Source organism: Benincasa hispida, chromosome 8 (assembly GCF_027475165.1).
Source record: "Benincasa hispida cultivar pf3 chromosome 8, pf3_genome.v1.1, whole genome shotgun sequence".
NCBI classification, from domain to species: domain Eukaryota; kingdom Viridiplantae; phylum Streptophyta; class Magnoliopsida; order Cucurbitales; family Cucurbitaceae; genus Benincasa; species Benincasa hispida.
Genome location: NC_143485.1, coordinates 57,635,858 through 57,707,946, shown reverse-complemented (window position 1 = coordinate 57,707,946; position 72,089 = coordinate 57,635,858). Strand labels below are relative to the sequence as shown.

General features: G+C 33.3%; 4 protein-coding genes across 6 annotated transcripts; all 4 read left to right on the top strand.

The window, feature by feature from the left end:
* Positions 1-474: 474 nt before the first annotated feature.
* Positions 475-11,789, top strand: LOC120082563 (uncharacterized). Of its 2 annotated transcripts, XM_039037795.2 has the most exons (8): positions 475-776; positions 2,721-3,484; positions 3,652-3,840; positions 9,690-9,798; positions 9,974-10,032; positions 10,121-10,268; positions 10,722-11,012; positions 11,436-11,789. In XM_039037795.2, exons 1-8 carry the CDS (start codon positions 641-643, stop codon positions 11,543-11,545), a joined length of 1,806 nt encoding a protein of 601 aa, XP_038893723.1. In that variant the 5' UTR covers positions 475-640; the 3' UTR covers positions 11,546-11,789. The 2 variants fall into 2 exon arrangements, with proteins under 2 accessions (XP_038893723.1, XP_038893724.1); XM_039037796.2 differs by lacking the exon at positions 9,974-10,032 and having other exon boundaries at positions 10,149-10,268.
* Positions 11,790-21,094: 9,305 nt separating this feature from the next.
* Positions 21,095-27,031, top strand: NDB3 (NAD(P)H dehydrogenase B3). Of its 2 annotated transcripts, none has more exons than XM_039037705.2 (10): positions 21,095-21,694; positions 23,079-23,358; positions 23,660-23,866; positions 24,170-24,420; positions 24,632-24,851; positions 25,003-25,107; positions 25,348-25,620; positions 25,712-25,833; positions 26,325-26,444; positions 26,652-27,031. In XM_039037705.2, exons 1-10 carry the CDS (start codon positions 21,606-21,608, stop codon positions 26,737-26,739), a joined length of 1,755 nt encoding a protein of 584 aa, XP_038893633.2. In that variant the 5' UTR covers positions 21,095-21,605; the 3' UTR covers positions 26,740-27,031. The 2 variants fall into 2 exon arrangements, 1 of the variants encoding a protein (XP_038893633.2); XR_016531621.1 differs by having other exon boundaries at positions 21,270-21,694; positions 26,155-26,444.
* Positions 27,032-47,286: 20,255 nt separating this feature from the next.
* Positions 47,287-49,790, top strand: LOC120083411 (ARM repeat superfamily protein). Its single transcript, XM_039039164.2, has one exon. The coding sequence runs from the start codon at positions 47,524-47,526 to the stop codon at positions 49,264-49,266; it is 1,743 nt and encodes a 580-aa protein (XP_038895092.1). The 5' UTR covers positions 47,287-47,523; the 3' UTR covers positions 49,267-49,790.
* A 16,293-nt stretch (positions 49,791-66,083) lies between these two features.
* Positions 66,084-69,887, top strand: LOC120083779 (sugar carrier protein C). The gene is made up of 4 exons (XM_039039644.2): positions 66,084-66,537; positions 66,621-66,943; positions 68,487-69,116; positions 69,245-69,887. Exons 1-4 carry the CDS (start codon positions 66,405-66,407, stop codon positions 69,716-69,718), a joined length of 1,560 nt encoding a protein of 519 aa, XP_038895572.2. The 5' UTR covers positions 66,084-66,404; the 3' UTR covers positions 69,719-69,887.
* The last annotated feature ends 2,202 nt before the right edge of the window (positions 69,888-72,089 follow it).

The following is a 72,089-nucleotide window of genomic DNA, read 5'->3' as shown; positions in this document are numbered from 1 at the left end:
GGTAAAATTAAGACTTTGACATTTTTGTTAATATCGAATTTTAAACCTTGTTAGTATGGTAAAAAGTTGAGTAATACTTGGGTGCATGTAAGACTATCCATCTTCATGCAATATTTTTATAAAAAAAGAAAAGTTTTTTGCTCAGCAGATCGATATATACTCAAAGTTTTAGGTCAATTTCAACTTTGAGTATCTAAGATTCTGTTCGGTAACAATTTGGTTTTTTTTTTTAATTTTTGAAAATTAAGTCTATATACAATCATTTTACTTTTAACTTTTTTTTTTTTAAAGAAATTCTATCTAACTTTCTTGCTTTGTAATCTATTTTTTTCCTTATATTTTAAAAAATCAAGTCAAAATTAAAAGAAAAAAAGTTTTTGAAAACGTTTTTTTTTAAAAAAATTCGGCTAAGAATGATTAGCAAACGACCCTAAAAAAAATTCATCCTATGAGCGTCGATACTGATGGATTAAAAGGACACATGAATTCTTAAGTCGGTTGGGGGTTTGGGCATGGTTCCAATCAACGGCAGGCATTTCTTATTAAAAATAAGAATAAGTTGAAGCAGCAACAAGCGCGCGGTGATATCTTTCGCGCGGCAACTCTGAGTTCGTTTTGTTTCTCGCTCTGAAGACTTGCAATGGCGTCCATTAAACGCCACCGTCCTCAAGAAGACGAACACGAGGCGAAGAAGCCCAAATTTGGCTGTGTTTCAGATGCTTCTAAGCTGAAGGAGCAGCATCCAGTGGTGCTCAACCCTGCCGACTGCGACTTGGGTATTTCTTCTCTCTCAAAGTTTTCTTTGCATTTTCCATTCTATATTATTTCGCATTGAAATCGTCCTGTTGGATACAAGACCGAATTAAGCTGAGTGTGTTTGTGATCTCTTCATCATCTTTTTCCCTCCCGTTTGCTCGAGTCTCACATGTCGCGGTTAATATGAAGGTCGGTATAAATATGTTCTGGGCACTTGAATACTAATTAGCTTCTATTTCTGGTTTAGGACCTAATCTCAAAATATACGCATGCCCTTTGGGTTTGAGCTCGTAATTAAATTAACATTTGAGATTACAAGTTTTGAAGAATTTCTTGGCACTATTCTCTTATGTGGTTTCGGAACTTCCTTTCCAGTCTCCATTATCTGACCTGGGCGTAGCTTTAGGGAAAATTTTGAAGGGTTAATTTTTCTAGGATAACAAATGTTGTTTTATGTAGAAATCTTGTTCGGTAGAAAAATTTTAACGAACAGTTTTTAGAAAGGGGAAGAAAACAGTAAACGCAAAATAGTATTATGTTTTTCTTGTTCTTATACATGGAGGGCTGTCCTAAACAAAGGTCTTTGATTGAAACTTGAGCGGAGCTAAGAAGAAAAGGGGAAGGGCATCTCCCAAATTTTTAGAATGGAAAGATTATTGGTTTAGAAAGTTCGCAGGTCAAAATTGTCCCTATTTAAGAATTTTTTTGGCTCCACTACTTGGTGGAGATGAAAGTTTTACCGTGCAGGTTCTGGGGTAGTAGAGTTTGACATGCAAATGGTAATTTCTTTATCAAACTGTGATTGGAGTAGTTCTTTCTCCTGTTCTTTTTGCATAGTTTCCCTCGCATGGTACATGATTATGCAATTACTTTACAGAGAGTCTCCTTCGTCTTCCTCGAGGAAATAAGTTTTAGTGGGTCAAAGTGCAAAGATCATGTCCTTCAGGTAGAAAGAAAAATCCAAATAGAAGAATTCTTCTAGTTGCAGTTTCCAATAGATTGATAGCCATGGTTGAAATGCTGACGGTTAGTTTTGGTAGGACAGGAAGAACTGGGTTGGAGAAGCTTCTTGTCTCCTATAAAACCGCCTAGAGAAAAATATTGAAGTTAGGGACACCATGAGAAGAATATTTATCTATTTAAACATTCATTAGCTGGGATTTTCAAGAAGTCTTAAGAATGAAGGTATATATACTTGGAATCATGAAGACTGGTGGTGGTTTTGTGTCTCTAATTCCCATTTGGAGGATCTGGCAATTCTTTAGTCAAATGGAATGTTGGAATACATTTTGAGTGTGTAATTTTAAAAATAAGTCATTTTGGAACAAATTTGAGTGTTTGGCACCACTCATGAAACACAAAGTGTATTTTAAATACTTTTTATCAAAAGTGTTTAGATAAAAATGAGCTTTTTGAAAAACACTTTTTTTGCCTAGTCAATCCAAATGGGCCCTAAGTTTTGGATGTTTGGTTGGTGAAAACTAGAAGATACATCTGCTGAGAGTTCGGAAGAGTGGTGGTGTCCAAAGGAGTCTTTAAAATATGTTATGGAGAGAGACTTTACAGATACTAAGACTTTTAGTCCTGTTATGAAAATCATTGTCTTCCCCCCTTCGGGAGCTAACGGTCTTCTGCTTAGCCTCCACTAGTCATCTTTGGAAGTGTGCTAAGGAGTTTTCTGGATGCTTGCAGAGTGGGATTTGGCGCTCTCTTTTATGTTTAGCTTCTCTTTGGGTTTCTGGCTCTAAAGCTTTTCTTAACTATTCTTTAACTATTGGTTGCCTCCGTTCAGGATGTATAGTGGTTATCTCCTACGGAGTTTTTGTATATTTCCTATTCATCAAGACGTATATTTCTTGACAAAAGAATCAAACAATTGAAGTGACTTCTTAGAATTGGTTTCCGAATTCTTATATTGAAAAATGTCTTTTTATATTGATTTATGTTGCTATTTTTGTCTCCAGATTTTGAGATCAAAAGTGATGGTCTTCGAGGATCAGCTCTTTATGAGAAAGGTTTTGCTTATTGCTGGTCTGGAGCTCGGGCCACTGTGGGAATTACTGGTGGAAAATATTGTTTTGGTTGCAAGATTATCTCTTTACAGCTGGTTGAAATGAATGATACTTCTCCAGATCAGCAGCATCTTTGTCGTCTCGGCATTTCCAGAGGAGACAGCTCAGTGGGAAATCTTGGAGAGACTAAACAAAGTTTTGGATTTGGTGGCTCAGGAAAGTTCTCGAACGCTGGAAAATTTTCTGATTATGGTGAAAAGTTTGGGATTGGTGATACAATTGTTTGTGCAGTAAATCTTGAAAGCAAGCCCCTAGCCTCTATTGGATTTTCCAAAAATGGCAAATGGTTGGGTACTGCGATACAATTTGATGCTGGTCCAAGAGGCCTTGGAGTGGTGGATTCTCCATTGAGAAAGCTTCAATGGGAATCAGCATTTTTTCCTCATGTATTGTTGAAGAATGTTGAGGTCCAGTTGCAATTCAGTATTGAAGAGGGGCTTGTTCCAGAAGAAGGCTTTAAACCATGGGCTTGTGCTTTGGATGATAAAAATGCATTGCTAGGGCCTACTTTTAATAATGTAAGAGATTGTGAAGTCATGATGATGGTGGGTCTACCGGCTTCTGGAAAAAGTACATGGGCTAAGAAATGGGCAGATGATCATCCTGAGAAACGCTATATTTTGCTTGGGACTAATCTAATTCTGGACCAAATGAAGGTATTCTACTGTTAGTTATTTTTTCATGTTGCATTGCCTACTGGCTAGGTATGTGGGGGGTTGCTTCTCGATCTTTATCCCCCGTTGGTTTACCTATAACCTAATACATTTTAGGGATCATTTTTATGTTACATGACAGCCTGACTGGAGTTGAATTTTTCTAATAGTTACCAGGTCTATTGCGAAAACATAATTATGGTGAACGTTTTGATCGTTTGATGGATCAAGCAACTGGGATTTTCAATATACTTCTCTCTAGAGCAGCCACTGTACCTCGGAATTACATAATTGATCAGACAAATGTTTACAAGAATGCTCGTAGACGGAAACTGAAACCATTTGCGTGCTTCCAGAAGGTATGTATTTGAAGTCTGTTGGATTATTCAGGTTTCAGATATCTTTTAAGTATTATCATTATTATTGTTGAAATGGTGTTTTAGCCCTAAAGGGCGTTTTAGTCTTTTTCTCAGTATCTACTGTCTAGGGTTTCTCTCTGTTTGGTTATTTATACCTGTCCTGTATTGAGTACTATGTATCAAAAAAATTAAAAGAATAAAAATTCTCCTATCGTGGTTTTTCTCCCTGATCTAGGGTTTCCACGTAAATCTGTGTGTTTCTTTTCTTCTCTTCTTTTCCAATATGGTATCAGAGCATGGCGACGAAGCCCTGGCCGTCATTGATGAGAACAAACCAGAGACTCCAACAGAAACCTCCATTGGAACAAAGGGATGAACGCTGAAGTTGTTGCAGCCATAAGAGAAGCTGTTGAGCATTATTTTCACGCCGCTATGCCTCAACTCCTAAAATCTATGTCTGATCCAACCTCCAGCCAGACCCGACCTGATCCTCCAATTTATAACCAGTGGACTACCGTTGTAGACCCGACCACCAGAACTCTCAGACCAGATCGGCACACAAATCCGAGCTCATCTGAATTTTCTGCCTTAGATCCGAGTGACCAATCTGGAATTCGACAACCTTATGGATTTTCTGCTTCAAACCCTTCTGCCTCAGACCCGATCCAACCTCCAACAAAACTCCTCAGACCCGATCGGCACCCACCAGATCCTGCCTCAGAACCCCCCGATGCACGGAAACCCTTCACCCTCTGGATATTTTGCTCAGGCCGACACCACCGCCCGTGACTGGCGGTATACAGGCGATCTCCAACCTCCGTTTTCAGGTCAGCAGCCAACCCTAGCGTATGTTCCAGATCGCCCGTGGATGACCCAAGTTACTCAGCCGGTCCAGCCGAACCAACCGGTTCAACCAAACCGGTCCAGCCGAACCAGTATGGTCAGTCAGTTCCCAGCCCTTCTTTTGGTCCGTCCTCAAGCCAAAATGAAGTTACTTTTCCAAGGATTTATGGGCAAAACCAACCTATGGCATATTCTAGTGGAACCGTTGGTTTTGAACAGCAGTTGGCCAACTTACAGCAGTAAATATCGGCCCTTAGATCCACGACAAATCCTACAACTGGTTTTCATCCACATTCAGACTTCTCTTTATGCTCAGAAACATCGGTAAATGCTTACTCTAACTTACCTGTTGCAAATATTATGTCTAGTTCTGTGGGGAACTCTGCAGGAATGTCTATTGGTGAGAAACTTAACGGTGAGAATTACTTTTCTTGGTCCCAGCCGGTAAGAATGGTCCTTGAGAGACGTCACAAGTTTGGGTATCTAATTGGAGAAATACCAAAACCAAACCCCGGTGATCCCCAGGAACGTATATGGAAAGGAGAGGTCTCCTTCGCTCAATTCTGATAAACAGCATGGAACCCCAGATCGCAAAGCCACTTCTGTACTCAGCCTCCGCTCGAGATATTTGGGAAGCTGTCCAGAAGCTCTATACACAGAGGCAAAATGCCTCACGTCTTTATACCTTGAGGAAACATATTCATGAGTGCAAATAAGGGACTCTTGACGTAACGTCTTATTTCAATAGATTGTCCCTGTTATGGCAAGAAATGGACTTGTGCCACGAGGTTGTTTGGAATTGTCCTGTTGACGGAGTTCAGTACTCAAAGATTGAGGAGGCGGACCGGGTGTATGATTTTCTAGCTGGCTTAAACCCTAAATTTGATGGTGTCCGAAGTCGGATTTTGGGACAGAGACCAATACCGTCTCTAATGGAAGTATGCTCAGAGGTCAGATTAGAAGAGGACGGAACTAGAGCTATAAATGGCTCTAGCAACAACCACTTAGATTCTGTTGCGTTTGGAGCCAAATCTTCGGGACCAGAGAGCGACAAACAGAACGGAAAATCCCCACCCATCTGTGAGTACTGTAAGAAACCATGGCACACCAAAGATCAATGCTGGAAGTTACACGGTCGCCCACCAAATGGCAAACGACGGTCTGCGAATGATAAATCAGAAACTGGTTGAGCCCTTGTCAGTGAAACAGGGGATGGTACATCATCAGCCACCAACCAGGTAGAGTATAGCATGGTTGGAACCAGCAATGTTGCTCAATCAGGTACTTCTCAGTCATTAAGCTTCTTGGTCGAAGGGGATGAATCGTGGATCCTTGACTCAGGAGCAACAGACCACCTAACTGGATCATCTGATCAATTCCTCTTGTATTATCCAAGTACGGGAAACGAGTGAATACGAATTGCAGATGGGTCCTTTGCTTCCGTTGCTAGGAAAGGTCACTTATCTCCTATTCAAGGGTTGATTTTACAAAATGTCCTGTATGTACCAAAGATATCTTATAATCTGCTATCTGTCAGTAAAATAACCAGAGACCTGAATTGTAATGTTGTTTTCTCACCGGATAATGTTTTGTTTCAGGACCTGAGCTCGGGGAAGACGATTGGCACTGCCCGGCACAGTAGGGGGCTCTACTTCCTCTCGGAGGATGCTTCATCTTGGAGTTTATCTAGCACTTGTTTACTCTCTTCCCTTACTATTTCTGAAACTGATTTCCTGTTATGGCATTTTCGTCTTGGACATCCGAATTTTCATTATATGAAGTACTTATTTCCCCATTTATTTCGTAATGTTAATATTTCATCTTTATCTTGCGATGTTTGTATTTGTGCAAAACAACCTCGGTTGTCTTTTAGTTTCCAGCCTTATAAACCGTCCCAACCTTTCCACCTGATACATAGTGATGTGTGGGGCCATCAAATATCACAACCGTGTCGGGTAAACGGTGGTTTGTCACGTTCATAGATGATCACACTCGTCTTACATGGGTGTTCCTTCTTACGGATAAATCTGAAGTGACTACAGTCTTTCAGCAATTCTACACCACGGTCGAAACCCAGTTCAATACCAAAATTGCTATCCTTCGGAGTGACAATGGCCGTGAGTTTGTTAATCAGTCCCTCCTTGAGTTTTTAAATTCTAAAGGTATCATCCACCAGAACTCCTATGCCTATACCCCGCAACAAAATGGGGTGGCCGAACGGAAAAACCGTCACCTTATTGAGGTTGCTCGGGCTCTCATGATTCGTGCATCCATACCCTCGTACCTATGGGGCGATGCTGTACTCACTGCAGCCCATCTCATTAATCGAATGCCTTCCCGTGTCCTCAAGTTCCAGACTCCCTTAGCCCATTTCAAAGAATTCTTCTCTTCTACCTGGCTTTTCCCAGATGTTCCTCTTCGGGTGTTTGGATGTACGGTGTTTGTTCATAATCATGGTTCCCACAGTAAATTCGCTCATAGGGCTAAAAAATGTGTCTTTGTTGGGTATTCGCTCCATCAACGGGGCTACAAATGTTATCAGCCATCTTCTCGAAAGTACTTTGTCACCATGGATGCTAACTTTCAAGAAGACAAACCTTTTTTTCCTGTTAGTCCTCTTCAGAGGGAGACTTCGAGTGAAGAGACTAACACGTCATCCACCTATTCCATTCCTGTAGACTTATTTCTTGAACCAATTCCTGACACTAATCCTCCTGGCCCTCCTGACACTAATCCTGGCCCTCCCATTCCAGACAATCCTGTCCTTCCTACAAAACAAGTTCCTTGGATAACTTACTATCGAAAGAATCTACGAAAGGAAATAATTTCCCCTGCTACTCCACCGGAAAGTGTTCAAGAGTCAGAACTAGAGACAACTCAAGGTAACCATATTCTTGATAATAATAACTTTGTTGAAAGTAGTATAGTAAACACTGACGATGCAGCGACTCTTGACAAAATTAGGGAGGATGAGAACAATGAATTTCCTCCAGATGATGTTCAGGAGACTGAAAATGTGCAGTAGATGAATACAGAGGAAAGAGGCAACAAGAACAGTGAAATTGATGCCACCCTAGACTTGCCAATTGCCCTGCAAAAGGGAACAAGGTCCTGCACCAAGTACTCTATGAAAAGCTTTTTATCTTACAGTTGCTTGTCAACAAGATTCAAGGCTTTTACCACTAGCCTGGACACTGTGACTATCCCGGGAAATGTGTACAAGGCTCTGGAAATTCCTGAATGACGAGCTGCAGTCATGGAAGAAATGCGGGCACTCAAAACCAACAAAACATGGGATCTAGTTATTCTTCCTAGAGGTCACAAAACCGTCGGGTGCAAATGGGTGTTCACAGTCAAGTACAAATCTGATGGGACTCTCGACAGATATAAGGCCAGATTAGTCGCGAAAGGGTTCACTCAAACATATGGGGTGGACTACTCAGAAACTTTCTCGCTAGTGGCAAAACTCAACACTATTCGGGTTTTTCTCTCTGTTGCTGTAAACCTAGGCTGGCCTCTATATCAGTTGGATGTAAAGAATGTGTTTCTAAATGGTAAGTTGGAAGAAGAGGTTTATATGACCCTTCCTCTAGGGTTTGAAGCACAGTTTGGGAGTCAGGTGTGCAAGCTAAAGGAGTCTTTGTATGGTCTGAAACAATCCCCTAGAGCCTGGTTCGATAGGTTACCTTTGTCAAAACCCAGGGGTACATTCAAGGTCACTCAGATCACACCCTGTTCACTAAGAAGTCAGCATCAGGAAAAGTAGCAGTGTTAATTGTGTACGTTGAGGATATTATTCTGTCAGGGAATGATTCTGTAGAAATTGACAAGCTGAAACAGAAAATGGCAGAGGAGTTTGAAATTAAAGATCTTGGTTCCTTGAGGTACTTTCTAGGCATGGAGGTAGCAAGGTCAAAGGAAGGGATCTCAGTGTCTCAGAGAAAATATACGTTAGACCTTCTACAAGAGACTGGGATGACTGGATGTAAACCTGCAGATACTCCAGTTGAGGTCAACAAAAGTCTGGTAAATTCAGTAGACGACATTCCAGTGAACAAGGAGAGATATCAACGTCTTGTAGGGAAGCTGATAAATCTCTCGCATACCAGACCTGATATTTCATATGCGGTGAGTTTGGTAAGCCAGTTTATGCAAGCCCCGTATGAGAGACACATGGAAGCTGTTAACCGGATTCTGAGATATCTAAAGTCAACACCTGGGAAGGGCTTGATGTTCAGGAAAAATGATAGAAGATGTATAGAAGCCTACATTGACTCGAACTGGGCCGGTTCTGCTACTGACTGGAAGTCAACCTCGGGGTATTCTACTTTAGTATGGGGAAACCTCGTTACATGGAGGAGTAAGAAATAGGGTGTCGTGGCTAGAAGTAGTGCCGAAGCTGAATACAGAGCTATGTGCTTGGGTATCTATGGGGAAAATTGGTTGAAGAAGGTATTAGTAGATCTTCATCAAGAGAGTCATGACCCGATGAGACTCTACTGTGACAACAAGGCTGCTATTAATATTGCCAATAACCTTGTTCAGCATGATAGAACCAAACATGTTGAGATTGACCGACATTTCATAAAAGAGAAACTTGACAATGGGAGTATTTGTGTTCCCTATGTTCCATCCAGTCAACAGATTGCGGATGTTCTGACTAAGGGCTTACCTAGACAGATGTTTGACACTTGTATTAGGAAGTTGGACCTCATTGATATTTATGCCCCAACTTGAGGGGGAGTGTTGAAATGGTGTTTTAGCCCTAAGGGTGTTTTAGTCTTTTTCTCAGTATCTACTGTCTAGGGTTTCTCTCTGTTTGGTTATTTATACCTGTCCTGTATTGAATACTGTGTATCAGAAAAATTAAAAAAATAAAAATTCTCCTATCATGGTTTTTCTCCCTGATCTAGGGTTTCCACATAAATCTGTGTGTTTCTTTTCTTCTCTTCTTTTCCAATAATAATAATAATAATTATTATTATTATTATTATTCTGGCTTTCAGATTGCTGTTGTGGTATTCCCAAAGCCTGAGGAGTTGGAGCGTCGCTCAGCTGAAAGATTTAGAGAAATGGGGAAAGAAGTACCAGCTGATGCAGTGAATGAAATGTTAGGTCTGTTTACTGTATTATCTAGCTGAATGAAATGTTAGGTCTGTTTACTGTATTATCTTTGCATCCACTGAAGTTTCTCCATATACCTACAACTACAAGAAATATATGTTGTTGAAAATAGTATTATCACTGTAGCTTTTGTTACTTACCATTGGGACCATAATCATCATGACAGCCAATTATATCTTGCCCACTAGCAAGGACATGCCTGGATCGGAAGAATATTTTGATGAGGTAGTTACACCTACGCCCGACGTGGCTATTAAGGGTTTCTGTGTAAGTGTAATGATGTAGATATCATAATATGTCCTCTTTTTGTTAGGTTATATTTGTAGAACTTGATCGTGCAGAGTCTCAAAGATGCTTGGATGGGATGAAACGTGCTCTACCATCTGAATCACGTGACAGCAATACATCATTTTCTAAAGCTAGTACTGCTCCTCTTGTTTTGCCCTCATCTCGAGATCAAGGTGCTTTCCGCTTCTTGTCTGGCCTCTCTGATTGAACAGTGGACGTTTTCTTTTATATATAGTTTTAATAATCATGCATCCATTTGACTTGGTGATTGTTATATCTATAGCATAGCCCTTATTTTTCTCATCTTCCAGCTACCTTTGGACACCATTCATCCAACCAGTTTACATGAAGATTCCTTCTTTTACTTTTGGATGTGTAAAATGAATCTCTCTTTTTTTTTTCAACATGTTTTCAATTCTCAGTAAAGCATACATACACAGTGACGTGATTCTCATGTCATATAAATGAGATAAGATGAGTACAAAATACTGTCAATCTGAAAATCTTTCCATGTTTCACCCATATGCTATATGAATTGAAACACTATATTAAGCTTGCCAGTCACCGTGGCTGCATCTTGACTTTATTTTGACGTCTAGATTCACACTCTTAACATTCTTTTTCAGGTCGACGTGGTATACCAGATGCTGGACGATATGGAAGTCCAAGATTTATTTCTGAAGTACATCAAGAAAATATGATTTCTCCTTTACCAAGATTTGTTCCCCCTCACAGACGATACGAGAATTTGATTAGTGAAACCCGGTACCCTGGTCCAAGTGGCCATCCACTTCACAGTTATCCTGGGAGTGATCCTTACAGCATTGGTGGACGTGGACGCTTCCTAGACGGTCGTCAGATGGGTGAACTGGCCTCAAGGGAATACACTGATGTAGCTTATCCCTTCCCACCCACTGGTTAGTTCTTTAATCAATTGCGCCCTGCTGTTGCATGTGATATTTTTCCAACAAGAAAATCAAAATTCAAAAAGCTTGCCACTTTTCATGTAAGTGGGTATTTACATTAGACAGAGTGTCGGCTGTTTGTTAACTTGGTAGATTCTTCAGATTGCGGATGGTTAATATTAAAAAGTCGATTGTCCTGTCAGACTCGGATACTCTTAGATGATAGAATCCATTTTGTTCTTCAGTCTCTGAATCCTTTTTTATTTCTTGAGGAGGTACGGGGAATGACATTGTTGTATACCGCAATTTTTGTTTCTTAAGTACAGTGTTGTATACCGCAATTTTTTTTGCATGGCAAATTTGATCTTTTTTTCTTTTTTTTCCTCTCTCACAAGGGTGCTTACTGATCATTCCTAATTCTGTGCCTATATTCAGGTCCACCTTATGGAACCCCACCTCCAAGACCTACATATCATTATCAATTTCCTTCCAATATGCCTTATGATGGTAGAGGTTATGCCTACCCACGTCCAAGATACCACTGAGTCACTGACTATTTCACAGGTTCATGGATCGTCTTTCCTATGTATATATAATGTGTTAATCAAAGTCGATTTGGTGAACAACTGTAACGATTTTTGTTCTATGTATGCATGAACAGTAATTACCGTAAATACAATCTCTACAGCTGATGATATGACAGAGGCACCGTTTCTTTGAATACTTTTTGTAGTTTCATTAGACAAATATGGAAATTAGAAAACCATGAAGATTTTTTCTTCTTGATTACTCTGTTTTGACAAACATCTCGAAAGGAGTACCTTCTCTGCTGCCTGCTTTTATAAACGTTGTTGATTGTTATCATTTCATATACGAGTGTTCCACAAATGTTACGATGCTCAACTTTTGTAGGACTGAAGTATTTTGCTTGGCGTAGGTTGTTAGGGATGTATATGCAAAGTTTTATTCACATGAAATGTGGAATTGGTTCAAAAAAAAGGTATTGGTACATGTATCTAGAATTGGTTCAAAATATGGGGATTGTATCATAATGAATGAAGTAATAATACTACGTCATCCGGGGTTGTGAGGGGTTATTATCAATTATTACGACTCCTCTATATTAGTACTTATTTACACAATTCTAAAACACCGTATAAAATACAACCTCACAAATTGTAATAACTTCTCAAGTTGTCAATTCCTTTTATGGGATCGGAGAAGTTGCCAATTTCAGCAAGTAGTTTGAATGGTGGATCCCTTTTCCAGCTCAAACTTTGGCTAACCTACGTGATGGCAATTGACATTCTGCCTTGCATAAGATTGTCCAACTAATTTCCGATTGTATCCATCACAATAAAAGGTTTTCTTCATAAATGTCACTTTGTCATGTGCAAAATACCTTCAAATATGTCTGTAATCTAGACTAATTTATGGTGTATTTAGAATATATTTTCAAGTGTTTAAGTTAAAAAATAAGTCATTTTAGAAGAAATTTGAGTATTTGACAATTATTAAAAATAATTTTTCAGATGTATTTTAATCTGGTTTTATCCGAAGTGTTTAAATAAAAATGAGTTTTTTGAAACACTTTTTAAGTCAATCCAAATGGGCCCTTAGTGTTTAGATTTATACTTTTCAAACATATTTATCATTTCGAAAATTAATTTTGAATGGTGATAATTTGATTATAACAATTATTTTAATAATTTCAAAATTAGCATGAATTTTGAAATCCATTAATTTTGACCTATTTTTCCTCAAGTAAAATGTTCACTTATTTGCCCTGAATTTTCTTGTTTTTTTAGTTTTCTTCCTAGAAACATATTTTGTAACTCAGTAAAGTACTCTGTCATTTTTTCTAGGGATAGTTGCAAATATAGCAATCGGATCCAAAGTCTTAGTAAATATAGTATAATGTAAAAAAATTATAAATATGGAAAATTTTAGATAGTCTATCAGTGATAAGACAATATTGTTGATAGAAGTCTACTAGTGATAGACCATATCGTTGGTAAGACTCCATCACTTACCAATTTTTTCTATTACATATCTACTAATACTTTTGGCTTACTTTTTTTATATTTGCAACTATAGTTACTTAGGGAGCATAAAGATTCATTCAACGGAATAAAATTTCCTTTTTATGGGATGAAAAGCATTCAAGAGACTGGGGACCAAATAAAAAAGTGAATAAAATATATGAGGGAAGAAAAGGATGATTAGGACCTTTTATTTTAATATTGCACTTTGATAAAATTATTAGAAAAATATAGTGGTTTGAAAAATATTTAGAAAAATGTGGTAGTGTGTAGAGATTTTTAAAAGGTCAAGAATTGAAGACTCAATCAATTAAAAAAAAACAAATGAAAATCAACCAGAATAGGTCGAGAGTTGAACACTCGATCAAGTTAGGTCAAGAGTTCAACACTCGACCAACTATGTTGTCGACTACACACTGATCGAAGCCGACTACAAACTAATCGAAGTCGCTGCCACACACCGCCTACGCCACTGCCATCCACAGGCTTGAACTCTCGACCACCTTCCTCAATTATTTCTCTTTCGATTTTCTCTCCTCCGACTGCTAACATCTCCTCCCCACAAGTTTTCTATTCTGACATATTAACCAATTTCTTCCCAAAATTGTTAATACTTTTCTCCTTTATTCCTTACATTCAATCATAATCTCTTTTAGCTGGACTATTCAAGTTGTGAGATTTGTACATTTAATTTTCTCTACTAAATTTCTATTTTCTAAAATAATTATAAATTTTATCCCTATTCTCATATTATTCTATTTCTTTTAATAATTTTTGTTGTTGTTTGGGAAACAAAGAACCAAAAAGAGTTACACTTTCACTCAACTAAATTCCTATTTTTTTAATTAAAAAAAAGTTATAGATCCATATTCTCATATTACTCATTTTTTTTTTTTTTTTTTTTTAGTTTTTGTTGTTGCTTGGATAATAAATAACAAAAAATGAGGGACTATTGTCACTTCCAGGAAAGAAAAAAAAAGGACCGTTGATATATTTGTGAGTAAAATATTTTTTCATATTTATATTATGCTGGGCTATCATTTTAATGTTCTTATTTATTTTTTTTAATAGTCGTTGAATTTAAGAATATTTATATATTGATCTTAGGAGTTTTTTTTTCCCAAGAATTTAATGTTCTTATTTATATTATGTTAGATCTATCATATTAATATTTTCTTTTGCATTTTAAATAATATTAGATTTTGTTAATATTAGAGTTTTTTTTTAACGTTTAGGCTTTTCTTAAAAAAACGTTTAGTTAGAATTATTTTTAGTTATTTGAGTGATTCTTTTATTGCATTTTAGATAATATTAGATTTGGTTAGTATTAGAGTTTTTAAGGTTTAGAGTTGTAACGACCCGACCTTTTGAGTACTCTGATAAGGATCGGTACTCATAATTACACATTTACATTCAAAACATTTTGACCATTGAAGAAAATAAATTTTCATTAAAATAATAAAGACAATTTTCCAAAAAATAAATAACAAATAAGAAAAACCTTTGTTCGGGACCCCTAAAATAATGAAGAAAAAAATAACTTAAACAAATAAAATTTTGACCAACATCGAGTTTCAAATCAAAACTTTTAAATAGCTTGAAAACATAAACTGAGTGGAAGCGATTTACATGTCCCATATGGTACGATCACAAGTCCCTCTCGTCACCCGCCGGTTCGTTCCTATCATTACCTGAAAAATATAAATTAAGAAAGGTTGAGTATAAAATACTCAGTAAGTGATCCCATTACCGGGATCAGACTATGCATCCATGAGCAAAGAGAGAATAGCCCGTGGCTCAAATAGCTACATCGATTTTTGATGATGAAGGAAAACCAAAAGACGTACTATCTTGCCTTGAAACACATGTCTAGCGGCCCATAGACACACCGTCAAACATGATAATAACATGAATGTGAATCCGTCGACCCACGCATGTCTAGTGGCCCGTAGGCACACCGTCAAACATAATAATAACATGAACGTGAACCAATCGACTCATGCATGTCTAGCAGCCCGTAGGCATACCGTCAAATATGATAATAACATGAACGTTAACCTGTCGGTTCACGCATGTCTAGCGGCCCGTAGGCACACCGTCAAAACATGAAACATGAAAATAAAAGTAATACGAACGTAAACCTGTCGACTCACGCATGTCTAGCGGCCGTAGGTACACCGTCAAACATGATAATAACATGAACGTTAACCTGTCGGTTCATGCATGTCTAGCGGCCCGTAGGCACACCGTCAAACATAATAATAACATGCGTCAAGGCAAGACAATAAACCGCTCTACTGATCTATTCATGCATCACATACATAATATTAGTACTGATTAGAAATTTTAACATGCTCATAATACTTGTAACTGCCATGCAACTAACATAACATAATGACAAACAAAATCATGCTCCAAAGTCCACCAAGTAACTTTATAGGTCTAATCTAGGTCGCCTGGCACGAATAATAGTATCACTTACCTCAACTTGGTAAAAAACGCAAGACAAAATCTCCTTAGAACTTCTTTAGCACACTTGAATCAACCTAAAGTTATGGCTTGGTTCAAGAAAAATTCCAAAACTTGATTCAATTAGCCAATCTGATCAAAAATTAAATCCAAAATCAATAACTTAATTTTCCACTATTACTCTCAATCCAAAAGTATAACCATCCAACAACTTACAAACAAAACTTACCGATTTTCACCAATTTTTTGCAAAACAAAATGGTCTCTAACTTGATGGTCAATGTCTCAAAACTTTCAAATCTTGAATCTAAGTTTCACACCAAAGAGAGGTTACTAATCTAACCCAAAATAAAATGGGTGAATTTCACCTCCCAAATTATAAGAAAAATAAGTCTTACCCACGGTTTTTCTCAAGACTCCGGCAAAGATCGGGCAGTGGCGGTAGATGGCGCGTCGGCTCGTGGATACTATAGATAGGCAGCGAGTTTTGCCATCGGACGGCATAAATTATTTAGGCTAGCGGCTGGTAGCAAAGGTCTTACATGAGGAGGGTTTGCGAGAGTGGGAGAGAAGGAGAATTTCTAGTTTTACAGATTTTATTCAGCAGAAATTATGAACAAATCATAGCGTCAAACAACGATCCAACCGTTCAAAATGAAACTCCATATGTCTCAAACAGACTGACCAAATTTGAGCACGATCCAACGGTTCAAACTCCGAAAATTGACAACTTTGTGGAAGCTGTCGCTGAAAAACCGAATTGTTTTCTCCCAATTTTTTACCTCTTTTCACTCTCATTTGATTTCGAAAAAAAATCTCAAACTCTTTTATTTTTTTTTTCAAATATTTAAAAGATAAATAAAATATTTTATCACAATATCTCCAAAATCTCCAAAGATTCTATTAAATTTATAAATCAGTTAACTTTTCAAATTATCTTAATTTAATTTGGGCTTCAAAAACCAAAATTAAAGGGCATAAAATCCATCAATTTGATACAAATTAAATCCTTCCAAATATATAAATCAATTAAACCACATAAAATTAATTTTTTTTTTTTAAGATGACCCTAAAATCCAAAATCAAAGGGAAGCAAAATTCAATATTTTCAAGATAATCAATTCGAATATCTAATCAATTAAATTCAATTTAATCAATAAAAGTTTTTCAATTATTTTAATTTGACCCCAATTTTCCAAATGAAAGGGAAATTTAAACTCAATAATTTTAGGTAATTAACTTAAATTTTTTCTGAAATTCGGGATGTTACATTCTTCCCTCCTTAAGAAACTTTCGCCCTTGAAAGTTCAAGTCCTTAAAGGCTCGTGATACTTAGTTCTTATCTCATCCTCATGTTTCCAAATTGCTTCTTCAGACTGATAATACTGCCAAAGAACTTTTAATTAGCGGTAACTCCACGTTTCAGAAAGTCTTCACCTTCTACCATGAATTGTATGACTTGTCTAAGACAATATCATGTTACTCTTTAATCTTAAAACAAACACATATCACCATTTAGACCCTCCTATGCACGAGTCTGAAAATCTCACTTAAATGAAGCTCTTGAAGTTCCCATAAACTGTAGAGCATTTGTCATTCCAAAATACATCACCATAACCTCATAATAGCTGTAACCATTATCTGATGTCAGTTTCTAAGATAAAGACCTTCATGATTGCATACATACGTTTCATGAGCCTACTAGAGGGTGCACTATCACGTTACAAGACAGAAATATTATTTGGGTTACCTGTTCATGGCGAGCCTGTTACTGGAGTAATGCATGATGATTGGCTGAATATTTTCCAAATGCTACTCGGTGTGACCCCACCTGTTAATAAATCGGAGGATCAAGATTAAGTTTAACTTGGCTAGGGACAACTTCCAGACTTGATGATGATGTAGACAAGGAAGTTGTCATGAGATATATGTGAGCATACATACTACAATTCTCGGTATGTTAATTTAATTTAACCAATATTTTTTATATGACTAATATAGTTAATTTCAAATCTAAAATATTAATTTAATAATATAGGTGGAGAGACAAATTTTGTGTAAGTAGATCAGTTACATATGTAGTGAGTCAATATAGATACATGTATGATATGTTTCGACCTGATCAGATACGTCAATATTGAACCCAATTGAATTTTTTATACATATTTTTTATGTACTTGTCTTTAATATTTTTAATATAATATGTTATGTTTCAGATTATTGGGAGTCTTACAAAGCTGTCATAGATACGTTGTCCAATTTCTGTATGAACGGTCAAGACATATAGCGAACGATAAGTCTTCTAATATGTTTTCACGTTGGTGAATGACATATCTTCACTTAGTGCAATATTGAACACCTACTGCATGGCATCGACCTGAGAACTACAACTTGGTCAGTTACACATTTGGTAGTGTGATGACACTATCGTAGAAAATTATTGCAACAAGGGTTTCAATTGGGCAATTCAATAGGGATGCAACTCAAGATTACATCAATTTTTATAATAATATTACAAGACGCAATATAGTTAAATATTGTCTCTACATCCAACCGACAGAACCAGAAGCATCCCTTGTTTTAAAGCATATAGAATTCTGTGGAAAGCCGTATTCGATGAAAGTCGGGACCAGTCATGAATCATCTGATACATAGTTAAATATTGTCTAATTATTTTTAATTTAAATTTATTTTAATTACTGTCTAGTTATTTTATAATTCATAGAGATCGAGCAACGGTAGCCTTTGTGATGTTGCAAATGATCCAAACCAAGTTTTTACTGCAATAATAATGAAAGCTACATGGATGAGATACATTATATGTACGATATACCTATTGCACCTCCACCAGTTCCTATGCAAAGGGGACGTGCTCGAGGAAAATAAGATGAGTTTGATGAGGTTGACCACAATGTGACAAAATTGCCTTTTATGATGCAGATGTAGTGCCAGACTGGTTATGCTAGTCCGATAATGATGATAACATTTGGTTCAAGATATTATGATTTAGAGGTCGGTCCATCATCTTCATGCATGGATGGACATGGGTGCACCCGTGGAGAGCATAACGAATATTTATACTATGAAACGCCTGTAGAGGTACCAGAGCCACCAAAGGATCAAAAGAAACTAGAGCAACCTAGAGTTCAAAGTCAATGACGACAACCAGCTCAAAATCGGCGATGTCTGCCTTGTGGGGCACATTAATTTTTTTATTATTATTTTTAAATAAATGAAAAACATTAAATTGGAAGAAAAAATGATTGAGAATTTTTATTTACTATAATGTCTCTTAAAGTTAGAACAGTTGGCAAATTTTTCTTATTACTAAGAGATAGAAACGGTAACTTTTTATAAAGTACAATTTTCTATTAAAAAAGAAAGAAAAAGGAAGAGTATAAAATTTAAAATATATATTTTTTCAATTGAAAGAGAGGGAGTAATTTTTTTTTTTTTTTTAAAAAAGGTCGAGTGTTCAATACTTGACCATTACATAAAAGAGAAAAAAAAATATATATTAAACACTCGATCAATTAAAAAAAATATATGTCGTTCACATCACCGAGACTACAATGTCTAGATAATTATTTTCAAAGTTAAAATATCTGGATAAATATTTTCAAAAGTTACGAAATCTTTCCGATTTTTCCAAAGGGACAACAAGAAAATTCTAAAGTTTCTTTCCCTTTTGTTTAAAGGAAATAGCAGGTGGTTGATGTTAGAGGTGTTCAAATGACCCGACAATTGAAATAATCCAGACTATCCAATCCAGTTTTAATTTTGGATTACGTTGGATTGAATTTTTTATGTTTTTTTGGATTGGGTTCGGTTCGGTTCGGGATGTACCTTTAAAAATATATATATTATAACTTATAAATATTATAACTCATATATATTTTTATAATGTTTGTAATAAATATCTTGGATTGTAATATTTTAACATTTGAATTTTATGAAATTTTAAGTATTAATATGTATCGTACACAAATTTAAGTATTTTAATTTAATAAAAAAATATAATAAAAAGTAAAAGAAAAAATAAATAATCCGACAACAGAACTCAACCCAATCCGAATTTTAAAGAGTTAATTGGAGATGGAATCATTTGAGTTGTCAATCGGATCAAGGCTAATTTTGTGATTGGTCTAAAAAAATGGTGTAGTCCAGCGGAATCCATGTACATCCTAGCTGATGTAGGCTTACGTTCTGTCGGGGACACTCAATATTATATTCTTGGACGCACGCCAGCCGTCGAATACAGCTCCCCCACTAATTAAAACATTTTACATTGCCAACTTATTTCCCCTTGTTTTATTCTCTAAACTACTTCATAAATTCATAAACAAACAACGGAAACATAAATTTTAAAAATAACATAAAAAAATACTGTTTGAACTTTTTCTAAAAGGTGCCTTTCATAAATGTTTCATTTTAATAAAAGAAAATTGTTTCATAAAATAAATTTTATTAAAATTTTAGATGAAATTGAGACCTATTTAAAATAGACGCAATAATTTTGAGTATTAATTTTCATTTCAAGTGACTAGTTTAATAAATTTCAAATGAGTATTTGGATTCATTCTAAATTGCATTCATCTCTTTGTAGTTTACTCACTATAAAGTTGTCATATTGACAAATATTGCAATATGGTTGGAGTAAGCTACAAGAAGAGAGGCGCAAGATGCACAAAGTATTTGCTCATTTCCTAACAAATGACAAAGTTGGAGAATGCACAAAGTATTTAGGGTGCATAATAAATGTATTTATCTTTTTGTAGTCTACTCTAACCACATAAAAGAAAAGAAAAAAAAAAACTAAAACAATTACCTCAAATATCTTTTTTTGCGATTTTAACCATAAGAAAAATGCAATACTTAATGTATCTTTATATTTCTATTTTTTTTCATTGATTCCCATCACAAAAACATTTTTACAAATAGAAAAAAAAAATTGAAATATCACAAAACAAATTGTTGTTCTTATTAGTTGCAAAATAATGAATGAAACCTCACTTAAGTTTTTTTTTTTTTTATAAGATAATACTTGGGTGCATCTCAATAGGAGTGTATATGAATTAAATTGGAGTGTTTTTTTTGGATCAATTTGAAATTTTGGGTGGGTTAAAAAAGACCCAAATAAAGTCTCCAACCCAACCCTTAAAATTCGGGTTGAGTTGGGTTGTCGGGTTATAATTTATGTTTTATTTTTAATTAAAAATAAGTAAATTTTATACAATGCATGACTAATAACTAAAATCTCATAAAATAAATGTTAAATACCAAATATCTATTAAATTTATTGTAAACTTTAAACAAAGGCAATGTCATAACAATTTTAAAAAATATATATTAAAAATTCACAAATTAATCCATACAAGGTAATCAAACTTTAAACAAATAAACATATGGATAAAATTTGGATTGGGTTGGGTCTAACCCAAATTTTTTTTAGCCAACACACGACACAACCTAATTCAATTTAAAAAAAAAAAAGTTTATCTTAGGTCAACCCAAACCTTATATTTTGAATTAGATAGTTCGATTCTTCAGATTATTTAAACACCTCTACATCTCAATCTCATCGTACATATAAATAATAAATTAAATATATTTTGAAAAATGAATAAGAAGAATTTTTATATATTATAATTGAATAATTTGGGAGGAAGCACGTAAGGCTGGGCTTAGGATGCGCTACTTCTTTTTATAATTTTTTTTCATTTTTCATAAAAAGGAAAAAAAGAAAAGAAGAAGAAGCGGCTGCGCAGCGGTTGCTGATGCAATGAGCTTCAAGACTTGCGCGCCAAGTCAATGAACATGGGAGCGACCGCCAGCGCAAAACACAGTTCACGTTCCCATTTTTCAGCGGATTCTTTTATTCCCACCGACTCTGACTCTCCCAATTCACTTGGAACCTAACCCACGCCTCTCTCTCTCTCTCTCTTCCTTTTTTGATTTTTCTACCCACTTCTTCTCTTCTCTTCTCTTCTCTTCTCTCTTAAATTCCGCCGATTCTAAAATTTTCCGGACTTCTTGGGGATCTGTACATTTTCTTCTGAGCCACCGAATCCCATACGCCTTTTGCAGCGAAGAAATGCCAACCAACGCTTTTTATAGCAGAGTTTCCAGGCTTTTCCATGACCACCCTTCCCTTTCCAGGCTCCTTGTTCTTGTCACCGTTAGGTATCATCTTCTTTCGAATTCCGCTCCGTTGTTTTGTTCTAATCTCATGAGCATTTGTGCTTCCTTTGCTGGTTTGATTTTTGTTGTATAGTTTAAATGTGAGGTGACATTATTAATTGTGGTCCTGTTCTGGTTCACTGTTGTATTGTGGAATTTCTTTTTGTTAATTGTTGTATGGAATATGTTCTGGTGTAAATATTGTTGACCATAGGCGATAAGGGAAAATACGAGGACCTACTATTCTCTGTTTCACTATTTATCTTGACTGCTTTTTTACCTGAAACTTGGAATTTCTGCGGTATAATTGATTTCCAGGATGAATTGGGTTGTATACCATTGATTTACTTATTCGGTCGTGGCACTGAAATCAGGCCCACTTTGAGATCAAATGCCTTTAGACTACGTGTCTGCTATGCTTTTCAAATTGTTTTCTGCCTAAATTGAAGTAGGTATGATGCGGAAGAATTGAGATTCTCTCTCTATTAGTTTCTTTCTAGTATATTGGGATTCCATTATTTCGAATCCTATTTATTTGACTAGTTGTTAAAGGATTGCGATCTGACATATAGATGAACAGGGTCGTAGATAGAAATTGAGGGGCGAAATTTCACATATTAACTTGTTTCGTATAAGATATCTTAACATAAAATTTAGAGAGAGGATTAGAGGAAAACTACAAAATCTTAAGCATTTTATATCTGATTTTTTCTTTTTAAAAAATTATATTTATGACAAACTAAGGGGGCACCATCCTCTTTGCTCCGTCCCTGCCAGATCAAACATTTCATTGCTATTAAAATTCAAAGGTGCTATATTTTGTCACTGTATTGTATGGATCGCTCATTCAATACTTCCTCAACATGTTACTTCCATCTTTAAGTCTAAAAGATACGTTATTAGGTTTCTCTGCTGATTCTTTCCCCAATAATTTTCACGACTGATGATGAATGGTAAACTAATCAATTCTTTAAAAGCTGCACCTAATAAAGGAGAGTTGGTTCTAACATGAAACATCATCTCATTAAGAGCATTGCTTACAAATTTGATTTGATGCACTTAATAAGCTGTGAGCATGAACTCCAAGGAATGCCCAATCATTCTCTTATCCAATTCTCCCAAGGTTGGTGGCTACTATAAAAGAGCTCAACTATACTCTATATAACACTTAGAGTTAGGACCGAATTTGAGATCTCACTCTCTAAACCCCTACTACTCTGTAGGGGTTTATTCATTTGGTACCATCTCCTTTAAGTTCCATTGGGCTCACCCATTACTGAGAGGAATAGTTCTTGTTATGCCTATGCCATGTTCAAGCTATGCCCAGATTAGATTGTATTCATTTTACGTCTTCAATCAGATTTTGATGCACTCTTTTCTCCTGCAGTGGGGGGAGCCTTGTAGCATATGCTGATGCCAGCCCAACCAATGGTGTACCCAGTATTGCATCTAAAGACAATGTAGATGAGAAAAAGAAGAAGGTGGTAGTGCTTGGAACTGGTTGGGCGGGAACAAGTTTCTTGAAGAATATAAAAGATCCCTCCTATGAGGTTCAAGTGATATCACCTCGTAATTATTTTGCATTCACCCCATTATTGCCAAGTGTAACATGTGGTACAGTGGAAGCCCGTAGCATTGTTGAACCGATTCGTAAAATTGTGAGGAAGGTAATTGATTTCTCTACATTTTACTATACTTTTAGAGTTGGAACTCGTGTCAGGACTATTTGGTTACCATGCATTCATTATTTCGAAATAAAACTCTAAGATATGAAAATGATGGGAAGGTAAAACATGTGAGCATACTTTCATATGTTTGGAAACGAAAATTCACTTTGATATATAATTTTAAGAACCATTTCAAGGAGAGTATGGTCCTACCTTTCTCCTAATTCACATAGGTGCTTTTTTACTGAATCTTGATAATCTATTAACATGAAGATGGTCTTCTTGCTTTACCTTTGATCAGAAAAGGGTTGACATAAGATTCAATGAAGCAGAATGCTACAAGATTGATGCTGAAAATAGAAAACTCTATTGCCGATCTAATGAAAACACCAATCTGAATGGGAAAAAGGAATTTGTTGTGGACTACGACTACCTAGTGATAGCCGTGGGAGCACAAGTTAATACATTTAATACCCCTGGTGTTGTGGAGAATTGCCATTTCTTGAAGGTAATACGCTTCAACTCCTGTACAATTACGGTGAAGAGTAGGTGGTTCTTATTTTAATATTTCAATTATCTTTGTACATAGTAACATGTAGTAATAGCAGTAATAGCAGCAGCAATAGTACTAAAAAAGTTATATTGGACTTATGCCCCTTAAAATGCTTTTGGCCCTTAAAATGCTTTTGGTAGAAATGCTTCACTAGAAAAAGAAGATTGAGAACTCATTTGAAGTTGATTGTTTTAAGAATCATTGACTTCTTCTCTCTTTGCTTCTGAGCGATGACTGATTACTTAGAATTGTTCTTAGGAAGTGGAAGATGCTCAGAGAATACGAAGAACTGTAATCGATTGTTTTGAGAGGGCAAGCCTGCCTACCCTGGATGAAGAAGATAGAAAGAAAATTCTTCATTTTGCTGTTGTTGGTGGTGGCCCCACTGGTGTGGAGTTTGCAGCAGAACTTCACGATTTTGTTAATGAGGACTTGGTCAAATTATATCCTGGACTTCAAGATTTTGTAAAAATTACTCTTCTTGAGGCAGGAGATCATATCTTGAACATGTAAGAACGAACCTTTGTCATTTTGCTCTGCTTAGTGCTTAGTATTTTTAAAAAATTTGGAATCTCCTCAAGCCCTACCATTCCATTATTTCAAAAGTAACAGTAAAATGTACTTGGAAGGACTATTAAATTGGAGTTTTCTTATGCTTGGATGAAAAAAATATATTCACAAACTTCTTTTTTTAAAAAAAAAAACCTCGTGCTGTTGCAGGTTTGACAAAAGAATTACTACTTTTGCTGAAGAAAAATTCCGAAGAGATGGTATTGATGTTAAGACAGGATCAATGGTAATCAAGGTAACTGATAAAGAGATTTCTACCAAGGAAATGAAGAATGGAGAAATATCTTCTATGCCTTATGGAATGACTGTATGGTCAACTGGTATAGGAACCCGTCCGATCATAAAGGACTTTATGACACAGATTGGTCAGGTTAGTTTATTGAAAATCTACCATAATAATATTAAAGTCAACCTGACTAATAATTGTTGCCTGTCTTCTCTCTCACAATTTACTTAATCAAATATGATCTCTTCTTCAGCATCTTTCCCATTTATAGCTGATATTTGTTTAATGTTTATAGGCTAACAGGCGTGCTTTGGCAACCGATGAATGGCTTCGAGTTGAGGGATGTGACAATGTATATGCACTTGGTGACTGTGCTACTGTAAATCAGCGAAAAGTCATGGTCAGTATACCTTTTCGTTTTAAAAGTCTTACGGTCATGTTTGGCTCACGTCTACCGTCTCTTTTTCAAGAGTTTATGCCCATAAATAGCAGCGTACATTCTATGATTGTTTTTTATATTTTAGTCACATGAACTCATGCCTAGGTTTTACGTAACCTATCTACCAGTTTTGTGCTAATTATTTGATTTTCTTGTCCTCATATCTCTCTCTTCCGTTGGCTGTTCCTGATTTCTTCACAGGAGGATATTTCAGCAATTTTTAACAAGGCAGACAAAGACAATTCTGGGACACTTACAGTAAAAGAATTTCAAGAAGTCATTGATGACATATGTGAAAGATATCCCCAGGTGGAGCTATACTTGAAGAATAAGCAGATGCACAACATTGTTGATCTTTTAAAAGAATCCAAAGGGGATGTGGCAAAGGAGTCTATCGAATTGGATATTGAAGAGTTTAAATCAGCACTTTCCCAAGTTGATTCTCAAATGAAAAACCTTCCTGCTACCGCGCAGGTTTGCCATATATAATTGACATGATACCATTTGATACTCCTATTGGATTCCACATAATAATGTTTTATACTGATCTAAAATGTTGTCTCAGGTGGCTGCACAACAAGGTGCATTTCTTGCCCATTGTTTTAACCGTATGGAAGAGTGCGAAAAATATCCTGAAGGTCCTCTTAGGTTTAGGGGATCAGGACGCCACCGCTTTCGGCCCTTTAGGTACTCACTCTTTCTATTTTGATTTGATTTAAAGATAAAAAGGTTAAACTTTTTGTTAGTGAATCCCGTGAAGTCCAAAAGTGATTAATACAAGACAATTTCTTTCTTTTTTTTCGTTTTTTGGAATGAAAATTTAAATGGTATTTGACCTTATAGACGTGTAGCCTGTTGGAATTCATTCTCAATAAATAGTTCAGCCACTCCTTTTGTTGTTATTCAACTGGGAGTGTGGGACCTCTGTCCTAGCTACATGCAAGCGTCCTGCTGAATTGTTATGACTGCAGGATCGCTTATTGAAATAAAATCATTATATTTCTTTAGGTATAGCGCAGGGCAGGCAGATATTACAGTGTGATGTGGTTGTATACTGTGGCATTCTTGGACATAATTTGCAGTGGACTATTAGACAGTTCAATTTCAAATTTAAATCTTAGTGAATGAAAGGAATGGTATGAATCTGATTTGCTGATTGTGTTCGACCGTCCTTGAAGGTACAAACATCTTGGACAATTTGCACCGTTGGGAGGAGAACAAACGGCTGCACAACTTCCTGGGGATTGGGTTTCCATTGGCCACAGCTCTCAGTGGCTCTGGTACTCTGTCTATGCAAGGTGAAACACCCTCTGTACTCTGAAAGCTATCTTACAATCTCCTCAATAAAATTAAAAAAATATATATCTTAGTTCTCAAGGGAAAGTCAATACCTCACCCGCTACATGTGTAAAGGAAAATTGACAACCAAAATGTAAAATACCATTGACTTTACATTTAAATGTGCTTTGACCTTGACTGTGTGGTGATTTTCTCTCAATGTTCAGTAAGCAAGTTAGTTGGCGTACAAGAGCACTGGTGATTACGGATTGGACGAGGCGTTTTGTTTTCGGGAGAGATTCGAGTCGCATATGAATCAACTGAGGCTGGGGAGTTGGTCTTGGTCCTTGAGTTTGAAGATCGACTGTTATGAGTTAATGATACACACAAAGTTTAGTTTACCCAATTCATGAGCGAAATACATAAAGATGGTACAATAATAATTTTGGTGATATTCATCCGTTAAATTTATTAGTTCCTTGTTAGTAGTGAGCTTTTTGTCAAATGTTTCCCGCGGCTTAAGATGTAAGTTCTTGTATTGAGTTTGTGAACTGTGATTTACTTATACCAGAGTTTATGCAATTGGTCTGTTCTCCTCTCTCAACAATTGTGATATTGTTCTCTCAATTTATCTAGTTTAGTTTTGGATTCTTTTCTTTTTAAAAAATAATAATAACATAAAAACAATCTTTGTCCTGCAAGTTATATATATATATATATAATATTTTGTGACTATAGAAAGGGAAAATTAAAAAGATATTGTCCTTTTAGAAATTATTTAAGAAAATATTATTGTTTTCAAACTATTTGTAAATTTTTTTTTTTTATAAGTCGAGACTTTCCTTTCATTTGTGCGTCGAACTTTGAACCCTTGACTTTACTCTTCCTAACATTATTATTGAGTCTATTTAATTATCATTTCGGAGATCTTCTTTCCAAAGCTTGTTGAATAATTTTTACGGATTCTGTCATCTCAGCAAGTTTGACTAAATAACAAGCTAATGAATCTTCTTCTTTTTGCCACTAAACGTCCCAATCAAATTCGAGAGCGAGATTTTGAGAGAGCGAGAGTTTGAGCATGAGCGAGAGTGAGAGCGAGAGCGAAATAACGAGATTTTGATAGAGAACGAGAATACCGTACAAATTTTCCTTTTTTTCCTTTTTAATTATCACATTCCACCTTCTTTCTAATCCTTTCTTTTTTTTTAATTTTTTATTTTATAAAAACAATTTCTAAGAATATTTTATTATTTTATTTAAACTCTAAAAAAAATAAATTAAAAAAAATAATCTCATAAAAATAAAAAAATGTAAATTAAATATCTCATTTATATAAAAATAATTACAAAAATCAATGTGTCCCATAAGACGGACGTCGTCGATTTCGAGCTGGTTGTCGGTTGCTCGGGTTCTTCTTGATGTTGCTCTGGTACCTCTGCAGGTGCTTCATAATTTAAATATTCATTATGCTCTCCACGACCCCGACCATGTCCATGCACGTATGAAGACGAAGGACTAATCTCTGAGTCATAATGTCCTGAACCAAATGCTGGCATCATCATCATCGGACTAACATAATTAGTTTGACTCTGCGTCTGCATCATAGGAGGCAACTCTTCCACATTATGTGCAACCTCATCAAACTCATCCTCTTCCCGAACAGGTCTTTTACGTCTAGGAGCTGGTGGAGGAACAATAGGTATATCGTACATATAATGAATTTCCTCCATATAGCTTTGGTTGTCACTACATATAACAAGAACCTGGTTCGGATCATTCGCAACCTCATGGAGTCTACTATTGTTCGATCTCTGTGAATTATAAAACAATTAGACAATATTTAAAATAAATTTAAATTAAAAAAATAGATAATATTCATTCATTTACCAGATGACCCACAGCTGCTCCCGGACGAGTGACGTAGCGCCTTGTGATATTATTATACTAATGAATATATTCTGGAGTGACATCTGTGTCAAACTGTTCAAGAGAAACCCCCACTGCAATAAACCGTGCACGATAGTACCATCGCACTACCAAATGTGCAACTTTTTCGAACCAATCTCTAGTCCTTAGGTCAATATCATGCAGTACGGGTTCAGTATTACAAGGCGATGGGACATCCTGCTGAAAACCGAATTGTCTCATCACCCTGTCAGGAAGATGCCACTCACCAATGTGAAAACATATGAGAGGACTCATCGTCCGCCATATGTTTTGATCATTCGTACAAAAATTAGGCAAAGTATGCACAATAATTTTGTACGGCTCCCAAATAACCTAAAACACAAAATATTATATTAGAGAATATTAAAGACAAATACAATAAAAATGTGAATAAAATAATCAATTAGGTTTAGTGTAATATACCTGTTCAGGTTGAAGCAGATCAAACATGTATCTATACTGGTTGACTACATGTGTGGCTGTCCTAGTCACACAAAATTTGTCTCTCTACCTAAATTTTTAAATTGATAATTTAGAATTTAAATTAACTAGATCAGTGATATAAAAATTAAATTGAATTAAAACAACATACCGAGAACCGTAGGCTCGTCCAACTAACTGAGCATCATTAACATGATGTAGCTGTGGAGTCATTGTTGGAAATCGCTCCCAAGTCCATAGTTACAAATATGAGAGGCCCAGCTATCTCTCGAACCTCAGGTCTTGTTGCTTTGCATAGTTGTCTATACAACCATGTCAAGCATGCTCCACCCCACGAATACCGCCCCGCATCATGGAGGTTAGCTAACAGTGGCAGGAACATCAAGTGAACAAAATGACTTGATTTATCTGAAAACAAACTTCCACCCATCATTTGTAGTATATATGCTCGCGCATATCTTATGACGGTTTCCCCTTCTGCATCATCTGTGAGCTCACGAAATTGTGTTCCTAACCATATTAAACTTAACCTCAATCCTTTAATCTTGTCGGAAGGTGGGGTCGCACTGAGGTACAGTTGACAAATTTCTAACCAGTCATCGTACATCACTCCAGTGACCGGCTCACCGTCAACAGGTAACCCCAATAACACTTCTATGTCTTATAGAGTGATAATGTACTCTCCAACAGACATATGAAATGTATGCGTCTTGGGCCTCCATCTCTCGACCAAGGCTGTGATCAGAAATTTCTCCAGTAGTTCGATCTTGCCATACAACATATGATCGATGAATGGACTGGTTGTACAAAACATCAGGATCAACAGGTCCTAAGTTTATCTTGACGCTCCAATGCATCCCTTATTTTTGCTCTTCTTTTCTCGAAATAGTTCACGCATTTGAAGAATGTTATTTGAGCAAGAGCATTTATAGGCAACGATCGAGCTCCTTTGAGGACTCCATTTATGTACTGATAGATTTGTCATCATCCACCCATATCTGAATCCTCCATCATGTGCTTGAGTCCATTGCTCTAAACTAATGTTGTAAAAAAAAACTTAGACAGCTCCGATTTATTCCTTTGATATCTTCAATTGCTTTGTTGAACTTTTGAATTTGAAACTGACACCCGACACGATAAACATAATTTTTCAATTAATTAAATTTATACTTTCTATTGAAGTTGCTGACGATATGTCGTAAGCAGAAATGATGGTGACATTTCGGTCCCGTCCAACCATTTGCTGGGTTGTTCACTGCTGCAATTATACTAGCATGTCGATTTGAAATTAAACACACCTCTTCGTGTATTACAATTTCTCTCAGGTGTTTCATACTTAGTGATCTCGAACAAGCCATCATACCGAGCGGTACTGTTATGTAACAAGTGACAAACATTCGGCATTCCATGATCGCATTTTATGGCCGTTTGCTCACATTTTAACATGAACTACAAAGATTTTATTAAGGACTACTACAAATTGTCAACGTATGCTGAATGTTACTCTCCTCAATTTCAACCTGTACTGCATGAAGATTACTAGATCACACACCCTAATATGCCCTTCTTACATCCTGATCCATCGTTTTTTAGAAGACCTGGTAGACCGAAAAATTCACGTTATCACAACGATATGGATTGGACAGAACCAGCCACTCGACAACGATATGGATTTTGTAACCAGTTAGGACATAATCGAAGGAAGTGTCATTTGTTACTAAGACGGGCTCCAGATAGTTAGGGATTGAATAATAAATAAATTATTTATTATTATATATTCATTTTATTGTATATTCAATTTTTTTATTATAATTTATTGTATATTCAATTTTTTTATAATAATCTACTGTATATTCAATTTTTTTTTTAATCAATAAAATTTTACATTATAATAATCTAATATATTCAATTTATAGTATAATAATCTAATATATTCAATTTATTCAATTTATTGTCTAATGATTATCCAATTATAGTATAATAATCTAATATATTCAATTTATTGTCTAATGATTATTCAATTATAGTATAATAATCTAATATATTCAATTTGTTGTCTAATGATTATTCAATATAATAATCTAATATATTCAATTTATTGTCTAATGTTTATTCAATTATAGTCTAATCATTATTCAATTATAGTATGATTATTAGCTTTTTTTTCTCTTTTTTTATATATATTTCTATGGAAAGTTCAAATAAAGTGAAGACTCTCACTTTCTCTTAAGATCTCGCTCTCTCCTAAGATTTCGCTCTCTCAATCTCGCTCTCTTAGTCTCACTCTCTCGGTATCGCTCTCTCCTAAGACCTCGTTCTCTCACTCTCGCTCTCTCTATTATTGTTGTTATTTTTTCATTAATGATTACTAGTTTCTATTTCTTCTGGAACAATCACAAACACTTTTTTGATTATGGATCTATTACCAGAAGCTCAATGTGTAATCTTAGCATTCAATGTGTATTCCTGAATAATCTCATTTTTCAATTATTCAACCATTTCATTTTACCAAGTTCAATGTTAGTCAGATTAGTCAATATAAACTAAATCTCGCTCTCTCCAACATTCTCGCTTTGAATCTCGCTCTCTCCTAAAATCTCGCTTTGAATCTCGCTCTCTCTTAAAATCTCGTTCAACATCTCGCTCTCTCCTACTATCTCGCTTTGAAGTTTCGACATGTGTGTAACCATCGACAACTTAATATACAAAATTTTGTTCGTAGACAAAGCTAATTCGGAATTGTCTTTCATTCCAAGACATAATTTGTATCCATACGCTTTATATTCGCCTGGAGTTCGCTCCCAGAAATATAGCCATCCCCACCCCCTCACGTCAATCCCACAAACCTCCGTCTAACTCGAAATGATAACAAAATGCATAGGTTGTTAGAAGCAGCTCGAGTACACATATACATATAATATACCATCTCATTACGTTATTTCCTCTATGAGGGAAAAAGAAAAGTAATAAACCTGCAATCTCGAAGGTGGATGTGTGTCGAAACTTCAACCTTCGACAATCTAAGCGAGATTCGCGAGATTTTCCTTGTTGAGGGTTGAAGTTTCAGCCTATGTATTGTTTCCAAGTTTTTCTTTGTTCGTCAAGTTCTCAACGTTCGATCTCCACATTGGTTGAGTTCTCAACGTTCGACCTCTAACCTCGAACTCCCAAAACAACAATATTTCTCTAATAAGTTTCAAAACAACAATATTTTTCTAATAAGTTTTGAAAATAACAATATTAATATTAAAGGTTTTTATAGAAATGTGGTGAAATACGAGAATAAAATATCACAATTAGACATTATCTGTCAACACAGCTAAAAGTGTAGTGGAAACTGAAAAGTGTACCTGATCTGTGAATTGTTCAAAACTGTAAATACTTTTATAGACAAGTTCTGATTTGTTTATAAAGTGCAGGTTAGAAACTTAAAAATATCATTTTTAATATTCAATTTAAATTTCTACACTTTAATCCTTTTATTTTCACTTCAAATAAATATTAAATTTAATACTACTAGTTTCGTGTTGTTTTTAAAAAAAACAATTATATTTTTCAAATTATATTTTAGCATTTTTAATATAAATTACAGAAATCTCATTGTTTTCAAATATATAAAAATGAGCTAATTTATTTATAAATATAATAAAATTTTACTATCTATCACTACTATTTATCACTAATAGACATCTATTGATATAGTATTAATGTCGATCATTGACATAGATAAATGTCTATTAATGATTACAGTGATATTTTACTGTATTTAGATATTTTCAACAATTTTATTATTTAAAACAATTATCTTTAAAATATGTTCATATATTATGTATGAAAATTATTTTATTATTATTTAACAATTATAAATAAAATATAACTTTAAATACTTAATTTAAGAATTACGGTAAGTCCAGTGACTAATAAAAACATTTAAAAGTACAAAAACTTAAATTGAACCATGATCCAAAATATAGTCTAAAGTAGTATTTTAACTTTTTTTTTTTTAAAAAAAAAAGAGTAATTGAATTTAAAATGTGTTATTAGGTTTGGCTGGCAGCGTGTACTATGCACCATACTTTTTCATAGTCATATTTTTTTTAAAGGTATTGTAATTAAAATGTAGGATGAAATAATCGAACCTCTGATCTCGAAGTCGATAATACGAACACTGTGTCCATTGTCATAATTAACAATGTTTTATCAGGTCATGTTACGTCCTATGTCTTTAAAATGTCAGCTTATTTAATATTTGAATAGGGTAGTTTTTTAACATTTATGTAAGCTTCAAAAGTGGTTTAAAAATAGCAATGTTATCATTTTATGTGATAGTTGTTAGCTAAATTCAGATATTGGATTAACTACACCCAAAGAATTTGTGTATTGAATTACATAATAACCGGTTAAAATATGTATTTAAGAAGTGCTTTTTTTTTTTTAATTATTATTTTCACAAAATGTGATCTCAATTATGTGCTGTTACCTTAGATTAATATGTATGCATCTCAGCCGTCGGATGACTATAGGGTTGGTCATTTTTTTTATTGGGCAGGCCAGGCATGGGGGTTTGATGGGCCATGGGCCGTGTGTTATGGGGCCCATTATTTCCCCCCCTTCTGTTTTGGGCCCTGTGGCCACAGAATCCAAGTGCTTGAGATGAAGTTATTGCTAATTAAAGAAAAAACCGCAAATACCGGTGCCTTGGTCTTTTCATCAATCCCATGTGAATGTTATCTTATGCTTTAAATTCGATTTATGTATTTATTTCAACTTCTTGACTTTTGATCTTCAACATATTTGGTTTTAATTTCTAAGTTTTGCACAAAAAGAAACAAAATGTATATTTTTTAAGTGTGGGATATAATATTAAATTTTATTTTCATCTATCTAATTTAGTATTTATTTTAGGATAACTATTTTAAATGATAAAATTATTGAAAATATTTTTAAATATAGTAAAATATCACTGTCTATAAGTGATAGACATCCTATCTATTATTGATATATAGTGAAATTTTGCTATATTAAAAAATATTCTTCTAACTATTTTCTATATTTAAAACTAACACTTTATTTTAGGTTAGACGATAAAAAATATCTTTGAATTATAAGAATGGTTTCTTATATATCCTTAATTTGAAAAGTTTTATTTTGATAGTTGAAGTTTGAAGTGTTTTAAAAAAAAACATTCGAAGACGTTTATTATTGAATTCATTGATGGAAAATTTTATATATGCTCATGTGTTACTTAAGTAAACAAATACAAGTACATACGAGAAGTAGATTTGAGAGTTAGGGTTAGTAGAAAAAAATTGGAGGTACGAGGTTGAGAGGAGAAACACGTGACAACATGAGTTCAAAGATACATCATGATTGTCTTTATGTTTATCAATATATGTATTTGTAATTGTTCACATAAATAAAATATTATTATAAGCCTAAGAGGGTTGTTTTGAAATAAATCTCAAAATTAAAATAAAACTTTTTAAGTTTGAGGAGTTAACTTTTGTAGTTGAAAAGTATTTTTATAATTTAACATATATTTTAAGTATTGAACTATGAACGTTGCAAAGCTAGAGTTTAGAAACAAATCTTATTGTAATTGTTAATTAGTCACCATCCTGATTCTTGGTGACAGCACTAAAATTAATCAAATATCCTATGATTACGGAGGACTAAATATATAATGTCACAATCCAGTAAATAATCGTGGATACTTAATGTATATTTTGTTGAGAAAGTTTTTTAAAATATATATATATATATATATATATATATATATATGTTGAAGGTCATCCAAGGCAAACTCAAAGTCGATAGTGGTCCAAGTCCATAGGGTATCCAGAGGACTAGAGGAAGTGTTGGAAATATGTGCTCCAAAAGGGAAATATTAGTGTCTCAGAGTTTGGTCGACCAGTCGAATCGGTAAATATATACCAATCGAAAAATAATCGAGCTATTCTAGATCTGGATCCCTACAACCTCAAGTGTTGGAAACAACATTGAAATCACTAGCATTACACGTAATTAAAGACGAGTGTCAGATGAAGGGTAAATAACCTTTGAAAACCTCAAAAGGGGAGAGTAGGTAATCTCCAAAGGAAAACATCAATCTTACTTCTTTTGTGCTAAGTTGAATTATAAACTTCATATACTAACTTATAGGGGTGTACATGGATTGGGTTGGGTTGGGTTAAGGGCGTTTTTTGGACCAATCTGTCTGAAATTTCATCTTGATTGGGTTGGCAACCTAAATGATCAAAATAAAGTCTCTAACTCAACCCCTAAAATTCGGGTTGGGTTGGGTTGGGTTGTCAAGTTATAAATATTTTTTTTATTTTTAATTAAAAATATGTAAATTTATATACAACACATGACTATTAACTAAAATCTCATAAATTCAAATACTGAATACCAAATATCCATGATATTATTGCAAATTTTAAACAAAGACAAATATCTAACAATTTTAAAAGAAAAATATTAAAAATTCACAAATTAATCAATACTTACATATATATAATTCGGGTTGGGTTGGATCAACCCAATTTTTTTTATCCAACCCGCAACCCAATCCAACAATATATATATATATATATATATATAAAAGCGACTCGTTTAGACCATGGATCGGGACAAAAAAGTTTAATCCAATCCAACCCTTACATTTTGGGTTGGATAGTCTAGGTTGTTCAAGTTGTCGAATTATTTGAACACCCCTACTAATTTAGGCTTGGAATTTGATAGGTTTTGCACCATACCGATGTGAGGATCTCTTATGCAGATCCATTCATAAAGAGAGATCAAACAAGGAGAAGCGAGTCAAAGGCCAAATCTATAAAGGACATATAACAACGATGAATAATAAAAACACAAAGAATAACAAAAACTAATTATTATCATTAATTAAATCTATGGTTGACTATTACTAGGACAATGAAATTAAGAGTTTTTTTTTTTTAAGAACCATAGAGGTCCACACACTTGTTTGATTTAATATCATTTTAAAATTTATAATTTAATTTCACTCTTCTTCTTCTTGCTTACTATTTATTATAATTTTTGGGTTTGAATTGGGACCATAAGATATAATATGTGCGAAAAAGAGGTTAAATTACGATTTTGGAGTTAAAAGTTTAAGTTAAATTTGTATTTAGTTCCTTTTTTATGCGAAAGATTTCAATAGAGATATAATTTTAATTTGAATATGTGTGTGATTTTAAAAGTTTTAAAAGTATTGGTGTTATTCACCACAGTACCTCACGAATGGTCTCTATAAAAATTGTAACATTATCTTTAACATTTTATAAATGTTTCAAAATAAGCATACATAGCAAGAATTAGCTAATTAGGATTATGGATGAAAATTGAAAATTGAAATAGTGAGAACAGTAACTCAAAATAAAAATTTGGATATTCCAAACGTCGTCATACTGTTTCATTTCACGGTCACATCCAATTGTAAGTATGATACTATAAATGAAAAAAAAAAAAAAGAAAAAAAAAAGGAAAGATATGCTTGGCATACACCAAATATATATGCAGAAGCCATGAAGCAATCAATTGGGATTGTACATTTTGGACACAATGGGTGGGCTTGCAAGGTAGATGATTTCACAAGTAGATGTGAAAAGAAGAAAGAAAAGAAGTTTTGTAATATTATGAAGTTTTTTTTTATCTTCAAAGCTAAGGCACACCCCATCTCATCCCATCTATCTACACACAATTACATATATCATATATGTAATTCTACTTTCTCCCATTTCTTATAACAATTTCACTTATTTCCTACTCAAACCTTCTCTCTTCCCCCTTTTCTTACCTAACACACTTATCCCATGAGAGGAAAAAATTAAATTAAACTAAAACCAAACTTTGTCTTACTATACACTGCCAAAATTCCATATCCGCTTCATTAAATATCTATTTTATTGTCTACAAAATTCTTCTTATCGAACTTTAAGATATTTTAAAATTAATTGATTTGAATTTTATGTCTAATGAAAATTGAAAGTAAGACGATTAAATAGTGGAACTAAAATTTTAATTTAACAAACTTTTAATTAGTGGAATTATGGTTTTGTCTGCGTTATTTAAAAAAAAAAAAAGAAATAAAGAAATAAAAATGTGAAGTTTATATTTGTGCGTGAGTTTTATGTGTTGAATAGGCATTTTGCGGTCCCTAAGGAAAGCATGTGCAGTGCACATGTTGCAAAAGGGCCACAGAAAGAGAAATAGAACGATTTATAATATAAATTGGTAACATACAACAAATTTGTTGCATTAATCCACCAACAACATGCTGCCCTACGCTACGATCCCAATACAAATCAAATATATATTTTATTTATTTTCTAATATGATACCCCTTTTTTTTCCCTCTCTAATAATGCTAACTTACTAATCTGCCACGAATTCAAAAAATAATAATATCTTTAATTTCAGATAAATAATGCACACTTTTTAGATAATTGCGTGCACGATAATTGGAGTATTAAATTATTAATTAACATTATCATAGATAATAGATACATACTCCTCTTTTTTGCTGGCCAGCCGCACAATTAGTCGGCTTAACAAACCTAAGACGTCCCCTTTAATTTAATTTCCTCACTTTTTTTTTTTAATTTGAAATATTCCCCACCCCTAATTTTATTAAAGATACACAAAAAGGGGATTTATTAATTAATTAACAAAGGTTTTGAAAAGGAAAAAGGAGAGAGCTTTTTTATTTAATGTATTTTTACCTCATTGTCGAACTTTCCTTAGCACTCCACAAAAGTGCAAAAGTAGAAGAGAAAAGAAAGGGACAAAAGTGTGTGGTTAACTCAAGGCATCAAAATCGAAAGTAAAGGGGTTTTTGTTGTTGTTCTTCTTCTTCTTATTTGTTGTTCACATGGTGGGAGTGGGGACAAGTTAAGCACCGTCATATAATGCTTTTTGAGTCTTACTTGAAAGCTACATTTGTTTTTTAACCTAATCAAAAGATGGGTTATATTAAGAGGGTGGTCCGTGAGGGATTTTGTGGTTTTATGGATGTTATTTGGGTAACCCATCTGACATATTTTGTCTTTTCTTTCGCCATCAAAATGGTGGGTTTTGCTTGTGTTACTTTTCGATTGAAGTACAAACGAAGTCTTACATTGGCCAGAAAAAGAAGAGGTATAATAAGATGATTTGAGTTTCAATGTTACTTTGCTTGATGATTAACATGAAGTATGAGCACTTAAATGTCAGGAAAACTATAATAGAAGAGATTTGTTACAACATAATTCAAATAAATCTAATATATGAAATATAAGAGGGTGTTCGGGAGCTTGTAATGTGTAATAAGTTTGTAATGAGATATCATCCCAAGTCAACGTTTAGATTGAGAGCTTTGGACTCGGTTTGTAATCCCCATTACATTCCTTTCCCACAATTTTCAACCCAACACTCTTTCCTACTTGTTTCACGATTTTCACGCTTCATGATCTCATTCCAACATCGTTTTTAACATTTCATCATAATCTAAATTCTCAATAGTCCTAATTACATTCCAAACCTCCCAAACAAGCCCAAAGTGTAGACGAATTGACATGTCATTTTTTCAAGTAAAATTATAACCAAAGTCGAGGAGCAGCCCATTGTGTTTTATCAATTGGTTTCAAAGACATGATCTTATAAACTCAACCATGTCGAATAAATCCTGAAATTTGGAACAAAAAGAGAATTAGTCAACCATAATCGTCGTTTTCAATCTTGAGTGTTTTTAACTAGCTTTGATAAGAGCTAATGTGATCCGTGTCCATGCTCTATTTGAATGTTTCCTTGAGATGAAGATCGAGCTATCATTATTGAGAATGAACAAATTTATTCTAAGGGATGCTCAAGTTTGATACTTTGTTCAAGAAGAGGATTGTTATGAATGTCCAAAAAAAGCTTCACATTGGATGGGGAAGGGAGAGATCCATGAAATATAAATGAGAAAAATTATCTTTATTGGTATAAAACCTTTGGAAGAAACCAAAAATAAAATCGTGAGAATTTATGCCTAAAGTGGATAATATCATACTATTTAATAGAGATATCCAACGAGTTTATTGTCATTATTAAAAATCTAAAACAAATTCAAATATTTCATTAAGAAGGTGAAAATTAATTTAAAAAACATAAAGTTAAACCAACTGTCATCAAATGGCCTTAATTATTTGAGAAATTAATTGGATGGCGTAAATAAATGTGGAAATGGGATAAAAGTTTGTGGTTAAAGTCTCAAAAAGTTTGGACACAAATACACCATGCTTTAAAAATTGTTCTATTGGTGTTTCTATTTAAAACTTGTATATAATGGAATAGACTTTATCATTATTTATTAGATTCTAAAAAGTTTAGTTTTCTTTTTTCTCTCTTTATTTTTTTTTATTTTTTTATTTTTATTTTTTTGGGCCTTTTGAGGAGAAAATGCCGTAGAGCATTATAAGCAGGCAAATTATGGAGTAGAGACAGATAATTAAATTAATTATATTAGAGAGGCAGCTGATTAGTGCATAATTCAAGTAAGTGCCACATCAAATATATTTAATTGATTTTTTTAAAGATATATATTTTCAACTAAACATAATGTTTTTTAAATTGAGATAGCCTGCTTGGTTGACGAGGCTCATTTGTCTTTAGCAGATTAATAAGATTATCAGTTAAAAAGTCGTTTTTTTTTTTCCTTTAAGAAAAAACAAAGATTTATAAATTTCAAGTCAAAATGAGAATTATTAAATAAGAAAAAGAAAAAGAGACCCTTTTGTTTATTTTAGCTTTCTTTAAATATACTTTTTTTTTCATGTCAAATTGCACTTAATTAATTTGAGAATCAAATTAGGAGACAATACCGAATAAAATTATAAATTGCTATGATCTAATGTGAAGTATTCCAACTAATTTTCATGTGCAACAATACATTGAATTGATTAAAGAGATGATTGGTATTAAACTAAAATAATAGGAAAAGAAAAGTTAAAGAATTACATAGCAAGCAATAAACAATTAAAAAAGAAAATACACATTTTTCACTAAAAAATTCTAGGTATGGAAAAATAAATACCATACGGTAAGAATGTTACATGATTTTTTTTTTTTTTTTATGAGTACTAATGATATATGAGTTAGGAGTGTTCAAAAATTCGATACCCGAAAAAATTGATCAACCCAACCCAATCCAACTCATGCAGTTTGGGTTGAGTTTAATTAATTGAAAATTTTATAGCTTGGATGGTTCACCTAATATAACCTAAATCAACTCGAATAATCATTAATTTTAAAAAATATTTTTTTATTTATAATATAAATATTTATACATATATTGATTTTAGTATTATTTAATTTCATTGTTTTTTTTCGAGAATTATTCTCAAACAACTCTTAAAAATAGTTTCTTAGCACTTTTTGAAAAGAAAATTTTCATTATATAAATTGAAATCAAGTTGTTAATCTTAATTCAATATATGAAAATAATTAAATTTAATTTTTACGTATTTACATTTTACTTCTTTTTAGAATAAAATTTTAAATAAATGATTTGAGTAATCCGGACCAACCCGATCCCAATATTTCAGGGATGGGTTGGATCAGGTTCATTTTTTTATAAAAATTATTTTGGTTGAAGAAATTTACAACCCGAATAATTGTGTTTGATTTAAAAAGTCATTTAACCAAACCTAACTCAACCCAATAACACCCTTAATATGAATAAATATATATAACTATTACATGTATAGATTTTATATATTTTTAATATCGATGTATTTCTTTAACTGTCTATTACTTTGGTCCAAAACTCTTGACATAATTTAACATCTTCATCACTATAAAATAATTATATTATAATGTATAATTCTTGATTTATTTTAGTGATGATGATATTCTCTTTAGTACAATATGATATGGTTTTTATCAATATACCAAATCAGTATAACGGTCAATTATTAAACTTAATTTCTTATAGCTGTATATTTAGGGGGTCCTTTTTATTATATGTGGAAATAAAAATAGAAAAATGAAAAATAATTAGAAGGCATCTGATTAAACTACTTAATTGTAATAATTGGCAATAAAGTTTAGCTAATGCTCGATGGTTGATAATTTTCTTTTTCTGTAATGTAAAAAGTCCTCTATTCACATTAATAATACTTTCTCCTATTATGAAGGTGGGAAAAGATCTTGATATTCTACTTGTTTGTATTTGTACAAAAATAATGAGATTTGAAGTTTCTTAAAATTGACGAAGGGAAAGAAAAAGAAAAGAGAAAATGATAGAACTCATGTTTTTTTTTTTGTTAAAAGAAAAATAAATATTAGGTAATTGCGACGGATATCCTATCATTTTTGTGATAGTAACTAAGTGTATAACAATGTTTTAAAAAATTATAAATATAGCATAGCCTGTCTATTATTGATAGATTTCTACCAATGATGTGGTCTATTGCTGATGGACTCTATCGATGTTATGGTGATAGATTATCTAAATCTTGTTATACCTAAATTTTTTTATTATACCATATCTATGAATATTTTGTGCTTGATTGTAATCTTTGCAACTTTTTCATAAATATATGTGGATTGAAAAACTTGATGAGGAATATTGAAGCTGGAAAAAAATAATAATTAAGAAAATAGAATATAAATGTGCCTATATTATAATCATTCTCCTTTCTATTTTTCTGTTTTAATTAAGTTTACCATCACTATTAGTTTCATTTCTTTATTAACTATTCTTTTAATATATTTTAAAAACCCAAGTCGATATTATTCAAATTTTATTTGGAATTCAAGTATGTTTTTATATAAGTGAAAAACTTAAAAAAGAATGTTTAGAAGCCAGCCTTATTTTCAAAAATTAGGGGAAAAGAACCAAAAGAGTTATTAAATAGGGCATTAGTCTTTTTTTCAAACTTCGGCGAGATGCATTTAAATATTTTTTCCTTTTTTATTGCATAGCAAGATAATAATTTAAAATTAAAATATATCAATTGATTATAACAACGTAAAAAGGAAAGAAAGACACGATTGGAGTATGATAGTAAATAAGATATTATTGATGAGTGATAACATCGAAAATGTACTATCTAGCTCTACTTAGTTCAAGATTATTCTAGGATTTTATGTGTTTATTATGCTATTTTGTAGGTATTGAGTATTCAAGAGATAGAATTGACCATTTGGAGTCATTCGGGGTTAATTTGAAGCAAATTTGGAGTTAATTTGAGTATCCGAGTTTCAAAGTAGATAAATTACCAAAATGCCCCTAGAGCCAACATATTTACTCTCCACTAAGTGTAGAGCTACGCTCGTAGGAAGAAGGAAGATGATCAACGTAGCCTAATTACCCTAGCCTTACGCTACATCATTACGCAATAAGGTAATAGCTAACATATCAGGGTAGTGTAACAATGCAAATCCCATTGTAATTATACTATGGTATTGACAGACAAAGAGACGCACATGCTGGCGAGAGCATAATGCTCAACATCAAAATATTTTCGACTCTAGAGCCCTTGAACGCTTCAAAAGCTCGCTTCTCTTAAGCAGATTTGTGGCTTCAAGAAAGAAAGGCCTGAGAAATATGAGAACTTTTATGTACCATGACAAGAAAAGAACATCGACTAACCAATGTTAAAAATTTGCGCTTCCCGGAGGCAGTCAGGCGACAATTTTTTTTATTGCTTTTTTTTTTTTTTCCTTTATTGCTTTTTAGCTTAGCTTTTTGCTTTTCTTTTGTATGCCCCTTATTTGCCTAGAAGAGATGGAATATCATATGAATCTACGAGCTCTCTTATTATCGTCCAGTGTGTCAAATTTCGGGAAAATTTTCTGTTTTCTTTTTCATTTTTTCTCTCGTTTTCTATTCTTTATCACACTGGGAACAATGTTATATTTAAGTTGGGGGTAGAGTATGTCTGTGTTCCAGTTGGAGCCCTTGAACATCTAAGCCCGGGCTATTTTATTTGTATGCTTTATATGCATGTTAGCTCATGTTAAGTGATTTTTTGTGATGACTAGTCTATGACGCACTTCCTTGAGATTTTCATTTATATGACATGATGTTTGATCTGAATAATCGTGATTTTTAGCCCTTTTTAAAAAACTTTCTTACTTTGCATGCACGCTTAAATTCTTTATCTGCCTAAATTAGGTCTTGCATGCTTAGAAACGTATTACTTAGTCTGTATTTTAGTTGTTACTTTGATAAATCCCATTGATTAGAGAGTATCTTGCATGATAGGTTGTAATGTAATACTGGGGGAGAAAAATGAGTTATATGCCTGCTAAAAAAAATCAATTGATATATGTTTTCATTGAAAAGAAAATATCAAAGAAAAAAAGAAGAAAAGAACTTGTAATGTTATGCATGACTAGGGTAGAAAGAGTTACCTTGCTGTGATTAGTTAAAACACTCGCGAAAAAAGAGTGAATATAGTTCCCTACAGTCTTGTGTGAAAACCAATGCCCTTAGGTAAAATAAATGCAAATTTAAGGCTCTATAGTTAAATTCTAGGCACCTTAGTGGAAATATTATCGTCTTGATCGTCTTGATGCATGAGCCAATGTAAAGGAAAAACAGATTGAGGGTCATTTAAAACCATTCATGGCTTATTAGAACTTAGCTAGAAGGGTTTTGAATTCACCCTTCCATGAATAAATCCAGACTTTTTTTAAATCGTGCTTCATTTATTGATTATAATTTGTTTTCGGTATTGAGGTAAATTAAATCTTATAAGACTGTTGAGGCTTGAGTAGCGAACCATGCAATTTGAGTGAGCATATCATTTGTATGGCTGTGTGTTTATTTCTACCTTGCTTGAGGACGATCAAGAAATAAATTGGGGGTGTTTTATAGCACCGAAGATGTGCTATCTAGCACTGTTTAATTCAGGATTGATCTAAGATTTTATGTATTTATTATGCTATTTTGTAGGTATTGAGCACTCAAGAAGTAGAATTGACCATTTGGAGTATTTCGAAGTTAATTTGAAGCAAATTTGGAGTTAATTTGAGCATTTGGGCTTCAAACGAGATAAATTACCAAAATGCTCCTAAAGCTAGCGTAATTACTCTCCACCAAGCATAAAGTTATGCCCGTAGATAGAAGGAATATGATCGACGCAATGTAATTACCTTAGTCTTACGCTGCATCATTACGCTATAAGGCAATAGTTAACATATCGAGGTAGCGTAACAACACTAATCTCAACGTAATTACGCTACGAATATTGACGAACAAGGAGACGCGTGCGCTGGCGAGAGCGTAATGCTCAGTGTTGCAACACTGAGACATCATGCTACGATAAGAAAAAGCTTACGCTGTGTTTGAGCGTCGTTACGCTGCACCTGTCTATAAATACTTTGCTTCGATTTTAGGTCAAATCAGAAGAGAGATTGGTCAACTTTTAACACCGTTAGGCTCAATTTTGGCCATTATTGGACAAAACCTATGAGATTTTTTCATATTTTACTCTGTAATTTCTATTTTGGCGTTGAGATTCATGTATTGATGAACGATTAAAGGCCCAAACGTTGTTTTGAGGTTTGTTGGGCACCTTCTATGGTTTAATGAGATTTTACTTGTAATGTTTTTGAGTTCTCTATTTATGTTGTTCTCTATTCCTTGATTTAATTTCTAGGAAAGGCATGCTTATAAATTTAATTGACAACTAAATTATTAATACTTGTATGTTTGTTTCCCCCACACTATGCATGTTGTAGGTGTCCATCATCGTATCAAATAGCATGCTTAATTTGAGTAGCAATAGGTTTTAGTTATAGTTATGGTTTTGATTGATAGCTTTTCTAGGCAAAAGATAACGGAACCTAGGGAATAGAAATGCATTAGGTTAGATTTAGTAAATTTAATCTAATGTTCTAATTAATCCAAGTGTAATGACCCGAATTCAGGAGAGGTACATGAATGAACCGGTATCACATCCAAATGAGAGGGATCTCGAGAACATGAAAGTATGGTTAAGAAAAACTTAAAAGAATTCAAAGTTGCTACCTATACCAATAAGATGCACTTTTCTTTTCGGTGACTCAATCATAAGAACGCGTCCTTAGTTTGGAGCAATCCAATGTTGGATGACCTTCTAGGATTGGTTGGTATATTTTTCATTAATGTAAATCAATTACCTTTATCGAAATATAGGTTATTTCACAAACATGAATTTAAACTAATGATATTCTTAAACCACACATTATCAAAATTTCAAGGAAAAGAAAGCACTGAATTATGAGTTGACACCTAGCTGTAAACCGTCTTCTCATTTATCAAGGAATTTGACATATAATTGATTTGATGATCTCTACAATTGTTTATTTTTTCCTTGGGTGAAAAAACCTTTTAGTTATTTAACTTTTGATTTGCAACTATTTAATTTCTATTCTTTCAATTTTATAACAACTTAATCTTTAAATTTTAATATTTAAGAATTTAATCTTTATATTTTTAAATTTATAAAAATCTAATTTCTAATAAAAAAAAATTATCAAAATTAGATATCAATTTTATTATTTTATGAGGTAGATTTTGTATTTTATAAAGATATTGAGTTGTTATTAGTTTATCAATTTATTTATTTAAGAAATCTCTATAAATCTTAACCCTAATTTCTATAATATAAATTAAATTTTTACAAATTTTAAAGTACAAAGACTATATTATTACCCTAAAATTTAGGGACTAAATTATTATAAAATTGAAAATTCAAAGACTAAATTGTTAGAAATAATTTTTTTTTTATTATTTAAAATTCTTGGCATTTACATTTATATAGACTATTTTGGCCATCCTAATGGAGAGGGAACAATATAAGAAATATACCGTATTAAATAATTTTATAATGGATATAAAAATTTGTATTACTAAATCTTAGAGGTAAATAATTCTATATATATATATATATATATATAGTATAACTTTGGATTAAAAAGGGACAATAACTAATTGATGGACATCCAATTTGTGTTTAGGAAAAGATGGAAACATCCAATGACAAGTGGGTTGTATGCTTATTTACTATCTACCCTTTTTAGAGTTTTGTAAAAAGTAAAAATTGTTGTTCTAAGATTTTGATTTTCGAGTAATAAACAAGTTAAATTACCTATAAAATTCCTACTAGTTACTACTTATTAGAACAAATTAAGAGAACATAATTTTTCAAAATAGTTATGTAAATATATTTGTATTAATATTAATTTTTTTACAAAGTAAGATATGGAACTTTATTAGAAAAAAGGATTTCCAAAGTTGTTTTAACAAACCATTCACAACATCCCACATTGGAAAATAATTATATTAAAAGAAACAACTGAATTTTGTTTGAAATAATTCTAAGTGAATCTTAAACTTGTCAACAGATTTGCTTTAATTCAATCAATATAAATTGGGAAATCAAATCTAACTTTAGATGCTTGATTATTATTATTTTATATATATAAAAAAAGTCCTTAAAGTTCTCATTTTTCATAATCAAGTTAAATATATATTTTAGTGCATAATGTTTACTTTTATAAATAAAAAACCAGTATTTATTTTTTACCAAAAAAAAAAGAAAAGAAAAGAAAAGAAAATAGTTTCATACTTTCTGACATTGCTTCATCTACTCTCTCATTAGAGTTGAAATGTAAAGTTGGTTGATCTTGATGACAAAGTTATATTATATGACATAATAGTTAGAAAATCAATAGAAATTAAAAAATTTATAGTAGAGAATGTCATTTTAAAAAATTAATAATTCATTCTCCTATTTTATAATATATTGATAGGTATTTCGAGACCTTCTAACAAAAAAAAATCATACATATCTAAAGTTGAATAAATTAAAAAATAAAAAATAAAAATAGATGCATGGACAGCCTACCAGCTACCAATCATAAATTGACACGTGACAACCTTTCTTTTTCAACAAATAATTATCTCTCTGTTGTTCAAGGGATGCAGATAGATGAGTGTCATTAGTATTGTTATAAATTAAAACACTAAACTAGTAATTGTGTCAATTTAAACTTGGATCTTCGTAAGGGGATCAAATTGCACCCTCATTTAAATTTCGTTCAAAAATATATTGTGAAACTTATAATTGATTCATTTAAATTTCTAAATTGTTATGAGTTGATATGTATAAACAATTTTCATTGAAAATTGTGACGATTAGAAATTATAAGTCTCACATAATGGTTATTGAGAATATAAATTTACGAAAGTTGGAAAATTTAAATTGCTACAATTATTAGTGAAAGATCGTAATCGATACAACTTTACCATTTTAAAGATATAAATTGATATATAACTAAAAATGTTAAAAAAAAATCTAAAACAGTTGATTTGAATGAGTTGAATAGTAATTAATAGCATTGGGCTATTGTGGAGACAAAATTGAAAATTTTTGAAAATAGCGACATAATAGGATGAAAACATATATTTATTTAGGCTTATAATTAATAAATGAATGATGAATTATCCAAAATTGACCTCACTTGGTCCTCCTCATATTGGATTTTTAAAAATCCTTGAATTAAAAAAGAAGGGAGAGGAAAACCGGTAACCCTAACCACAGGCCTTCAATCTTGATAACTCGCTCCAATATCACGGACTTTCCGTTTTGCGTTGCAGAGCAGTGATTTTCCGCCGGAGTCTGCACCGCCAACTCGCCGGAAAATGACTTTCCTTCATTTCCACTGACAACTAAAATGAGAGAAGAACAGGGTCCGAGATCTGCAGAAACGGACCCGACGCAGTCGCCGGATTTCCCACTCAACAGTCCCACACTCCGCCAAGTAATTTTACTCATTTCTTCCTTGATATCTCTTTCCCATTCCGTTAAAGTCTTTGCTTCCAAATGGAAGCTAATCCGCGACAAGCTTGAAGAATTGAATTCCGGCTTAATCGCGGCTGATAACTGTGATTCCGACGAAAATCCCGCCATCTCAGACCTAATTCCCAAGGTGATTGGGACGGCTACTGAATGCAACGATCTCGCTCGCCGCTGTGTTGACCTCTCTTTCAGTGGGAAGCTTTTGATGCAGAGTGATTTGGATGTAATCTGTGCGAAATTTGACCGCCATGCGAAGAAGCTTTCGGATATATATACAGCAGGCATTTTGTCGCAGGGGTTCGCTATCGTCGTTTCTAGGCCTGGGCTTGGGGCTTGTAAGGATGATATGAGGTTTTATGTGAGGGATATTGTAACCAGAATGAAGATTGGTTGTTCAGATCTGAAGAGACAAGCTCTCGTTAATCTGCTCGCTGCTGTAACTGAAGACGAAAAATATGTGAAAGTAATAATAGAAATCGGTGAGATTGTGAATCTCCTTGTTAATTTTCTTGGTTCCCCCGAGACGGAACTCCAAGAAGCGGCTCTGAAAGTGCTTCATATAATTTCTGGGTTTGATTCTTATAAAGCAGTTCTAGTTGGGAATGGGGTAATTGCGCCATTGATTCGCGTTATGGAATGTGGGAGCGAGGTGGGGAAGAACATAGCCGCAAGGTGTTTGTTGAAATTCACGGAGAATTCTGAAAATGCTTGGTCTGTATCTGCTCATGGCGGCGTAACAGCTCTATTAAAAATCTGTTCCAATGCTGATTCAAAAGCAGAATTGATCGGCCCTGCCTGTGGGGTGCTTAGCAATCTCGTTGCTGTTGAAGAAATTAAGAGATTTATGATTGAAGAAGGTGCAATTTCAACTTTTATTAGGCTCGCTCGATCTAGAGATGAAGCTGTGCAGATAAATTCCATTGTCTTTCTCCAAAATATAGCTTACGGGGATGAATCAGTTATCAAATTGCTGGTTAAAGATGGTGGGATCCGGGCATTAGTTCGTGTTATGGATCCCAAATCTTCGTCCTCATCCAAGACCTTAGAGGTCACGATGCGAGCAATTGAAAACCTCTGTTTCTCATCTATTAGTTATGTAAATACTTTGATTAACTACGGGTTCATGGATAATCTTCTTTATTTCTTACGAGATGGGGAAGTTTCTCTTCAAGAAGTAGCTCTGAAAGTTGCAGTTAGGCTATGTGGGGCATCAGAGGAAGCCAAGAAAGCAATGGGGGATGGTGGTTTCATGCCAGAATTCGTCAGGTTTCTTGGTGCAAAGTCCTTTGAAGTTCGAGAAATGGCAGCCGAGGCACTCTCAGGAATGGTCATGATCCCTAAAAACAGAAAGAGATTTGCTCAGGACAATCGAAATGTAGAGAAGCTTCTGCAAATGCTCGACACAGAGGAGGGAAATTCAGGTAACAAAAGATTCCTCCTTTCGATATTGAACTCATTAACAGGAAGCAGTAGTGGAAGAAGGAAGATTGTGAATTCTGGGTATATGAAAAACATTGAAAAACTTGCAGAAGCTGAAGTTTATGATGCTAAGAAGCTCGTTAGGAAATTGTCCACAAATAAATTCCGTAGTCTGTTAAATGGAATCTGGCATTCTTGAATGTAATATCATCCCTGTTTGTAATATCCTTTTCTTCTCCTTCTTCTTCTTACATAATTTTGTTTATTAAATCCATACCTGATTTGATTCACAAATACGCTCCATCTTTCCCAGTTCATTCAAAAACTTACCTTTCAAAAAACATCTTAATAAAGTGTGTATTTAGAGAGCTCTAATCTAATCATCTCCAACCACCCACCTAAACTTTTGTATTATAGCCTTGAGAGAGAGAGAGAGAGAGAGAGAGCAAATACATTAACTCAGTGTAGTTGAGAATGGAAGAGAGGCACATGGGGGAAGAGAAGACAATGAATACAACAGAGAGGAATATGAGCAGTTCTAATCAAAGCTTCTGCCCATCTGCCATTTTCGGACATCGACACTGAGAAGACAGTGATGGATGAAGATGATGCAGTGAGTCTGCTGTATTTTTCTTTTGTATTTTCCTTTTCTATATCCCGTTTGTTGTGGCAGGCCTGTCCAGTTTCTTCAAATATCAATAAAAATATTAATGTAACAGCCAATGAATGTTGTTTACCTTGAACAAAGTTTAGGCTATTCAAGCAAGCAATGAATGTATGTATATTGCTAATTACTAATTACTAATTTGATAGATTCCTTGTTGTCAAATCATAACATAATCTCTTTCTTTCCAATTGACAGTCCCAATTCAGATCTCGCAATCTCATTCATAAATCTACATGATATGATAAGCTTTTAGGGATGAGTAATAGAGACAAATGGGAAGCAAGCAGTCTAGGGTCTGACAACTGGACCATATCATTTACATACGAAGCTTCTTGCAATGCATTGACAGCTTGTGAAATGTGAATGAATGGGTGTGGAACCCTCAAATAAATATTTTATATTTTTGGTGCTAAAGTTTGGGTTATTAGGGGCCCATAATTTTAAACCAGTCGTTAGGGATTTTTTTTTTATCAATCAAATTTTTAACGGAATACCAATTTTCAGTCTTTTAAATGATTAATGATTCGCTCCTAAAAAATAAATGAAATCTAATTTTCTACTTACATCAAAGTGTACTACCGAGTTTTATACAATATCGTGCTAGAGATTATCATATATATCACGATCTTCATTTTTCTTACTCTTTGTTGTGCTTTCGTCGTGAATATTTGCAGTAGATTGGATAAAAATGAAGATCATAATAGATATGTTAAGGCTACAATAGGCATGATCATTCCTAATGTGATAGAAAGCGCGGTAGTGTGTTTTGACGTAAACAGAAAGTTAGATTTTATTTATTTTCTATGGACATGTCATTAATCATTTAAGGGGTTGAGAACGAGTCATCCGTACAAATATCGTAGGGAAAGATAAGATAATGTAACTTAAAAATGTTAAGTTAGATTGAACCCCACCACAACTGGCAATTCAAATGGTGCAGTAAGCTTGAAGTTGGTGCCTTCTCTATTGATTAGTGAACCAATAAATAAGGTCAAAACATGCACCTGAAGCAAAGGATAGATAAAGAAAGAATTTGTGAATTACGAGAATAAAGGCCCACGGGCTCTAATGGTTTCAACAAACTGGGCCGAGAGTTTGGGCTGTTTGTTTTTGCAAGTTTCTTTCCTTTTTCATGACTACTCAAAATCATTTTTCATGTTTGGTAAGCACTAGAGGAATATTTTGGCTCAATCATTGAAGCATGAAACTTGGTCATCATGTTCAGTTATGTTAATTATTCCATAATTTACTTAAGTATTGAGATTATAAAATCCAAAATATTAGTAATCTTCTTCATTGACTTTGGTAGAGTTGCAATAATATGCAAGTTAGGAGTAGGAGTTGTCTTGTAAGTCTATGACTACAATAGAACATGGCAAACATCATATTATACTAGTGCCTAACTATACGGACCATACTTATTCTTTTTAGTCAATTCTCCATTTAGTCTTTGATCTTTTGAAGTTTTCAATTACTCTTCATGTGCTAAAGATTCTCAATTAGGTTATTCCACACTTAAAATGTACAAAGTACTGTTTTATTAACTTATCTAAAAACATAATTGTATCACTCAAATGCTACTTGACACATGAAACTCAATCATCCACTTACTAAGAATAGACTCGCTGATTAACAAATTCAGTTTAAATAAATTAATAGTATTTTATTGGTTAAAATACGTGTAATGCCCAAGGCTCATGATCGGAATCCAGATTCGACCCTCGATGGTCCTAACATCCCCTGCGACCTATCAACGTCATCCTTGCTTGCACTAGCTTCCACTTGGTTCGTCCCCAAACCACATCAGATCCAACGCGGATTCTTTCAAGAAGTTCACATGATTGAGGAACTGAAAAGGAATGTGCACCTTATTGGTATAGGTAGTAACTTCCAATTCTTTTAAGCGTATATTAACCATACTTTCATGTCCTCATAATCCTTCTCATTCAAATATGATTTCAGTTTATTCATGTGCCCCTCCTAAACTCGAGGTGTTACGTTATTGTTGATTTTTTCCCGAAAACCTTTATTATCTATTATAATTTTTATTATATATTTTGGTAACATATTGACCTATGTTATTTCCTTGAAATTTATTATTATTATTTAATCAATTTTGATAAAAGTTAAATTTTAATAATCGAATTTGTCCAAAGTATAGGAACTAAAATTAGACATCTAAAAGTATATATAAAATTGAACAAACTTTAAAGTATATAGATCAAAATGATATTTTAATATAATGCAAATTTTAATAAACTTTTGAGGTAAAGACTCGCCCATTTTTTCAATACAAGGAAAAATTGAAAATTTTAATGTACATTAATTATGCAATAAATTACTCGAATATTGCTTACAAAAAAAATGAAAAGACTAGAAATTTTATTCATTGACTTCGGTCGAGTTTGTCTTTGTGACTATAATTGAACAAGACAAGTCAAACATCAAACTTTCCTTGTTGACTTGAAATATATACTTAACTAGAAGTAATTAATCAGAATTTGTATCATTTACCTACCTAACATCTTCTTCATCTTCATCTTTTGCTTCTAGTGCAACCTCACAACTTTAATATTCTACAAATATTACTTTTTAATCATGAATAATTTAAAAGTAAATGAGTCAATTAAGTCAAGATAATTGTTTTAAATCATAAAATTATTGAAAATATTTTTCATTATAGCAAAATATTATTGGCTATCAATGATAGACACTGAGGCAATGATATTTTTCTATATTTGTAAATAAGTTGACTCATTTTCTTATATTTGAAAATAACCCTTAAATTAATTTCGTTATTGAACATTTTTAGTTAAACAACATGTGGGAGAGGAGTTGAAACTTCTAATCGATTGCATGTTTGTAAGTTAGATAGAACTAAGAATTCAAATTTAAAATAGATTCACTTTAATGAAGGTTTATTAAATGTAATGAAGAGGCGTGTAAAGAAAAATAAATTAGATTGTATTGGATTGATGTTTGGGAATATTAGAACAATGTGATTCCATTACATGTACTTTCAAATTTATAGCATGAGATTTTTAGTTTATGCTATCTTTCTTATTCTCAAGAGAGTATCAGAAATGTTCTGAAGAAAATCTGACCAACCACCGAAAGGCTAAAGATCAATTAATGGACCAATCTACCTCTTTAACTTGGGCCTTACACATACAAATATATAGCAATTAATCCAATTAAAGGGATTTAGGCATATCTATTCCTATTTTAATATAGTAATAAAAGATTGTGTATGATATTTTGATTTCTATATGTCTCTATAATAATACAATATAATATTCCCCATCTTCAATCTAAGTTTTAAATATTATATATCGAATTTTAAAAAAACAAATTTTTATGAAGGATAAATTAAAAATTCAATTCATTAACTTTCAAATTTGAATGTACTAGGTCTCTTAAATAGATTTGTAATGTTTCAATTTTGTAACTAATAAGTTGCAAACATATTCAAAATTCTTAAAATGTAATTGTTCATTAAATAAAATACATTTGATTGAACTTTAAATTATTTTTGTATTCTAGTAATTACATGAATTTAAATTTTTGAATATTTCAGACTTTTTAGATAAAAAGTTGAAATTTCATTAATCTAGCAGATACTTTCTTTAAAGTTTGGAGAAGTAATTTAATCTTATATGAGTTGATAACTTGATGCCCCTTCTAACTTAAAATGTGGGAGTGTAAGTTCTCAAGGAAAATTTGGGATTATTTCCTCCCTTCTTATGTTGGCTCGTTTGATGTTGGTGGGGGCAGGTAGTCTCTCCTTTAATATTGGGATTGCCTATGATCCTTATGTTCAAGGGAGGTGTTGGACACGCGCTGAACATTATTTGGAGTCTATGGAACCTAAGAAATGAGGTTTGCTTAAGTAAATGAGTGTTTAATCTTGTTTCGCTCAAGATTAGGACTAACTCCCAATTTAAGTACCCTAAAGGTTCAGGTCGTGACCTTAAAAGCACCCCTCCTATGCTCAACCACCCTTCCAAGTGGTCGCCACTAGCTGCTAGTATTTGGAGATTGAACCACAGCTATGCCTTGGTCGTCAGTGAGTGGTAGAGGCAGGCTTAGATGGCTGGTTCGAGATCATGAGAGTCAGGCAATTTTGGAAGGTTAAGTTCATCTGGAGGTGTGGAAGTATTAGTTTACTAGAGTGAAAGCATTGTTGGAGAGCTTATGTGCGATTGAACAGGAGTGGTCTAGTAACAATCCTCCTATTAAAATGGAATATGATATTTAAGATGTTATCAAGTTTTTTAACGGGGAGAACTTTTCTTTTGTTGAGATTGGGATCCTCATCGAGCTTTTTGTTGGGAACACTATTAATATTGTTAATTTTTGTGATATCCCTCGAAAGGAAAACAAATACGTTCATAACATCGCAACTTTGGTCTCCTCTCAAGGATGTTGTTTGATCAAGAAAGATGTTTTTCTAGATAGTATTCTTCCCTTCCTTGATTAGGGGCTTTAAGTGTGGTTGTTTATGGTGATTGTGTTTGTTTATTATGTTTATCTAAAAAGAATCTAAAAAATATAAAGATTGAACTTGTAATTTAACCCCTTTAAGAAAAAATGAAAGGATAACTAAAGAGAAAATAAAAGTTAGACTAAATCAAAGTTGATGAAGTAGTCAATTATGAGGAAGGAAGAGTATACAATGACACCTCTTCCCTATATACTATATTAGTGAAAAGAGGAAATTGAGAAGCAAAGGCTTTTCCAACGACAAGGACACCCCTTCCAAGTCGGGCTTTAAATATCAATGGATCCCACAACATTAAACTTATTTGAAATTATCTATTTTAAGTCTTAATGTGAACATAACACACTTCAAATTCACATTTCCAATATAGAAAACTACATGTTATTATTATTATTTTATTTATAAAAAAAAAAAAAAGAAAAGAAAATATATGAACACATGAGAATTGTGAAAAAAAAAAAAAAAAAAAAAAAAGGTAAGGATGAAAAAAGGGGAATTGAAATGGATGAGTTTGCCACATAGAAATAACGTAGATGAGGAAATAATAATAATAATAAAGGTAATTTGGGGGAAACACACACACACATATATATATATTTCCATTTGTTTCAACCAATTTAAATGACAGCTTTGATCATGTGAAGAACCCATACACACATTTCCCCATAAATCTTATCTTATCCTTTCATTTTCATTTTCTAGGTCAACCTTCTACAACGCTATTCCTTGCTTTTAAGTCTAAACTTTAAACCAACAACCTCTAAATCCTTAATCAAACCCAATTTGTTTAAATTTATGTATGATTTATAATAACTAAACCCGTTTGATTGGTTCCTTTGTACAAATATATATATAAATCTCTGGAATCTGAACTCCAAAACAGATATTTATAAGTTATATGGTTATTGATATTTTCGATAACCTATATAATTGATTTAAATTATATTTAAAAATGGGTATAGAAATAGAAACTGACGTTGAAAATATAAATATAAAGGAAGGTGAGTAAATAAAAAAAGAAAAGAAAAGAAAAGGGAAGAGAGAGTGGGGACAGCTAGGGATGAAGTTGACCTATTCTTAGTTTATCTTTAAATTGAATTAACACAATAGTATGGTGGACAGTGCACAACCGGCTTCCTATGATCTGGCGTTATATTTCACTTTAACGTCATCATTAACCATTTTTTTTTAAAAAAATTTATTCTCAAATTATTATTATTATTATAGGAAATTATAATATCTTTTTTTATTGAAGGGAACAAAATACTTGATTACTAAGTAATTAAATAGCTTAAACTAATATAATTAATTACATCATGGAATTTCATGCAGAAGGCATTCATGTGTCTTTCAATTATACTTGTGTACGTGCTACTCTAAAAAAGAAACAAAATGGTATTCTTTAAAATTGAAGGTTTGAATCTTAGGTTTAATTTTTTTTTAGCCTATAATATTTTGGATGTTAATTTTGGTTCTTGAATTTAAGGTTTTTTTTCTTTTTTTTTTTTCAATATTTGATGCTTTGCTTTTTAAAACATATGTTTTTCAAAGACGAAAGACTCTACATAAACTCATCAAATCTTGAACCAATAATATGATCTTCTCATTATTTAGTTAAGATCGGACTTTGGTTGCATTTTCAACAATGTTTTCCTCGATAAGATGAACTTGGCTCAAATAAGTTCAAGGTCATTTAGTCATTGGAATAATTAAGATTTAATCCTAAACTGTTCAAGATTAGGAAAAAAATCAAATCTAAATCCTAAGAGGATGAAGATGAACACCAAGTTAATTGTCTTTAATTATAAGTACATAATTATAGCTTCATATGAGATAATTTGAATCGTACACTCAAACTACCTAGTTTTCACATTCTTTCACTCTTTGACTTAAGCATCAGAATGTGTGTAGCAAGCACCACATTGATGTGCAAGTTTGCTTTTTTGTATGCTATATTCTTTCCTCGTTCAAACAAATTCACTACTGGTGTCACATGAAGGTCAAGTATGTTTCTCATGCCCAAATTTTGGCATCAACAATTAGCACCATTTATGAGGACAAAAGTATTCTACTAATAATATGCATACCTTACAAAATATGAGTGAAAGAGACAAGAACAGGAATCAAAATGGAGATGACTCTGACCAAGATTGTCACCTGCGGGGAAGATAAGACCCAAATTTTGGCATCACCAATTAACACCATTTATGAGGACAAAAGTATTCTACTAATAATATGCCTACTTTACAAAATATGAGTGAAAGAGACAAGAACAGGAATCAAAATGGAGATGACTTTGACCAAGATTGTCACCTGCGAGGAAAATAAGACTATACACCACCTTGGTCCCATCCATAAGAGGGATGACATAAGAAAAAGTTGAAAGCACTAGAGAAATATGTGAAAGGAATGAGTCAGGATTTAACTTACTTATTAGGGATTTTTAACAAGAAAACCTCTAGAAAACGATTCAGAAAGAACTTTTAGTACTTGATCTTGCCAAATGAAAATCTCCCTTAGTTGAGGATGTGAAAGGAACAGAGTCTCATGTCCAAAAACCAAAGAAGAAAATGATCTCAGGTGGGAACAACCATAAAAGGCAACATGAGAATGTCAGACAACAAAAGCAATATGAAGCTACACACGATAAATTTATCAGAATTGATGGACTAAAATCGCTATTGCGAATTGTGCCAAGGAGACAAGGCTAAGAACAAGAAGTATGAACTGAGGCTGAAGAGCATAACTAGAGGTTGATGATCAACTAGAACCTTAAGAGATGAGGAGACAGTCAAGATAGACTTGTAGAACTTGATAGAGGAAAAGTGAAAAACTCCAAGAGGCCAAGGTTGGTCAACCCTTATAGTCTGACACCAAGGTCAACCAACTTCAAAAGGTGAGCATACAAGCAGATGACTGAAAAAGATCTAGGAAACTCGATCGAAAAAAAACGAAAACAAACCCTAGTTGAGGCCGAGACTGAGGCCAAGGATACAAGCCTTCCCTAAAAAAGCTGTTAAGGATTATTCAGAAAGACTTAGGGCATATTCAAGGAGATTTCTGTAGAGCCAAAGAAGCAAAGTGATCTAATTTTGAAGCTTATATTACACAAGATGGATAAGGCCAATACCAAGGATGAATTGGCGTGGTTGAGTCTGACTCGCTTGAAACAAATCTCCTAAGGTCGAGGTTGACTTCATCATAGGTCAATTTGGTCCTTGTTTTAATCTCTTTCTTGATAAATAGTTATCTTCAAATGAGAATTAGATTCTTTGAAATTCATTATATTTTTTACTTGGGCAATCATCTTCTTTACAAGTAAAATGCATCTTGAATTGGGGGATACATAGACGATATAATTCTCTATTAAATAAAAAACAAAAGGTGCAGAGGATATGTCTCCATATTAAACAAAAGAACATAAATTGAAGGCATTGAGGATATGTCTAAATAGAAAAATATAAATTATATAGGGGATACATTTCCTATTAAAGAAAAGTAGATGTTCATAAGGGATATGCCTCCCTTTCAAATAAAAGGCAAATTAGTTGAAAGCCTCCAAAGAAACTTAATTATTCAAATGAATGAAAATTGTTAATAGGATCCAAACGATTTTCTAAATTAAAGTATTTAGTAAAGCGAGGGTTGACCACTCAAAGTTGCAACCAAAAATAGACATGTACGTCACATCATCGCTTAGAAATTGACTATCATATTTATAAAGAAAATCTCAAGTTCCAAAGAAGATTACCTACTAGCTACATCACCTCTCAGAAATTGATATTTATATTTCTCAAGAAAGTGCATATAATATCTAAAAGAAAATTTCAAATAAGGTCATATGATGGTCACATCACTCCTTAAGAATCAATTTTCATCTTTATCGAAAAAGTATTCATAATTTTAAAGAAATTGATTTTCATATTTTTGAATCTACGTCCAAACACTAGCCCACTCAATACACTCAAGATTGAAGCTCTAAACACTCTTAAAATATTTGATTTAAAAGCTTTTGATTCAAAACCTGTTACCTGATAGGGACAACGACCCTCAAACTATCTCCACAATGGTATGATATTGTCCACTTTGGGCATAAACCCTCATGGCTTTGCGTTTGGTTTCACTCCAAAATGCCTCATACAAATGGAGATAGTCATTCTCACTTATATACCCATGATCCTCCTCTTATCTAACCAAAGTGGGACTTTGGTTGCATTTTCAACAATCCTCCCTTCGAACAAAGGACCACCAAGCCTCCAGTCATCCATCCGTCTAACTTATATCTAGGCATAGAGTTCAACCACGGATCACACCATGACTATTTCCAAGGCTCCACTTTGGTGGCATTCCCAACAATCCTCCCCTCGAACAAAGAACCACCGAGCCTCCAGTCATCCATCCGTCTAACTCATATCTAGGCTAACTCCTTTTCACCCGAGCATACCACCTATCCAATAGAGTTCAACCACGGATCACACCATGACTACTTCCAAGGCTCCATCTTTGTTCGACACTAAGGATTCTACCGAGCATGGCTCCATCTTTGTTCGGCACCAAGGATTCTAACGTGCATGGTTAATTCAGGAGCATGGCTCTGATACCACTTGTGAGAGTTTTTGAACCTAACTTAGATGGCCAAACAGAATGCAAACAATCAGCAGAAATAAATCGAAAGCAGTAAAGAACACCAAGATATATAGTGGTTCGACCAGTTTGGTCTACATCCACTTTGAGAACCATCTTGAATTACCAGACTACCCAGATCGATACGATCTCCAACCCGTCACCCACGCTCACGCCGCAGCTACTGCCTTCAATCTTGCCAGAACCGAGACCACCTGTCTCTCTGACAAACTCGTCGAACAGAACTGAGCTACAAGCGGCTGCTTTCGTCTACAAGCCAACCAAGGGGCACGATTTCGGCTTCAGCAAAAAACCTCAGGCGACTGCTTCAGTTTTTTCTTCTCAGGCGGTTGTTTTCCGGTTTTGTTTTTCGCTTGCGGCTGCTTTTCTCTCCTACTAAAAGCGTTACACGACAATCCCCTAATTTTGGAGAAGAAAGAGATAATTACAAGAATGACACTGCTCATTATTTACAAGAATGCCATTGGGCCTTTAAATTTCCAAAAAACCCAATAAAATCCACTTAAATACCTTGTTATTTTCTACAAATCTCCCTCATAACAAGAATCTTTAAGTATCAAGCTGATTCTCCAATCTTCCTATCATCTAGATTTAATATTCAGCCCATCTAATAGGTATTTGAACCTATAGGCTGGAAGAACCTTAGTTAACATATCTGACAATTTTCAACTGTATGAACCTTGACCAGTTCAACATCTTTCTAGGCCACAACTTCTCTGATAAAATGAAATTTGATATCGATATGCTTAGATCGTTCGTGATGAGATGGATTATTTGCAAGATGAATAGCACCCTGGCTATCACAACGGACAATAGGAATGAACTCCTGCGACAACAACTCACCCTGCCTCTTTCACAGCTTCACCCACTGAAATATACTCTGACTCAGTAGTAACAAGGCAACAACTGACTGTAGAGCAACCTTCCAACTGACCACATTACCAAGCAAACGAAAAAAGTGACCTGATAGAGACCTTCTTTTGTCAAGGTCTGCAGCATAATCTGCATCTGTGAAGCCTTCCAACAGTGCTGATTTATCACAATACCTGCTAAAACACAATGATATACTTGCACTACCTTTCAAATATCGAAGCACCCATTTAACTGCATTCCAATGCTCCTTCCCAGGATTTGTCATAAACCTACTTATCATATTCATAGCATATCCCAAGTCAGGCCTAGTACAAATCATCAAATACATAATACTTCCAACAGCATTACAATATGGAATATTAGCCATCTCTAACCTTTCTTGTTTAGTAACAGGACACTGAAATGAAGAAAGCCTAAAATGAGATGCTAAGGGTGTTGAAACTGCCTTACAACCAGACATATTATACTTCTCAAGTAGTTTATGCACATAACTCTCCTGCGAAATAGTTAACAGACCTTTCTCCCTATCTCTTTTCACATCCATGCCTAGGATCCTTTTTAGTTCACCTAAATCTTTCATCTCAAATTCACTACTCAATCGTTTCTTGGGATCACAGATTTCAGAATAATCCTTAAACACCAGAATCATATCATCTACATACCGAAGTAGATAAGTATTTGTACCTTTCTGAGATAGTTTCCAGTACACGCAGGCATCATAAGAGCTCCTGTGAAACCCCTGCTTTAGAATAAAGGTGTCAAACCTGATATACCATTGTCTCGGCGATTGCTTCAGTCCATAGATGGATCTGTGAAGACGACAAACCATGTCTTCCTTTCCTTTCACCTCATAGCCCTTAGGTTGAGCCATGTAGATCACTTCCTCCAATTCACCATAAAGGAAAGTTGTGGTAACGTCCATATGTTCAACAAACATATCAAAGTGAACAACAATAGATAAAATTAATCGAATGGACGAATGCCTCACCACCGGAGAGAAAATCTCATGAAAGTCAACTCCCTCCTTTTGAGTGTAGCCCTTGGCTACCACCTCCTGTACCTGGCTTGATTTTATAAATCCACTTTGACTGAATGAGTTTTTGATTATGAGGCTTTGGAACCAATGACCATGTCTGATTCTTGGCTTGATTTTATAAATAGAACAACTCTTTCCATAGAGTCCTTCCACTGTTTCTGCTTAGCTATCATTGTAATCACCTGAACTAACTACTTTTTGACACGAAATGGCATCTTGGTTTCATTGAAGGTCATATACATTTCAGTGCTAAGCTGAACATCCAAACACTCTGAGATGATCTAAGCTGATGATCCAAGCTTGGAGATTTTAGTGTACATAACTCCTAACAAGTATGATATTGTCCACTTTGGACATAAACCCTCATGGCTTTGCTTTTGGTTTCACCCTAAAAAACCTCATACCAATGAAGATAGTCATTCTCACTTATATACCCATGATCCTCCTCTTATCTAACCAATGTGGGACTTTGGTCGCATTCCCAACAGTACCAAACATCCTCTAAATATTACAATGGGGAAACATATGTGAAAATTGAACGACAACACGAATTTCGTCAATGCACATGGGACAGAAGCTAATGCAACGTGGGGCCCATCCAATCTCCCTAAAGTTAATGCCAAATCCTGCCTTATTATTGGCTACCTTTTCCATACCCTACGTGGGATCCTCCACCTCCCCAAACCCAATCCATTGCTTGCATCCCCCTCACCTATTCTATATAATTACTCATTTATTTATTCTTTTTTTTTAAAATATAATTTTAAAAAAATTCCATTTACATAAAACTTATATAAACTTTTAACCCTAAATTAATAACTCTATCAATTTAGACTTTAAACTTTTACAAATATATCAATTAATACACTTTTCCAAATTTGATTTAAAAAATATCATGCAGAACATATAACTATTTCAAATTAAACTTCTAAATTCTAATAAGTGATTCAATTTAGATCATTTATTCAATATTACATTTGAAAATCGCCTATGTATTCAATTCTTCTTCAGATGTTAGATTAATAAAATCGGTTAGTAAAGAAAAATTTAATTATGGGTCTAAATTGATTCATTTATAGAAAGTTTATATGTTTAATTAATAAAATTATAAGTCCCATGCGATGATTATCTAAATAGACTGTAACGGAGGGTGAAAATTGATGCACTAAGGAAAGTTTATGAGTTAAATTAATACATTTATCACTTTAAAGTTTAAATTGATGCAATCCTAAAGTTTAGGTATATAATATACACACACTTTGGAGCCATTTTATTGATTTTATTTTCTTTTCCTTTTTCTTTAGAATATAATATTGTAAGTGTCAAAATAAGCATAGATTATTGGTAATAAGTATATACTATATCACTTGAGATAAGAGATTCAAATTTGTTGGACCTATTTATTGTACTAGAAAAAATATAAAATCACAACTTTCAATGTTTTAGCCTCTCTAATGAAAACTCACATTCTTGTAGTTGTTAAACAAATGCATGGACAAGAATTGAAACTTTGACTTTAAAAATGTAATATGAAGTGTTTTATCAAACTCAATTTAAACATAATTCAACTAGTTAAGATATATGTCATCAATCAAGATGTCAAATATTTAAACCTAATCAATCTCAGATTCCATGTTGAACTTAAAAAAAACATAATAATAATAAAATTGCAATGCGTGACAATTTGAATATGTTATTTTGTAGGTGTATCACCCATATTTGATATTTTGCAAATATGGCAAAAACTCAAAATCTGAATTTTTAGTTATTTTTTATTCCATATTTGCCCCAAACAATTAATTGATGGAGAGAGAGAAAAAAACGGTGACGGACGATTGAATGTGCGACGGTTTGATAGAGGCAAACGACGGGAAGGTGGAGCGGTGTTAGTTGGAAAGAGAGAGAGAAGCGGTGATCAATGACCGGAGTTTCGCGATTGATGTTGGTAAGTGGCAGGGAGATGGAGCGGTGGTTGTGATAAATAGTGTGGAGGAGTGTTGATTGATGAAAAGAGATGTTGGGGAGGGGGATTTGTTGCAACGAAGGGGAAGAAGTGCATTTTTCTTTAATTTATATGTATCATTATAAAGTATATCAACTTAGTCGAGTGCATCATTATCAAGTTTATTAACAGTATATCAATCAAGAGTATCAACAGTATGTCAGTCAAGTGTACCAACATTATAAAAGAGTGCATAATTATCAAATTTGTTAGTAATATATCAACCAAGTGTATCAGTATGAAGTATATGAGTAGAGTATATCACGTTTATCAGCAGTATAAACAAGAGAATGATTGACTGATTTATTAGCAATTTATCAGTCAAGTGCATTATTATCAAGTATATCAGTCAAGTGTATTAAATTTATCAACAATATAAGCAAGTGCATGATTGACAAGTATATCAAATATATTAGTCAAGTGCATCATCATCAAGTATATCAGTAGTGTATCAAATGGTAGTGAGAGCATTTATGACATTATACCTCTTTTATGTATGGATTGGGCTTCGTTTTTACTTTTTTACAAATATCTAATTAGTGTAACTTATTTTACCCTTTTACCTGTGTGTTTTATTGAATGAACGACATTTTGATGGGTATGTGAAAGTCTATGAAGCTTAGTTTATTTTCTTATTTCTTTCTTTCTTTTTTAATAATTATTATCCTTTTTTCATAAGTTTGTAAAAAGATTTAGTCATAGGTTAAGATGAGTAGGATTGCTGAAGTAGGAAGCAAAGTACTACTTCACCCAAAAAAAAAAAAAGGTAGCCGTTGGACATGTTTAATTTTGTTGGGTGTTGGTTTTTCTATGCGTTAAAAAAATATATATGTTAATTTTTTTTTAAAAAATAATAATAATAACAAACCCAAAGGGCTTTTTGTCTTTATCCCGCAACCTCAAACAAAACACCACATCAAAACTCTTTGTCTTTACTCTTTAAATCCACATCGGCCAAATTATTAAAAAAATCTCTAGATTTTACCTCCATTTTAAAAAATACTATTATTTTCTTATTCATAATTTCTAAACTAATATTACAGAAATTGAAACGGGCCGAAAAAGAGATTTTTAATTGTGACACAATTCCACATTACACTCTACACTGTTTTAAGTCCCCATTACTATTTTATTAACCATTTTTTTTATTATACTAATAATTTTGAAATATTTATAAAATGTCAGAATTAAAATTATACATAGACGTACTTTAAATACAAATGACAAAGTTGAAATAAACTTCCCCAACTATTTCAATTTTTAAAATACAATATTGCATTAATGATAACAAATAAGGACAAATATCAATTTATACCTCTAAATTTTAAGAATTGTATCAATTAAAATCCTAAACTAATAATTATATCAATTTAAACCTTGACTTTTGTAAGTGTATTAATTTACACCTTCCACAAGATTTTATTCAACCATTATCATGTGAAAACTTATGATTTGAGTAAATTAAACTTCAAAATTTTCATAAGTCAGTCAATTTAGATCTTTACTTACAATATTTTTGAAAATCATCTACGTATTGATTCTTAAATTTGTGTAGATTTCTTCAAATATCGGTTTTACAAAATGGATGATTAGAGAAATGCATAGATCATTTAAAAAAAAAATTGTGAATAAAAATATCACTAGATTTATTTATGAAAATTTAGAAATCTAATTGATACAACCTTAAAGTATAGGAACGTTATAAATGGAAAATTTCCCTATGAATATATGAGAATAAGATGTATGGTTTGGAAATGAGAACAATGTTTTTGAAGTCTAGAAATGATAGTGCCCCCACTAGCACATACCCCATATCCCTTTGTATATTAATACTGTTGATTGCATTTTCAAAGTAAACGAAGAAAATTCAAAGTGCCTTTGTTTGACTTCCCACCTAAAATTACATATTTACTTTTTATTGTATAAATATAAATCTTTTCAAAACATTAATTGCGTCAAATATTGACGTATGCTTTTACAATCTCCATTCTCACTTCCTTTCCATTGACGCGCTATTCCCATTCCTCTCCCTCTCCAACTTGCATTTCATAACCATAAATTCAATACAAAATAATAAAAAATCACAATCTTATCTACAGCATTTATTTCCGGGTTTTAAAAAAATATATTTTAATCTTTAAATTTTTAAAAACACCTATTCTAATCCCTACATTTTTAATTAGGAATACTTACGTTCATCTTTGCTATTAAAATTCGATTAAACTTAAAAAACACAGATACAGATATGGATACATGATACGAATACGATACGATGATACGTAAATTTCTAAAAAACTAAGATATAGATATGTTGAAGGTATGTTATATATATATGACAATGCTCAATTAATTGTTATAGTACTTATTTTAAGTCAAATTAAAATAGATTCAACAATTGAGTGAATTTTTTTTAAAAAAATTCAATTACGTTGAGTGGTGGTTGAGCGACTAAAGTAGAAGGTAGGAAAGAAGTAGATGATAAAGATTGAAGAATGAAGTTGAGGATGAAGGGAGGTGTGAATCATGATTTAGATAGTGAGAGAGAAGAGAAGAATGAATATTTAATTATGTTTTGGGTTTTTTCTTTTGACATTTTAAATTTATTTTGTTTTGGATTGCTCGGTTTAAGGGACTTTTATGTTTGGAAATGATTTTAAAATGACTAAAATCATTTTTATCATTTTCAAAATCACTGTGAAACATGTTTAATTCTTCAAAACTAGTTTTGATATGAAAATTGCATTTAAAAGTGTAAACTTGAAAACTAAATTAATTTTGAGTAACTAAAGTGTTTTTCAAGTGATTTTAAAAATGAAAAACATTGATTTTGATAATTTTAAAATCATGCCGAAACACGCACTTAAATAAAATGGGTCGTGGGTTGGACTTAAATTTGAAAGAAAAAGACCTAGTGTATCCCCTTCATGGAAGCAGATACACGTATCTGAAAATTAAAAAAAGAAACAATCAGATACTTCAAATTATGTATTAGACACGTATCTGGACGTATCCATATCTAATACCGATTATCTGCATAATTAAAAGTATCTGTGTTTCTTAGAGTTAAACTCTTAAATAAAATGATGAGATAACTTGTATTTTTAAAAAAAAGTTATTATTATTATTATTATTATTTGCTTAAACATGTGTTTAAGAAAAGTCATGTAGCGTAGAAAACCATCCGCTCTCCCTTGCAATATTTTCTTCATTTTATACGGTAAGTGAATCTTATTTTATATAATTACAATTAACATATAGTCAATGTAAACGATGTTGAGTTGCTGCCTGTCTTTATCTCGATTGTCCATGTTCGAAGATTTTTTTTAAACAAAATTTGTCTTTTAAAGAAAATGTTTAACAATAATTGATATATTAGTATTTTTCGTCAGCTTAATCAATAAATTTTTAATTGCCCATAGTTGTCCAACTTGTCCTTGGTTTTCAAACCTCTCCCTTCTCTATAAATAAAAATTTCTTAACTCCCAACTCTGTCGCCACTACTCTCTCCTTTCAATTTCTCTCCCCTTCACACTGCCCCTTATGTTCTCTGTTTCTAATCCATAATCAGTTTCCCTCCTTCCTTCCTTCCTTCATTTCCCTTCCTCTCTTCCAAAATGCCGGCCGTGGGAATCGCCACCGGTGGCAGTAAAAAGGCGTATCCGGGGAATCTTACTCTTTACGTCACCGTAACATGTATCGTCGCCGCCATGGGTGGGCTGATTTTCGGCTACGATATTGGAATTTCAGGTACTCATTCAAATTTTTACGAATTAGATGGGTTTTTTTTTCCTGCTCTGTTTTTTACCGTGATGATGGTGAAATTTGGGTAGGTGGGGTAACTTCGATGGATTCATTCTTGAAGAAGTTTTTCCCGTCGGTGTTCAGGAAGAAGCACGCGAACGAAACGACCAACCAGTACTGTCAGTACGACAGTGAGACGTTGACGTTGTTCACGTCGTCACTGTACTTGGCGGCGTTGTTGTCGTCGTTGGTGGCGTCGACGGTCACGCGTACATTTGGCCGGAAATGGTCTATGTTGTTTGGTGGTGTGCTGTTTTGTGCAGGTGCTATCATCAATGGCGCTGCTAAGGCCGTTTGGATGCTTATTCTCGGTCGTATTTTGCTTGGTTTTGGCATCGGCTTTGCCAATCAGGTACCTTCTTCCTCTATTTTTTTCTCTCAATATTTTCTTCAAAAAGAAATTATTGTTTAAGGAAGTTTTTGGACAATTTCGTCATTTATGATTTCGACTTCCCGTCTGTCTTCTCTAGATCTGTTCTAAAAATGATTAAGAATTTATTCAACTATAAAAATTTATGATTTTTTTTTCAACCGTGAGTAAAAATTCAAAGATCTGATTTTTGTATGGTATAAAATGTCTTTCTTTTTGAGGTGGATTTAGAGTAAGTGTTTTGTACTAAGGGTTTTTATAGTAAATTTACATAATTTATCTTTGAGGTGAAATCACTGATTATCAATCATATCTATAGATTGTAATCAAGGCTCAAAACGTTGATATCATAAAAATATTGATATTTATAAAAACTTTAAATTATAAAAAGTTAAAAAACTACATATGAACATTTTATGTTTTTCAGCAAATGAGATGTTTATTGTTTATATTATATTTCTATTAAAGATATTGTGTTGCTTATTTTATATGTTTCATAGATTTTAATTCTACAATATAATAGGAATGTTAATTGACTACTCATATAAATGTTGAATTTGTGAAAATGTGAACATGTCGAGTAAAATTTAATAATGTGATTTAAATTTTTTAGAAGGAAGTTAAAAAAGCATAAAAGGGTTGAACTTATTTATTTAGTTTTTTATATAAAGAATAGTTAAAATATAGAGGTTACTTCATTGAATCATTTAGAGGAAAAAGAGTCATATATTGAATTGGATTGATTTTGTATTTGTAGCCTTATGAGTTTCTAATTTTCGACAAAACCTACCAATAGGCAATAACAATAACCACCGTTTGGTTGTTGTAAAGTTAGTGGGACCCCATGATTTTTCTTTTCCTCATTAAAACCATCACAGACATATTTCCAAAAAAAAAAAAAAACAATAAATAAATAAAAAATCACAGGCAAACTATTGGACAAACACAACGTTAATTTCTTTTTTCCCTAATATTTTTTGTTTGTTCAAATGTCCAAATCAAAAAATATCAAACTTGGGATTTCTTTCATCTCTGCAACATTATTTTTCCCGACATCTGCTTCGTCTTCCACTCTGTCTCTCTCTGTAGTTTGTACTATGTTCAAGTAAATTGAATATTTAAATTAAATTTCCTATTATTAATATTGGATTTGCTTGAATTTCCTTTTTAAATTTTAGTATTATTTTGTCTATTATTTCTTTAATAAATAAATATTGAAGAAAATTATGGAAATTCGGAGTCCTAGTCTATATGCCTGATTCCTCCCCACCGTTTAGTCTTTTGTTGCTTTGGCATGCGATTAAACTTTGACCCTTGAAATTGCACTTTGCAAGTGGCCCCATTTTACTTGAATATATTACACACTCAACGTCATGTGTCCTGTCTTTTCTAAACCCCCAATGAATTCAATTATTTTGGAAAAATAATCATAATTCGTGGTCAATAATTTCAAGCTCAAAATGTTGACTTTCCTGTTTAATTTGGATTTTAACTAGTTGGTTTTGTTGTGTTTTCTTTTAACCAGTCAGTGCCATTGTACCTGTCTGAAATGGCTCCATACAAATACAGAGGAGCCCTCAACATTGGTTTTCAACTGTCAATCACAGTCGGGATTCTAATAGCCAATGTGTTGAACTATTTCTTTGCAAAGATCAAAGGTGGTTGGGGATGGCGCTTGAGTTTGGGTGGTGCTGTGGTTCCTGCTCTTATTATCACGGTTGGTTCGTTGGTCCTCCCCGACACTCCCAACTCGATGATTGAACGAGGACGTCACGATGAGGCTCGACATCAACTCAAAAGAATCCGTGGAATTGATGACATTGATGAAGAGTTCAATGACCTTGTTGTAGCCAGTGATGCATCAAAGCGAGTGGAAAATCCATGGACTAATCTCTTGAAGAAGAAATACAGACCCCATCTCACTATGGCTATTTTGATTCCTTTCTTTCAACAGCTCACTGGCATCAATGTCATCATGTTCTATGCTCCTGTTCTGTTTGATACCATTGGGTTTGGTAGTGAAGCTGCCCTCATGTCCGCTGTGATCACTGGTGTTGTTAATGTTGTTGCTACAATTGTTTCAATCTATGGCGTCGACAAATGGGGAAGGAGGTTTCTTTTCCTCGAGGGTGGAGTTCAAATGTTGATATGTCAGGTATAATAACTCATTAAAATCAATCTCCAAAAAAAAAAAAAAAAAAAAGAAATTATTTGAACAGTCGTCACAATAGATTATGAGGCTCAATTGAATAACTTGAAATCTAAATTTTGTGTATTTTGTAGGCGGTTGTGGCAGCGGCAATTGGTGCAAAATTTGGAGTTGATGGGGATCCAGGCACTTTACCTAAATGGTATGCAATTGTGGTGGTGCTGTTCATTTGCATATATGTTGCAGGATTTGCATGGTCATGGGGTCCTCTAGGTTGGCTAGTGCCAAGTGAAATCTTTCCATTGGAGATTCGATCAGCTGCACAAAGTGTAAACGTTTCTGTCAACATGTTGTTCACATTCATCATTGCACAAGTCTTCTTGACAATGCTTTGCCATTTGAAATTCGGGTTGTTCATTTTCTTCGCCTTCTTTGTTCTAGTCATGTCCATATTCGTCTTCTTTTTCTTACCTGAGACAAAAGGCATTCCCATTGAAGAGATGAATCAAGTCTGGAAGACTCATTGGTATTGGAAAAAGTTCGTGCATGACAAGCATTTGCCTAATGAAAAGGGAGTTCAAATGGGAAAAAATGGAGGATATGTGTAAGTAAAATGCTCATTATAATTATTGTGAACACTTTGGGATTGAGAGTATGAATATATATATTTTTTTCCTAGCCACTATGAACTTCACATATTGTCAATGACATTTAGATTGTGTAATTAAATGAAATGATGGAAGTTGATTTTATTAATGAAGAATTAGTCGATATGAATGTGAATGAGTTTTGGTAGGAAGGATAAATGAAAAAGAATGGATTGTAATTTTCAATAATGTTATTGATTGGATGAGTTAGTGGGTTTGTAAAATCCCATTATGGACAACAGCCATTGCTTTCTTCGTAATCCCACTACCACGCCCAAACACAAAGGCAATGAGTACAACCTAGAATACAACCCTTCAAACCTCGACCTTGTAGTTGCTTCGGTGCATATGGATTTGTGGATATGGAGGGCGTCAACAAGTTAAAAAGATTTGCCCATTCTCGTCGAAATCATCTTAGGTGTCATTTTCAACCTAATCCAATTAAATTAGGGGGTCGATTTTTCACATATCTTCACAATAGTATGATATTATTCACTATAGATATAAATTCTCATCATAATTATCCTCATGATATATCCCTCATTTTTTTTCTTTATATAGTCAATGTGAGACTTTGGTTGCTCAACGATTTCAATTAGTTAAGAATAAGAGACCTTGTAAGCAATTATGGTCCTATTCAATAATATTTTTGTTTCTAGTTTTTTACTTTTGAAAATTATACTTATTTTCTTTCAATTTTTTACAATTTTCTTAGTAGTATTTAGAAGCTCAAATTTAATAAACTAAAATTAAAAAAACAAATATCAAACAGGGCATAAAGATTCTAATTTGTATCAACTCTTTATTAAACTCTGTAGTAATTTATAATAGTTATAATAATCTGACTTGCATATTAAAAAAAAAAGAGAACTTACATGGAGTCTGAATGTAAATTTAATGCATAGAGATATAAATTATGAAATTTGATTTAGGTGAAAAAAAAGGGGAAATGGGAGTCACGATGTTGGTATGAACGAAGGCATAGGGAATGAGAATGGCATGAGTTTGTGTTTGTTGTTAAGAGCTTTAAATTTATCATTAAAATGAGCGGTACCGTTTTGGGTCTTTGAGTTTGAGGTGTTGGTATTTTTAAACTAAGTTTCGATGCTCATCATGTCATATCGGTTCCATTTTTTCTTCTCCAACTTGAAACATTACATCTTAGATAATATCTGTCTTCGTGTATTCTACCAAATTGTGTCATCATAATTTGATATGCGACAATTTTTTCTTAATTCTTTTTAAAAATATTTTAATAACTTTCTTTTTCTTTATATGAATGATACGGTTATATCTTAGTCCCTTCAACTTGTTCCATTTCTTGCTAAATTTCTTCTCTTCCCACTTTCTGTTTCCAACCACTTCTTTCCCATACCCCATTTTTCCTTTCTCACTTATTATTAGATTTCCTTTTATTTTTTTCCCTTTCCTTTTCCCTTACCTTAATTTCTCTTCACTTTTCGATTGGGCTGGGTTCACTGGCCCAAAACCAATCGGCCCATGAACGTGTGGTGTGGCCCAATTCAGCAAAGTGATTGGGCCGCATGTTCATATTGGCCTTAAAGGCATTGACTATGCTTACGTTGTTTTCTAGCTTCAGAAAAAGGGAGAAAATAGCAAAATCAAGAGGGATCCTCTTCATTTTCTTCAACAAAAAAAAAAAAAAAAAAAAAAAAAAACTGAATTTATAAGATTTTTTGGAAAAAAAATGCTGTACACATGACATATACTTTTTTAATCTACAAATTACCCACATAGTCGGATAACAACTTTTTAGTTTACTATGTAATTGTTATATTATGTATCAATTCTTAATTGAATCATAGTCTAAATGGAATATTCGTGTTATGAGACTGTGTATCAATTCTCAATAAAAATACAATGTAAGTGGAATCGTTGGTCATGAGATTTCAACCTAACAAATTAGTAGATAAAGGTGCCATATTTTTCTCCCATTTTGAAATTTGAATTGGCGGTTTCATATAAGATTTTGATTTGATTTAATCATTTTTCGAAACTATTCAGAACTAATCCACCTTTAATTTATTTATCACCATTTTGATTTTAATTTATAATATATCTTTAGATTTGGTGGAAAATCAAATCCATTAATATTAATAACCGAGATAAAAATATAATGTAACTGGAGTGATTGATTAATAACCAAGATAAAAATACTATGTAATTGGTCTAGCGTAAGTTAACATATTATAACATAATAGATTTGCCAAAATAGAAAATGAGCACCATTTCAAATTTTTTGCCCATTTTGAAATTCCAATTTACATTTTATTATCAAATTAGACTTTAATGATAACTTTTCAAATTGATT

Coding starts and splice junctions, on each gene's coding strand:
- LOC120082563 (XM_039037795.2), top strand. CDS start 641: ATGGCGTCCATTAAACGCCACCGTCCTCAAGAAGACGAACACGAGGCG. Junction 777..2,720: donor CCCTGCCGACTGCGACTTGG/GTATTTCTTCTC, acceptor TTTTGTCTCCAG/ATTTTGAGATCAAAAGTGAT. Junction 10,033..10,120: donor CGGAAGAATATTTTGATGAG/GTAGTTACACCT, acceptor TCTTTTTGTTAG/GTTATATTTGTAGAACTTGA.
- NDB3 (XM_039037705.2), top strand. CDS start 21,606: ATGCCAACCAACGCTTTTTATAGCAGAGTTTCCAGGCTTTTCCATGAC. Junction 25,621..25,711: donor ACCTTCCTGCTACCGCGCAG/GTTTGCCATATA, acceptor ATGTTGTCTCAG/GTGGCTGCACAACAAGGTGC. Junction 25,834..26,324: donor CACCGCTTTCGGCCCTTTAG/GTACTCACTCTT, acceptor CCGTCCTTGAAG/GTACAAACATCTTGGACAAT.
- LOC120083411 (XM_039039164.2), top strand. CDS start 47,524: ATGAGAGAAGAACAGGGTCCGAGATCTGCAGAAACGGACCCGACGCAG.
- LOC120083779 (XM_039039644.2), top strand. CDS start 66,405: ATGCCGGCCGTGGGAATCGCCACCGGTGGCAGTAAAAAGGCGTATCCG. Junction 66,944..68,486: donor GCATCGGCTTTGCCAATCAG/GTACCTTCTTCC, acceptor TCTTTTAACCAG/TCAGTGCCATTGTACCTGTC. Junction 69,117..69,244: donor TTCAAATGTTGATATGTCAG/GTATAATAACTC, acceptor TGTATTTTGTAG/GCGGTTGTGGCAGCGGCAAT.